This window comes from Triticum urartu, chromosome 4A, assembly GCF_056163025.1.
Source record: "Triticum urartu cultivar PI428250 chromosome 4A, HENAU_Tu73, whole genome shotgun sequence".
Classification (NCBI taxonomy): Eukaryota; Viridiplantae; Streptophyta; class Magnoliopsida; order Poales; family Poaceae; genus Triticum; species Triticum urartu.
The window spans coordinates 560072553-560137801 of NC_141876.1; the positions used below are offsets into that span (position 1 = coordinate 560072553).

The 65249-nt window shown below is 47.5% G+C and overlaps 2 protein-coding genes and 2 pseudogenes across 2 annotated transcripts; 3 read left to right on the forward strand and 1 right to left on the reverse strand.

Moving 5' to 3' along the window:
* Window positions 1-22397: 22397 nt before the first annotated feature.
* Window positions 22398-24785, forward strand: LOC125552770 (uncharacterized). Its single transcript, XM_048716434.2, has 2 exons — window positions 22398-23669; window positions 24392-24785. The coding sequence occupies exons 1-2, from the start codon at window positions 22568-22570 to the stop codon at window positions 24418-24420; spliced, it is 1131 nt and encodes a 376-aa protein (XP_048572391.2). The 5' UTR covers window positions 22398-22567; the 3' UTR covers window positions 24421-24785.
* A 13202-nt stretch (window positions 24786-37987) lies between these two features.
* On the forward strand, window positions 37988-46680 carry LOC125554872 (uncharacterized). The gene is made up of 3 exons (XM_087520921.1): window positions 37988-39047; window positions 44456-44599; window positions 46604-46680. The coding sequence occupies exons 1-3, from the start codon at window positions 37988-37990 to the stop codon at window positions 46678-46680; spliced, it is 1281 nt and encodes a 426-aa protein (XP_087377047.1).
* On the reverse strand, window positions 43068-43206 carry LOC147976617 (small nucleolar RNA Z247; annotated as a pseudogene).
* Window positions 46681-51927: 5247 nt separating the features above from the next.
* On the forward strand, window positions 51928-53066 carry LOC147976618 (uncharacterized; annotated as a pseudogene).
* Window positions 53067-65249: the final 12183 nt, after the last annotated feature.

Genomic DNA, 65249 nt, shown 5'->3' on the forward strand with positions numbered 1-65249 from the left:
GAATCTGAATGTTGCAGACCCGTTGACTAAGCCTCTTCCACGAGCAAAACATGATCAGCACCAAGGCTCCATGGGTGTTAGAATCATTACTGTGTAATCTAGATTATTGACTCTAGTGCAAGTGGGAGACTGAAGGAAATATGCCCTAGAGGCAATAATAAAGTTATTATTTATTTCCTTATATCATGATAAATGTTTATTATTCATGCTAGAATTGTATTAACCGGAAACATAATACATGTGTGAATACATAGACAAACAGAGTGTCACTAGTATGCCTCTACTTGACTAGCTCGGTGATCAAAGATGGTTAAGTTTCCTAACCATTGACATGGGTTGTCATTTGATTAACGGGATCACATAATTAGGAGAATGATGTGATTGACTTGACCCATTCCGTTAGCTTAGCACTTGATCGTTTAGTTTGTTGCTATTGCTTTCTTCATGACTTATACATGTTCCTATGACTATGACATAAGGCAACTCCCGTTTACTGGAGGAACACTTTGTGTGTTACCAAACGTCACAACGTAAATGGGTGATTATAAAGGTGCTCTATAGGTGTCTCCAAAGGTACTTGTTGGGTTGGCGTATTTCGAGATTAGGATTTGTCACTCCGATTGTCGGAGAGGTATCTCTGGGCCCTCTCGGTAATGCACATCACTTAAGCCTTGCAAGCATTGCAACTAATGAGTTAGTTGCGGGATGATGTATTGCAGAACGAGTAAAGAGACTTTCCGTTAACGAGATTGAACTAGGTATTGAGATACCGACGATCGGATCTCGGGCAAGTAATATACCGATGACAAAGGGAACAACATATGTTGTTATGCGGTTTGACCGATAAAGATCTTCGTAGAATATGTAGGAGTCAATATGAGCATCCAGGTTCCGCTATTGGTTATTGACCGGAGACGTGTCTCGGTCATGTCTACATAGTTCTCGAACCCGTAGGGTCCGCACGCTTAACGCTTTGATGACGGTTATGTTATGAGTTTTGATGTACCGAAGGTTGTTCGGAGTCCCAGATGTGATCACGGACATGACGAGGAGTCTCGAAATGGTCGAGACATGAAGATTGATATATTGGACGACTATATTCGGACACTGGAATGGTTCCGGGGATTATCGGATATATACCGGAGTACCGGGGGGTTACCGGAACCCCCCCGGGAGTTATTGGGCCTCATGGGCCCAAAGTGGTGGAAGAGGAGAGGCAGCAGGAGGTGGCGCGCGGCCCCCCTTGCCCCAATCCGAATTGGGAAAGGGGAGGGGGCGCGGACCCCCTTCTCCTTCCTTCTCTCCACCTCCTCCTTCCCCCTTCTCCTAGTTGGAATAGGAAAGGGGGGCAAAACCTACTTGGAGTAGGATTGCCCCCCCTTGGGCATGCCTCCTCCTCTTGGCCGGCCCCCTCCTCCTCCCCCCTTTATATACGAAGGAGGGGGGCACCCCATAGACACAACAATTGATCAAGTTGATCTTTTAGCCATGTGCGGTGCCCCCCTCCACCATAGTCCACCTTGACAAAACTATAGCAGTGCTTAGGCGAAGCCCTACGTTGGTAGAACATCAACATCTTCACCACACCGTCGTGCGGACAAAACTCTCCCTCAACACTCGGCTGGATCGGAGTTCGAGGGACGTCATCGGGCTGAACGTGTGCTGAACTCGGAGGTGCCGTGCGTTCGGTACTTGATCGGTCGGATCGTGAAGACGTACGACTACATCAACTGCGTTGTGCTAACGCTTTCGCTTTCGGTCTACGAGGGTACATAGACAACACTCTCCCCTCTCGTTGCTATGCATCACCATGATCTTACGTGTGCGTAGGAATTTTTTTGAAATTACTACGTTCCCCAACACGAGGCGTTGGCTCTAACTGAACACGAGCGATTGCACTGCAGCCTACGCATTACTGAACCCGAGCGATCGATCGATGGCTGTTAACTGAACCCGATCGAGCGATTCTTCGCTACTGCTGCTAACTGAAGCCGATCGATTGGATGAATAGTGAGCGTTGCGGGGGAGGGGGGTTTGGATGAACAGTGAGCGGTGGCGTTGCCTCTGCATGAACAGGACCCCGTGGTGTGGTGGAGGGCTGGATGAACAGTAGACGGTGGAGGGGTGCCTGTGGAGGGGTGGTTGAACAGGACCCCGTGGTGTGGAGGGCTGGATGAACAGTAGACGGTGGAGGGGTGCCCGTGGAGGGGTGGTTGAACAGTAGCCAGTGGAGTAGCGCGCGGTGGAGGTTGGATGAACAGGAGCCCATGGAGGCTGGAGGAGGTCGATGGTAGCCCGTGGAGGCTGGAGGAGGTCGACGGTGGAGATGAACAGTATCCCGTGGAGTCCCGTTTTGCGGTACGCCACACCCCTCCCGATCAACAGGACCCCCGTTTCGACCGTAGCGCTCCAACACAAGTCCGTTTCCTCCATTTTGCGGTATGCCACACCCCTCTCGATCAACAGGACCCCCGTTTCGACCGTAGGAGGTCCGTTTCCTCCGTTTTGCGGTACGCCAGACCCCTCTCGATGAACAGGATCCCGTTTTGAACATGGCCGGTCGAACACAAGGCCGTTTCCTCCGTTTTGGGGTACGCCAGGCCTCGTTTCCATCGCCTGTTCCTTCCAAGCCCTCCCAATGAACACGACCACGCATTCTGTTCCGACCCAGCCGGTTGGCCCCCACGCGTTCCGTTGCCTCCCGATGAACACGACGCATTCCGTTGCCTCCCCATGAACACGACGCATTTCGTTGCCTCCCCATGAACACGACACATTCTGTTGCCTCCCCATGAACACGACGACGATGTTGTTTCTCCGTTCCAACCCAGCCATGTACACGAGCCCTGGCCGTACGTATGCGCGAGTAGGCGTTCGAGACCCTGCCCGTATGTACGTACGTGGCCGTATTTTCTTTCTTGCACCCTGGCCGTTGTACGTACGTCTAATGCTGCGTGCGCGCCTCTACTACGACACGTACGCGCCTATACTATGACACGTGCGCGCCTCTACATCGACCAGTATATATGTACGTAGACGTTCGCGACCAGAATGACAACGCTACATACGCTTTGACCAGGTGGGTCCCGACTGTCAGGCACTTCCTTGCCTGCGAAGATGTAGCTGGTGGGTCCCAGCAGTCAGGGGGCGAATCATTTTGTTTTTGTTTTTTTTTGCCCGGACGCACTTCCTTGTGTGCGAAGGTGTAACTGCTGGGTCCCAGCAGTCAGGGGGGAATCATTTTGTTTTTTTGCCCGGACGCACTTCCTTGCGTGCGAAGATGTAGCTGGTGGGTCCAAGCAGTCAGGGGGGCGAATCATTTTTTTTCGGACGCACTTCCTTGCGTGCGAAGATGTAGCTGGTTGGTCCCAGTAGTTAGGGGGAAACGTTTTTTTCGTGAAATATGGTGGCCCGTCCGGTGGGTCCCCGCTGTCAGGTGGAGGAATAATTATTTTGCGCGTAATAAGGAGGCACTTCCATGCTGCGGCCGTGGACCCAGCTGTCAGCCTCTCCACGTACAGTCCATGTCCGATGGAAGCCATTCCTTGACCACGTTGACCACGCCGTGCCGAGAGCACCAGGGCGGTGGACGATGGCGAGGCCTAGGAAGGGGACAACGCGGAGCCGGGGAAGACGCGGTAGTGGATGCCCACGCGTAGAGGAGTATGAGGGTTCACTCGTTCGGTTGCGGTGTGAGGCTGCTGTCGCCGCAGAATAACAGGGGGTGTGGGTGCGTAGAGGGATGGCCTGGCCAGCGGTGGGAGTAGTAGGGGGCGGTGAGGCCTCCGCGGCATCACAGCCGGCCACGGGCGGCAGGAGCAGGCGGCACGACCGGCGCTGCTTTGGGCGGCTGGTGCAAGAAGACCAGAGGTTGAAGAAGCACTACGGCCGTTCGATGGACATTGTACAGTCAGTGGAGCTAGAATCCTTCATATATTGACTAAAGTTGACAAAGGCCTCCGTCCCAGTCAACTTAGTATGCCCACAAGTCAACCTCCCACCAAGGTGGGTCCCAGCTAGCAGGGGGTATTCATTTTTTTGTGCGTAACAAGGAGGCACTTCCGGTGGGTCCGAGCTGACAGCGGGGGGAACGTTTTTTTTCGCGAAATATGGTGGCCCGTCCTGTGGGTCCCAGCAGTCAGGGGAAATGTTTTTTGCGAAATACTGGTGGCCCGTCCGGTGGGTCCCTGCTGTCAGGTGGAGGAATAATTATTTTCTGCATAATAAGGAGGCACTTCCTTGCGGCTGTCGTGGACCAAGCTGTCAGCCTCTCCACGTACAGTACTCTTCCGATGGAAGTCGGTCGTTAACCACATTGACCACGCCGCGCCGAGAGCACCACGGCGGTGGACGACAGCGAGGCCTACGAAGGGGACGACGCGGAGCCGGGGAAGACGCGAAAGTGGAAGCCCGCGCGGGGAGGAGTACGAGGGTTCACCGGTTCGGCTGCGGTGTGAGGTTGCCGTCGCCGCAGAATAACAGGGGGTGTGGGTGAGTAGAGGGATGCCCTGGCCAGTAGTGGGACTAGTAGGGCGCGCTGAGGCCTGCGCGGCAGCACAGCCGGCCAGGGGAGGCGGGAGTAGGCGGTCCCGCCGGCACTGCTTTGGCGGCTGGAGCAAGAAGATCAGAGATTGAAGAAACACGACGGCCATTGGATTGACATCCAACGGTTACGCCTGCTAGAATCGTTTGTTCACGTATATAATAACTAAAAAAATATTGCATATGCGTCAACTAAACAGGCCCACAAGTCAGACCACTTCCTCTTTTTTTAATAATTTATATATAGCTCACGGCAACTTCTTATGCAATTTATTGCAGTCGTTTTTTGGTTGGCCAGGGCCAATTTCGCATATTTCTGTGGGTTCCAAACTATTTTTAATACCAAAATGTCGAGCCAGATTTAAAGTACTTTGAAGATATATTTAAATTAGGTTAATGCCCAGTGAAATAGGAATCTAAAAATGTGAAAAAATTCAGAAATTATAAAGTAATTGCCAATTTGTCATTTGTTTTTATATTTACAACACATTTCATATTACTTTCAAGATTTGCAGGCGTCTTGAAAGAGTTGCAGCCCATCAGGGCGTAGAAAAATAAGTAGGCCTGTATTGGGTATTCTTTAGAAAAAATAAATTGGGCTCATTTTCACAAAGAAAAAATAGCTGGGCTGGTCACATGGTGAACATAAAATATAAGCCTGGGCTAGACGGGCCACAACCCATTTCAAACCCTGCTCCGTCTCAACAATACCAAACAAAAAAAACTTCTCGAGTAGCTACGTCCCAGGTGTCAGCCGATCTTGTGATGTTCTCTTGTCTATTGACTATTTACGCTCACTATGTCGTGGGTCCCAGATGTCAGGAAAACACTAGGAGGAAGCATTTTATTTTTCCATACGCTGACGTGGTGGGCCCCTACTGTCATCCTCTCCACGTACTTCTGTTGATTCCTGTTGTTTGTTGACCATGTTGACAACGCGAGAGGGCGGCGCCGCGGCAAGAGCACCAAAGCGCGTGGAGGACGTCGGCGTTAACGATTTAGGAGACGGTGGGGCGGCGATGCGTGCGCTGAGGCGCAGCCAGCCGTGGGAGGCGGAAGCAGGCGGCCCCGCCGGTGCTGGTTTGGTTTTGGCGGCTGGAGGAAGACAGGACTAAAGAAACATGACAGACTGTAAAAGCAGCAGGAGTACTTAACAACCTTAACTGAAACCATCAGGGGCACTTAACAACCAAAGCTGAAAGCAGTATGAGTACTTATATAGGTTCAACCGTACAAAGCACGCCTCAAACAGTGCTACTTTTCCTACAGTTAACCAAGGGTGAGGTCGCCAAGCCCCAGGACAAGGCCCAGGCGCCACCCCGCGCATCCACAACCTTCTGAAAGCGGCTTCATCTCGCAACGTGGTCAATAAACAGGATATTCGCTTTAGAGCCATGGAAAAGCATGAACATAATCTTCTGTCCTATTATCCAAGATGGACGGGCCTTCATTATTTGAGACCACCCATGAATAAGTATCTTTTCACCTCCAAGGGGAATTGAGTAGGTCGACATAAACATCATGTTGTGACCAAGCGCAAGTCTGACCCGACCATGGTCAGGCATCTGTATAGGAACAATAGAACTCGACAGTTCCTGTTTCAAGAAGATAACAGCTGTAAAACTGTGTATAAGCAATAGTTTATGAACAACATATATAACAGAAAACAGCTCGTACCATAAATTTCTCGACACAGTTGGACCTGTTCAACGAGTGCAGCAGTGGCACACATATCCCACGTGGCCTTCCACCATTGAAACGGCCCACAAGGACCTCAAGACAATCAATAAAGTGTAGGAACTTGTGGATGTCGATCTAGTCAACTTCAGTGCCATTAGTAACAGCCGAGTTATTACAGAGTAACAGACGAGCAGACTGCTTAACTCTGAAAAAACCTACACGTGCCACCAATTATAAGAAAATATTAGTTAGAAGTAGCATCTTCGTGAGAGATTCGTTGCTACTTCTAAAGTTAAATTGTGATTAGTTAGACAGAATAGGTGGATTAAGAAGTAATAGAGGCAACAAGCAAGAACCAGATACAAAACTAACATGGATGAACAATTGGAACGACGTCGGGGTGGAAGATCGCAGTGAAGATGAGACCACATTCTGCTATTTCCATCAACATTCGTGCACCAACTTTCAGTCCGTAACACTTGAGAAAGTTTATCCAAGTTCAACCATAAAAAAGCAGCGATCTTCTTGGTTCATGAACCCAACTCGGAACTTATATACATGGCTTGTCTTCACTGTGACCATTAAACTAGTGTATTCAGTTATGGCAAGGCCGAGCATCCTGAGTACATGTGTTCTGGCAGAGCAAATAATACACTGCAGGAAAAATAATATGAGAACACAGCATGTTCAAAAAAAAACCATCCTCCCGGATATAAAAGAGGATTCCAGGAACATATTGTGCGCGTTTCAAAATGCTGTGTTAGGATGAGAAGGAACAAGTGTGGCATCTTGCCGAGGGCGCAGAAACCTGTAGGGTACTCGCACTTTGGGCACTGCAAATGAAACACACTAGATTCAGTAGGAAGAAAAATGCATCAACGGTGGAGGCTGCCATCCTAGCATTACCAGCAACCAAGGGACTTGGATTTATCGGGGATGGATGAAGAATTCGTACTTGGTTCTCCATGAAAAAACCCTATGCAATCGCCGAGAGGGGGTTTTCTCTGAACAAGCAGACGAGGGAGAAGGGGATTCAGGCCCAGTGAAATATTGCCGCTTCATCCGTCTAGCTTACTGCTAAATCTAGAAAGGGGGGTTGTGATTTGACGGCTCATTGGGCATTACTGCGGCACTACGACCGGGGTGTGTCTACCATGAAGTTGTGACTCTAATTTGTGCATATGGCACATGGACCCCGTTTCCGGTTGCCCCACATATCAGCGAAAGGAAGTAGAAAGACAGGAGTAACTAGTTACACATAAATATATTTTTTGACAGAGAGATACTCCCTCTGTAAATAAATATAAAAATCTTTTATATCACAGGCTCACCTTGCCGAGAAATATACTCCCTCTGCAACGCACGGGCATTATGGGGGTTCAGCTTTTTTATGGGGGTTCAGCTGAGAATATAATACTCAGATAGGCTCACGATTCTAGAATTTGGGCCGCAGGCCGACCCTGCATGTTTGGGGGCCCATGTGTTCTACCTCAGCGCTTTTCATATTGCAAGCGATCGGTACGGCGCTGGTTTTAGATGCTGTCGCAAGGAGGATACACAAAATTGAATAAAGCACGGTAGCTGTTGGAATGAAATCGAACGACAGTTCCTAACCAGCAATCAGAGTTGCAATTCTATCAACGATATACCATGTGATAAATAATACTATCGTACTACTTATACACACATGACACTTGTTTCACCATGCCAGATTATTACATCAAAATCTCTCTGAGGATAGATCAGTTCAGCAGTTGCGTGCTCCTACTGAAGAATTTCAAAGTTGATTTGGACCAGCTCTCCTTGCCGAGAAAGTTCGATTTTGACATCATCCCCTACCGCAAGATATGATTTAGATTTGAACATTGACCATCCTTTAGCATCAATCATCATGCGACCATCCTTTGTACTTATGGTATATTGAGCAGGTTCATTCACACCAAGGCTGCGCATGGTAAGAGAAACTTGGCAGCGGTCGCCCGGATTGTTGAACGACTCCCTTGTTGCTCTAGAATTCTCTGTTTGCAAACAAGAAGACATACCCAAACAGTTAGATCAACACAGTGAATCATGTGAAACAACATGGAAAGAAAAAAGAACGAAGCACTTGGGCGGCCAATGCTTACCAAGAAGGTGGACATGTCGGTTTTTGTAAGGACTTTGGTATATGAAGTGCGAACTGCAGCCCAGTCTGTTGCCGGTGCAACTGCACGGGCCGGAGTAGATGCAAGTGCAAGTGTTGGTGCAGGTGCCGAAGCCGCTGCTGCTGCCGGAGATGGTGCTCCTTGTAGAGCTGGTGCCGGTGTCGGAGCAGGTGCCGGTGTCGATGCCCGATCCTCCGGTAGATCAGACTGATCCGCTGACGCGGTCGGTGCCCAATCCTCAGCTGGATCAGACTAAGCTGCTGCCGCTGTCAGTGCTAGAGCAACTGCCAGTGCTCGATCTGTGCGAGACAGCGGCGATCGTGTCTGGTCTGCTATGATCAGCTTTCTAACTTGACTAGGATCCGTGACCGTGATCCAGTTTTTTTCTTCATTTCTTTTAAACGCGAGAAGGACTAATTGTGGCGTTTTTGTTAAACCAGACTGCAGTTCATCACAGGGATTCAGCTTGTACTCAGACAATAGACTGATCCAATTTTTTCCAGTAATATAAGTGACGGACAGTACCTTCGTTACTGACACGACATAAGAAGTGAAAACTGCAAAAATAGCCATCGTAGAGCAAACCAAACAGTTTATTCTGTGATGAATGTCACATTGCAAAACCTGCATCGTAAAATTGCAGGAAAAGAAAGAAAACATGACATTAAATCAATAAGATTTAGACATTAAATTAATAAGATTTAGATAGTAAATCAATAAGATTTACTTGATGTGACACGACTGAATCCTTACCAGGAAATCACTATGTTGAAGTACTAAACAGAAGATTGATCGTCCAACTACGCGTGGCATGCAGGGGCCCCGCCTACTCCCACAAGCAGGACAATCCAAAGGTCGTGACAAATCATATGGACCGAACATCCATGGGACTGGAAATCCTGGTGGGTGCGATAAACCCTGCAATACATATAGATATTGGAGTGTAACCATAATTGATAAACCGTCCTCACAAAAATTATGATCTGGATACTTCAAAATATACAGACTGAATTGAGTGGACATACATTGACATAGACCGTTCTCAGGATTGACCACACACCAAAAGCGGCAGTACTAATAAACAATACAGGGTTCACAAACACAAATCAGGTACTGAACAATAGTACTTACTACAAACAAGCAAAGTTCCACTAACTAAACTCTACAGACTATTTCTTGCCACCGACCTACGGGATGAACCCCGCATAACTGACTAGGCCATGGACTTCGTGTGAGATGTCTACATGCACCATCACCATCTTGTCAACCTTGGAGAAGCTAACAGAGTGGTCTTTCCACTCAAAAACATGATGATGAAGACATGCCGCATCAGATTTGTTGGGAAGGTTTACAAGAACCACACCCTTCGTAAATCGACGGCACAACCAGGAAATTTTTGTGGTCAAGTATAGCCTCGAGAACACGCCTGACAACAATGCTACAGGAAAAGACTAGTTCAAGACACGTGGCGACAAGGATACAACAGCTGGATAGTTTAGCAGTAGAACTCATCATCAGGTCTTCCAGTTCACACGGCATGACTTTGAGAACTTCATCTCCACCACAAACCTGGTTCTAATTCAAACAGAAACCATATTTTATTACTACCTCCGTTCAGAAATATAAGATGATTTTTGATATTATACTCCATATATGACTACATATACGCACAGAAATGAGTGAACAAAGACACTAGAACATGTCTTCAAAGGCATGAGAGCAGAGGGATTACATGCAATATCCATAACACAAGTTACTGAGGCAAATATACCCTCTTAAAAGGTAGCATTGATGTTCATAAAGTACTCCCTCCGTCCCAAAATTCTTGTCTTAGATTTGTCTAGATACGGATGTATCAAGTCACATTTTAGTATTAGATACATCCGTATCTAGACAAATCTAACACAAGAAATTTGGGACAGAGGGAGTAGTTGAAAGTAATCTATAAGAAATCAGTGTCAGCCTCTCGCATGTTTTGGTCAAAAGAGGAATTTAGAACCATCATTTGGCACACTAAAATCACATGCAAGATCACCCAAAAAGGTGTACTACCAGTACTAGTACTGCGTGTTAGATGAAAAAACACGATCAAGATCGAGAAAAAGGTCGTCAACAAGAGACATTACCTGGACTTGCTTAATGAGGGATCCCGGAGAGGGGGGCTTGGACAGGGCAATGGCTTTGAGCTTGTCTGCGGTAGTCTTGGCGGGGTGCTTGCGCTTCTTCATACCATGAGCCTCGATGGTTTTGGCCAAAGCTATAGACATCACATCGGCCGGTGCTCCAGCGTCCATCCAAGAGAGGAAGATGAGAGAGAAGAGTTAAAGGAGGAACGAGATGAGGGAGAAGCGAAGCGAGTGGGGTTTTTCTTCAATAGAGGAAGCTGAGAGAGAAGAGTGAAATGATGGTTGCTTCGTCCGTCCAACTTACTGCTGGAAAGGAGGGGGTTTTGTGATTTGACGGCTCATTGGGCATTACTGCGGCGGTTCGATCGGGGTAGTCTACCGTCACTCTACTACGGAGTAATTTAGTGCATGGCTGGTGGACCCAGGTGCTGGCTGTCCCACACGTCAGCGAAAGTGAGTAATTTAGCGCATGGCTGGAGGACGATCCGCACAGTAGAGCGTGTCCATTGTTTTTCTGAAGAAAAAAATGATTATGTAAGTGCATCTAGTGCCCCTTAGTGATTTTGGTGTATTGAAGACTTATAGGTTAAGGGACTAATGCGTTTGTGAGTGTACACAGGTCTATAAGTCTATGAGGAGTTTGATATTTACAGAGAAAGTCGACCCCTAAAAATGAAGTTCTTTGACTGAAGACTTTGGATTTCTGAAGACTTTCTGAAGACTTTGAAAGTGAAGAAATTGGTGTGACCTTGAAGACTTGGTATTCATTCGAGGAACATGAAGCGTGAAGACTTTTGTTTTCGTAGTTTCATTTTCTCTTTCTTGAGTCATAGGAAACACCGTACTATTAAAGGGGGTCGAGGAAATACTAAGGAAAATTTTCCATGTGATGATGCTCAACTCAAATCCTACACCTACCAATCCCTTCGAGTGAAGCCATTGGAAATCTCATACAGTTCAGTCATATTCTTCAGTGACAGAGACGAAGTTCTTCTGGTCACTGAGGAATTTGTTCTGACTGAGGAGTTAGGAATTCACCAGTGCGGATTGCCTACACAGTGAGGAACATGATAGCCCTGAGGATTTTGCTACTCAAAATTCCGACTGTTGCTGTGCTATGCGACAGCTGTCCCAAAATATCTACCCACCTAACGGTCATATCATTGAAGGGCATTTATGTCTTATCATGTTGGGCTGCTCCCTAGGCTATAAATAGCCGCCCCCTACAACCACTAGCTGGTTGGCTGCTCCGAGAGAAACTGACACTTGTCATTTGAGAGCATCCCATCCTCCGAGGACTTTGAACGAAAATCATCAAGTGAGGAAAAACCCAAACCCAAACACCTACAAACCCAAAGTGATTGAGCATCACTAAAGAGATTGATCCTGCGTGGATCCGACGCTTGTTACCTTTGAAGACTGTGCTTCTTCCAGACGGTTAGGCGTCATGGTCTAGAGCATCCACGAGGAATTGTAGATCGCCAAGTGACCGAGTTTGTGAAGGTTCGGAAGTCACCTGAAGACTTACCATGAGTGATTGGATGAGGTCTATGTGACCTTAGTTCAAGGAGAATACGGTGAGGACTTGGTGTCCTGAGCTACGTGTTCAGGACTGGGTGTCCGGGACTGTGTGTCCTCAAGTTTAAATACTCAGCCGCTCCAACCAGATGTACAACTGAGACAGCAGTTGGAACTAGTCTGCCAAATCATTATCTTCACCAAGCCAACTGGTTCTATTTCATCAACTCATTCGTTTTCGAGCGGGCAAGGGATCGCAAACATCTTTTCTTTTCAGAGAAAAGGTTTTCAAAAGATATCCCGAAGGGGTCTTAGGTAAGGTAAGGAGTGACAGCTCTATTCAATAAGCTGGCTCTTTAAGGCTCATAACTGTGTTGTGCACTTGTTCATATCTGTGTTTGAAGACTTTGACTAAAGACTTTCTCAATTTCCTCAGTTCAATTTCTTCAGTCTGTTTGTCTTCATCTTGTGTTATCCTGTGTTTACGCTTTCAGTACTCTGTGCTTGTCCTCATTTCATCATGATGACTATGCGTGTCTCTTGTTATGTCTACTTCTGAGTACCTATTCCGCTGCTACTAGTTCTTCACTAAGGAATTTCTTCATTGGCAAAATTCCTCAGTGAAGAATTCATAAAAATCGCCTATTCACCCCCCTCTAGTCGATATAACGCACTTTCAATTGGTATCAGAGCAAGGTACTCCCTTGTTCTGTGTGATTTTGGTTTAACCGCCTGGAGTTTTAGTTATGTCGACCGCAGTTATGAAGAAAGTGACATGCCCCATCTTTGACGGTCACGAGTATCCCAAGTGGAAGGCCATGATGAAGAAGCGCCTCATGGCGATGAACAGCGAGCTGTGAACCATCACTGAGATTGGTCTGACCGATCTGTGCAAGATGGCGAAAGCAGATGACATTCGCAAGTACACTCTTCTCAACCTCACGGTGAAGGACGTCATCTGCTCCTGTCTGTCTCAAAATCAGTTTAGGAATATCATGCATCTCGATCATGCGAAGCTTATCTGGGACCGTCTCTCTGAGGTCTATGAAGGTCATCAAACCTGTCATGATCCTTGGTTTGAGTACTTCAAGGAATATCTCAAAGTGATGACATTCGAACCAGAATCATCATCTTCTGCATCATGCCTTATGGCAAAAGATGCTAAGGTAACTGAATGCTACCTATCCGAGTCTAGTGATGATGAATCTGGTGATGAATTTGGACCCAGCTATGTCGAACTTGCTTCCCTTGCCACTAAACAACAAAGAGCTTTGGAAAAAGTTCAATACATGCTAAATAAGAGCGATGATATGTTGGGTGAAGAAATGGATCAGTCAAAAGCTTTGGCTAAAAGTCTTCAGAGACGTCATACTAAGTATGACACCCTTCAAGATCATCATAACACTCTCTTATCTGATCATGAGAAGCTTTCTTATGAATTTCTTCAAAGAAAGCAAGACCTTGAGAAGCTAAGAGTGAGTTATGAAGATCTTCAGAAGGAGCGCGATTCATTACTCGCTCAACAAATCAGCGCTTCTCAGGAAGAATTTGTTCCTCCATGCTTGAAGTGCATTGAACGTGAATCTGCTAATTCTTCACCTGAATGTTCAAATGCTGCTAATGTTTCAAATTCTTCACATGCCTCTGCTATCACTAATTCCTCATCTGAGGACATTGCTAGTATCACTGACGATGTAGGGCTGGAGGAATTGTACATGACAGGCATGTACAAAAGCCTCAAAGGGCATCAGACTCTTTGTGATGTGCTTAAAAAGCAGATCCTCAACAATTATGAGAATATCTAGGTATGATCATGTATATAGGCATCATGTCCGAGACAAGTAGACCGACTCCTGCCTGCATCTATTACTATTACTCCACACATCGACAGCTATCTAGCATGCATCTAGAGTATTAAGTTCAAAAGAACAGAGTAACACTTTAAGCAAGATGACATGATGTAGAGGGATAAACTCATGCAATTTGAAATAAACCCCATCTTGTTATCCTTGATGGCAACAGTACAATACGTGCCTTGCTGCCCCTACTGTCATTGGCAAAGGACACCGCAAGATTGAACCAAAGCTAAGCACTTCTCCCATTGCAAGAAAGATCAATCTAGTAGGCCAAACCAAACTGATAATTCAAAGAGACTTGCAAATATAACCAATCATACATAAAATAATTCAGAGAAGATTCAAATATTCTTCATAGATAAACTTGATCATAAACCCACAATTCATCGGTCTCAACAAACACACCGCAAAAGAAGATTACATCGAATAGATCTCCACAAGAGAGGGGAGAACTTTGTATTGAGATCCAAAAAGACAGAAGAATCCATCTAGTTAATAACTATGGACCCGAAGGTCTGAAGTAAACTACTCACACTTCATTGGAGAGGCTATGGTGTTTATGTAGAAGCCCTCCGTGATCGATGCCCCCTCCGGCGGAGCTTCGGAAAAGGCCCCAAGATGGGATCTCACGGGTACAGAAAGTTATGGTGGTGGAATTAGGGTTTTGGCTCCGTATCTGGTAGTTTGGGGGTACGTAGGTATATATAGGAGGAAGAAGTACGTCGGTGGAGCAACGTGGGCCCCATGAGGGTGGAGGGCGCGCTTGGGGGGGTAGGCGCGCCCCCCTACCTCGTGCCCTCCTGGTTGCTTTCTTAACGTGGGGTCCAAGTCCTCTGGATCATGTTCGTTCCAAAAATCACGTTCCCGAAGGTTTCATTCCGTTCGGACTCCGTTTGATATTATTTTTCTGTGAAACTCTGAAATAGGCGAAAAACAGCAATTCTGGGCTGGGCCTCCGGTTAATAGGTTAGTCCCAAAAATAATATAAAAGTGTATAATAAAGCCCAATAATGTCCAAAACAGGATATAATATAGCATGGAACAATAAAAAATTATAGATACGTTGGAGACGTATCAAGCATCCCCAAGCTTAATTCCTGCTCGTCCTCGAGTAGGTAAATGATAAAAATAGAATTTTTGATGTGGAATGCTACTTGGCATAATTTCAATGTAATTCTCTTAATTGTGGTATGAATATTCAGATCCGAAAGATTCAATACAAAAGTTCAATATTGACATAAAAATAATAATACTTCAAGCATACTAACTAAGCAATTATGTCTCTTCAAAATAACATGGCCAAAGAAAGTTATCCCTACAAAATCATATAGTCTGGCTATGCTCCATCTTCACCACACAAAGTATTTAAATCATGCACAACCCCGATGACAAGCCAAGCAATTGTTTCATACTTTTGGTGTTCTCAAACTTTTTCAATCTTCACGCAATACATGAGCGTGAGCCATGGACATAGCACTATATGTGGAATAGAATGGTGGTTGTGGAGAAGACAAAAAGGGAGAAGATAGTCTCACATCAACTAGGCGTATCAACGGGCTATGGAGATGCCCATTAATAGATATCAATGTGAGTGAGTAGGGATTGCCATGCAACGGATGCACTAGAGCTATAAGTATATGAAAGCTCAACAAAAAGAACTAAGTGGGTGTGCATCCAACTCGCTTGCTCACGAAGACCTAGGGCATTTTGAGGAAGCCCATTATTGGAATATACAAGCCAAGTTCTATAATGAAAAATTCCCACTAGTATATGAAAGTGATAACATAGGAGACTCTCTATCATGAAGATCATGGTGCTACTTTGAAGCACAAGTGTGGAAAAGGGATAGTAGTATTGTCCCTTTATATATATATTTTTTTGGGCCTTCCCTTTTTTTATTTGGCCTTTTTGGGACAATACTCTATGAATGATGATCATCACACTTCTATTTATTTACAACTCAATGATTACAACTCGATACTAGAACAAAGTATGACTCTATATGAATGCCTCCGGTGGTACACCGGGATAGCAATGATGCATGAGTGACTTGTACGAAAGAATTATGAACGGTGGCTTTGCCACAACTAAAATGTCAACTACATGATCATGCAAAGCAATATGACAATGATGGAGTGTGTCATGGTAAACAGAACGGTGGAAAGTTGCATGGCAATATATCTCAGAATGGCTATGGAAATGACATGATAGGTAGGTATGGTGGCTGTTTTGAGGAAGGTATATGGTGGGTGTATGATACCGGCGAAAGGTGCACGATATTAGAGAGGCTAGCAATGGTGGAAGGGTGAGAGTGCGTATAATCCATGGACTCAACATTAGTCATAAAGAACTCACATACTTATTGCAAAAATCTATTAGTTATCGAAGCAAAGTACTACGCGCATGCTCCTATGGGGATAGATTGGTAGGAAAAGACCAACGCTCGTCCCCGACCGCCACTCATAAGGAAGACAATCAATAAATAAATCATGCTCCAACTTCTTCACATAACGGTTCACCATACGTGCATGCTATGGGAATCATAAACTTCAACACAAGCATTTCTCAAATTCACAACTACTCAACTAGCACGACTCTAATATCACCATCTCCATATCTCAAAACAATTATCAAGTATCAAACTTCTCATAGTATTCAACACACTCATAAGAAAAAAAAATTAATCTTGAATGTCTAACATAATTAAAGCAAATTACCACGCTGTTTTGTAGGACTCTCAAAATAATCTAAGTGAAGCATGAGAGAACAATAGTTTCTATAAAACAAATCCACCACCGTGCCTTAAAAGATATAAGTGAAGCACTAGAGCAAAAACTATATAACTCAAAAGATATAAGTGAAGCACATAGAGTATTCTAACAATTTCCAAATCATGTGTGTCTCTCTCAAAAGGTGTGTACAGTAAGGATGATTGTGGAAAACTAAAAAATAAATACTCAAATAATACAAGACGCTCCAAGCAAAATACATATCATGTGGTAAATAAAAATATAGCTCCAAGTAAAGTTACCGATGGAAGTAGATGAAAGAGGGGATGCCTTCCGGAGCATCCCCAAGCTTGGGCTTTTAGGTGTCCTTATATTATCTTGGGGTGCCATGTGCATCCCCAAGCTTAGGATCTTGCCACTCCTTGTTCCATAATCCATCAAATCTTTTACCCAAAACTTGAAAACTTCACAACACAAAACTTAAAGTAGAAAATCTCGTGAGCTCCGTTAGCAAAAGAAAACAAAACACCACTTCAAGGTACTGTAATGAACTCATTCTTTATTTATATTGGTGTTAATCCTACTGTATTCCAACTTCTCTATGGTTTATAAACTATTTTACTAGCCATAGATTCATCAAAATAAGCAAACAACACACGAAAAACAGAATCTGTCAAAAACAGAACAGTCTGTAGTAATTTGTAGCTAACGCAAGTTATGGAACCCCAAAAATTCTAAAATAAATTGCTAGACGTGAGGAATTTATCTATTAATCATCTTCAAAAATAATTAACTAAATATAACTTTCCAAATAAAAATGGAAGCAATTGTCGTGAGCGCTAAAGTTTCTGTTTTTTACAGAAAGATTAAAAAGACTTTCCCCAAGTCTTCCCAACGGTTCTACTTGGCACAAACACTAATTAAACACAAAAAAACACAACCAAAACAGAGACTACATAAATTATTTATTACTAAACAGGAGCAAAAATCAAGGAATAAAAATAAAATTGGGTTGTCTCCCAACAAGCGCTGTCGTTTAACGCCCCTAGCTAGGCATAAAAGTAAGGATATATCTAGGTATTATCATCTTGGGTCTTTAATTCTTTTGCCGAGTTATGCTCGAATCCGGGAGGTTCCTTATGTTTCCCCTCATATTCGGAAATTTTGAGATCTAAAGAATCCAAACGCTTATTGCAAAGGTTAATCAACATATTCATGCGGTGGAGATTCCCGCTAACACTCTTAAGAGGTTCAAGAGATTTTTGTAAAATCTTGGTTACTTCACAAATTTTCTCAAAAAGTTGCGTTTCTTCTTGGGTATGATGATGCCCCTTTTGTTGGGGTAGTGTTCCCACTATACCCTTTATAATTTCATGCGCAATACTGGGATCAATTTCAATAAAATTGCCTTTGGCAACACAATCCAAGAGTTGTCTATGAGACAAATTCAATCCAACATAAAAGTTGCGAAGCAGAATTCTAAAATTCACCTCTGGGGTGCAATTACGATAAAACCCCATCATTCTAAACCAAGCATCTTTTAAGTTTTCTCCTTGTCTTTGTTTGAAGTGAAGAACCTCAAACTCGGGAGACAAAGGGGAAGATAGGGGACTAGCCATAACGACAAGCAAGCAATCCAACACACAAGCAAACAAGAGACGGGCAAAAACAGGCAAATAGAGAAAGAGAAGGAGGACGGAGAGAGAGGGCGAATAAAACAGCAAGGGTGAACTGGGGGAGAGGAAAACGCGAGGCAAATGGCAAATAATGTAATGCGGGAGATAAGGGTTTGTGATGGGTACTCGGTATGTTGACTTTTGCGTAGACTCCCCGGCAACGGCGCCAGAAATCCTTCTTGCTACCTCTTGAGCACTGTGTTGGTTTTCCCTTGAAGAGGAAAGGGTGATGCAGCAAAGTAGCGTAAGTATTTCCCTCAGTTTTTGAGAACCAAGGTATCAATCCAGTTGGAGGCCACGCACGAGTCCCTCGCACCTACACAAACAAATAAAATCCTCGCAACCAACACAATAAAGGGGTTGTCAATCCCTTCATGGTCACTTACGAAAGTGAGATCTGATAGATATGATAAGATAATATTTTTGGTATTTTTATGATAAAGATGCAAAGTAAATAAATCAAAATAAACGGAAAAGGAAATAGCTTGTTGACGGAAGATTAATATGATGGAAAATAGACCCGGGGGCCATAGGTTTCACTAGTGGCTTCTCTCGAGAGCATAAATATTACGGTGGGTAAACAAATTACTGTTGAGCAATTGACAGAATTGAGCATAGTTATGAGAATATCTAGGTATGATCATGTATATAGGCATCACGTCCGAGACAAGTAGACCGACTCCTGCCTGCATCTATTACTATTACTCCACACATCGCCCGCTATCCAGCATGCATCTAGAATATTAAGTTCAAAAGAACAGAGTAACGCTTTAAGCAAGATGACATGATGTAGAGGGATAAACTCATGCAATATGAAATAAACCCCATCTTGTTATCCTCGATGGCAACAATACAATATGTGCCTTGCTGCCCCTACTGTCACTGGGAAAGGACACTGCAAGATTGAACCCAAAGCTAAGCACTTCTCCCATTGCAAGAAAGATCAATCTAGTAGGCCAAACCAAACTGATAATTCGAAGAGACTTGCAAAGATAACCAATCATACATAAAAGAATTCAGAGAAGATTCAAATATTGTTCATAGATAAACTTGATCATAAACCCACAATTCATCGGTCTCAACAAACACACCACAAAAGAAGATTACATCGAATAGATCTCCACAAGAGAGGGGGAGAACTTTGTATTGAGATCCAAAAAGAGAGAAGAAGCCATCTAGCTAATAACTATGGACCCGAAGGTCTGAAGTAAACTACTCACACTTCATCGGAGAGGCTATGGTGTTGATGTAGAAGCCCTCCGTGATCGATGCCCCCTCCGGCGGAGCTCCGGAAAAGGCCCCAAGATGGGATCTCACGGGTACAGGAAGTTACGGCGGTGGAATTAGGGTTTTGGCTCTGTGTCTGGTAGTTTGGAGGTACATAGGTATATATAGGAGGAAGAAGTACGTCGGTGGAGCAACGTGGGCCCCACGAGGGTGGAGGGCGCGCCTGGGGGGGGGGGGTAGGCGCGCCCCCTACCTCGTGCCCTCCTGGTTGCTTTCTTGATGTAGGGTCCAAGTCCTCTGGATCATGTTCGTTCCGAAAATCATGTTCCTGAAGGTTTCATTCCGTTTGGACTCCATTTGATATTCTTTTTCTGTGAAACTCTGAAATAGGCAAAAAACAACAATTCTGGGCTGGGCCTCCGGTTAATAGGTTAGTCCCAAAAATAATATAAAAGTGTATAATAAATCCCAATAATGTCCAAAACAGGATATAATATAGCATGGAACAATAAAAAATTATAGATATGTTGGAGACGTATCAGCCTTCCCCTAGGCCCAAACAATGGTGAAGTGTCATGTAGTCGACGTTCACATGCCACCACTAGAGGAGAGACAACATACATCTCATCAAAATATCGAACGAATACCAAGTTCACATGACTACTTATAGCAAGACTTCTCCCATGTCCTCAGGAACAAACGTAACTACTCACAAATCATATTCATGTTCATAATCAGAGGGGTATTAATATGCATAAAGGATCTGAACATACGATCTTCCACCAAATAAACCAACTAGCATCAACTACAAGGAGTAATCAACACTACTAGCAACCCACACGTACCAATCTGAGGTTTTGGGACAAATATTGGGTACAAGAGATGAACTAGGGTTTGAGAGGAGATGGTCCTGGTGAAGATGTTGATGGAGGTTGACCCCCTCCCGATGTGAGGATCGATGATGATGACGATGGTGATGATTTCCCCCTCCCGGAGGGATGTTTTCTCGGCAGAATAGCTCCGCCGGAGCCCTAAATTGGTTCCGCCAAGGTTCCGCCTCGTGGCGGCGGAGTTTCGTCCCGTGAGCTTGCTTATGATTTTTTTCTCGGACGAAAGACCTCATATAGCAGAAGATGGGCACCGGATGCCTGCCAGGGGGCCCACGAGGCAGGGGGCGCGCCCCCATCCTCGTGGATGGTGGGTGGCCCCCCTCTGGTTCTTTCTTCGCCCAATATTTTTAATATATTCCAAAACGTGCCTCCATGAAGTTTCAGGACTTTTGGAGTTGTGCATAATAGGTTTCTAATATTTGCTCCTTTTCCAGCCCAGAATTCCAGCTGCCGGCATTCTCCCTCTTCATGTAAACCTTGTAAAATAACAGAGAAAAGGCAGAAGTATTGTGACATAATGTGTAGTAACAGCCCATAATGCAATAAATATCGATATAAAAGCATGATGCAAAATGGACGTATCACCCACTCAGTGCAGATGTTTTTTTTTGCATGTTCTGCAGTACGCTGATGACGTGCTACTTCTAATCCAAGGTGATTTTTAGCAGGCTCAGATTATTAAGACGGTTCTCTGCGCTTTCTCATATTACACTGGGCTACATATCAACTTCAGCAAAAGCACATTCATACCTATTTGCATGGATGACACCACCAGCCAGAGGGTGGCTGGCCTTCTGCAGTGTCCTATTTCTAACTTCCCATCAACATACCTAGGCCTACCCCTCTCCACGCAGAAGATCTCTCATGGTTTGCTGATGCCGATTATACACAAGGTAGATAAGAGGTTGTTAGGTTAGCTTGCCACCGAGTACTCCTTGCCACCTTCCTATCCTGGGAGGCTGGCTCGCTCTAATTGATTCGGTACTTGCTTTCTAAGGACGGTTAAATCATCCCCAACCGGCATCGGGTGTTCTTGTGGCTTGCCTTCTGAGGGCGGTTAAATACTAGAGGCAATATGATGAAGAAACAATGGAGAGGGGTTGTGCATCACAACGGCTATGACTTATGTCCTTCTACATAAATTAGTGTTTGTGATTAATGGACAAGAACCATTTTGATCAAACTTTGAGATTTCCGTAAGTCCAAAAGACGACTCCCATGTTTGGTAGGTATTAAATGTTTAAATGATCAATTTATTGTTCTAGCATCTTTGGAGAGTGAACCCCTAGATTGAAATTGGTGGTGGAGTCAGTCCGTTCAAAAAATGCCTTGCCTGCAAGGTGTCAAAGTGACTTAATTTCTACCTCTGTTATTGTCTCGCCATTAGTTTTTGTTCTGATTTTTTCATGATGTCATTTTCCTTGTGCCCTCTCCTACGTCGATGATCGAGCGTCACAATCCTTGACTAATCATTTTTTATTCAGCTATGCTGATCTTTTTATTCAGCCATTGTTGTGGTTTCATATACGCATGTCATTGGCAAGCCATACGTTCACCATCATCAGATAAGGAAAAAGAGGCAGAAAGAAATACGTTTTTCTTTTCGAGCTGTCTGCGACTACGAGGATGCATATATCTTGTACTATTTCCACTCCATTAACAAGGGCAATGAACGATGTGTCATGTGTGATAATAATACCGCAAAATCAAGTTTTTTTCATAATTAATTTTCTTTGTGGGGTTTCTCATAGTTTATTAAACCGTCATATTGTGTTGCCTCATAGTTATCACTGAAGAAAAGAAACATAAAACATTTTTTGAGAAGTAACAAACATAAAACATTTGCTTTTTTTTAGACAACAGCATTTGCTTCTTTTCGAGAGCAAGAGGCAGTAGCCTAGCGGTCCAGCCCATTTCTCATGTGTATGACAACTCACGCCAGCCCATCAAGACCCAAGATCCAAGAAATATCCCTACCTCCACTCCCCGTGATCTTTTTTTTTAATGAAATCCCTCCACAGTCCACACCACGGCCGTTGGGCGGCGCTTCTCCACTCCACTACCTCCACTCCCCCCAAAATCCTCCACCCAAACCCCAATCCGGCGACGCGACGGCGGCCCAATCCCCGCTCACAATGAGCCCCCCACCGCCGCAGCGCGGCCGCCACCCGACGACTCCATGAGCGAGATCTTCCTGCGCATCCCGCCGGACGACCCCAAGAGCCTCGTCCGCGCCGCCGCCGTCTGCCCGACCTGGCACCGCATCCTCTCCGACGCCGCCTTCGCCCGCGGCTACCGTGCCTTCCACAGGGCGCCGCCCATGCTGGGCTTCCTCCACAACAAGAGACACGAGAGGCCGTGGGGCAGGGGGTGGCGCAGGCGCCACGAGGAGTACCTGGCCTCCAACTTCGTCTCCACCGCGTCCTTCCGCCCACCGGCGTGCCACGAGCGCCGCCACTGGCCCGCCATCGACTCCCGCCACGGCCTCGTCCTCTTCCACACCCCCAAGAGGTGCGAGGACTTCGTCATCTGCGACCTCGTCACCTACGACCGGTGGAGGATCAAGGCCGACCCCGCCTGCCGCCGCATCATCTGGAATGGCCGGTTTGATGAGGATTGGGGCGAGTACGATGATGAGGACGAGGACGTCACCTGGAACGCCGCGGTGCTCTGTGCCAAGGACGGCTGCGACCACCTCTACTGCCACGGCGGGCCTTTCCTCGTGGCCCTCGTGGGCTCCGTCAGGGGACGGCAGATGACATTTGCCTCCGTCTACTCATCGGCGACTCGTAAATGGAGCGGCATGATCTCCGTCAAGGAACCGAATGTCATCGAGATGACCGGGCACAATGCAGTTGTGGGAAACAAGGTGTATTTCCCCTGTGAGCAGAGCGACAGTGTCTTGGAGTATGACATGGGTGAGCAAAAACTGTCGGTGATACGTGCGCCGTTTGCTGGACTGGTGGGAGCGGAGGGCGGCCTGCTCGTGTTCGCGACGGTGCTGAAGCCTAGGCTCCACATATGGTTAATGGAGGTCCGTGTCCGTCCTGATAGAACTACGGCTTTGGCGCGACGCAGGAGCATTGAGCTCGCACCAAAGCTCTCTGCTTATGCCTTGTTGGACGTGTCGGTGGTTGGTTTTGCAGAAGGTGTTGGTGTCATATTCCTGAGTACAAAGGCTGGGTTGTACACAGTTGAGCTCAGTTCGGGCCGAATCAAGAACATGGACAGAGAGCCAAGCCTCGGCAAAATCATGCCATACATGTGCTTCTACACTAGAGGTACAACAAACTACCCTTGTATTGTTTTGTAAATATGCACATGAAGTCATGAAGACGAAACACGCCATTGACTACTGTGATGAGTATGTTGAGTTTTTCTTTTCACTTTTCTGCGTAGCTAGATAGACATTTGTATGTATGGTTCCCAGTAGCTAGATAGACATTTTTATGCACATTTCTCAGTAGTTGTGTCTTGTGTGGAATCAGCCTTGTGCGGATCGACATATCTGCTCCATGCTGATTGCATAGTTGGTCCTGTATGTTTCACTAGCTGCTCTAGTAGATATGTTGCTCTAATTAGGCCTAATGGATAGGTTAATCTAGTTGGAGCCTTGTTGAGTAGGCCCTAGCATTGCCAATAGCAATCTGTAAAGTACACCCTCTGTTCCTAAATATAAGACGTTTTGGCAGTTTAACGTCTTATTTTAGGAACAGAGAATGTAGTTAAGTAACCAGTGCTTTGCTGTGGTCTCGGATACCCAGACCTCCTTGTGGTCTTTTGGGTAGGATAACCTAGTCTCAAACACTTACCAAGGGAAAGTTCTGTTGCTACGTGTCTCCAGTATTGCAGTAGTTCCAGATTGAATGGTTGTGATGTGGATACCTCCTGTTATTGCTTGGTTGATTTGGACAGCTATAATTGAAATTGTTTTGAGGGGCAAAGTATGCTCCTCTTCTACTCATAAGATCATCTTGTTAAGCCTCGTCTTCTTATGGTGCAGAATGGGGGCGGTTGCCGACCTCTGACTAAACTTCTATCGCAGTTGTTGGCGCTGCAGCGATATAATCAAATGGCGTCAAGATGATCAGTCTGTTTACTTTTGCTGCCTGGGAAGAATTTGAAGTGAACTTCGGTGTCTTCTGTTGCTGGTTGTGTTGGACAGTTTGGTTACAATGGATGCACTTTTGGCCTATGTGTGCCTGCGCCGAAACTTGAGTTTGTTCGTCCGAGCTGCGTGTGTCACGTTGTGTCTGTAGCCCCAGCAGGGATGCTTCACCTAAATGAATGTAAGGAAGCGGTATTAGTGCATGAAGAACATGATCGGTTAACTTATGAGTGTAGACTTATGTACGTACCTAAATTTTCAGAGGACGAAGATATCTATGTGGTGATAAGCTGGGCTGAGTCGCTCTCTGGAAGGGCATTCTATATTTCTGTGTTGTGCAGTGCTCGAAGATAAACCCATGTCGTTTGCGGGGGTGGTTTAATAAATTGTATCAAGACCGAGATGCTAGAATGACTAGTTGTTCTGTAAAATTAGCCATTAAACTTGAGTATTGGTGCAGCTACTGCACAACCTCTTTCGATGACATTTCGATGTCGCACAATAGGGCAATGTTTATCGCCAGCCATGGCATTAGAGTTGGAGTACGGGGGGGGGGGGGGGGGGGGGGGAGGAAAAACTGAGTTCCCGTTGAAGAATGGTTTAATCACCACCATATTCTTTTGCACCATGACAAATAATCGGAGTGTTTGAGTACACAAGGCACAATATGTGTTTTGCTACTGGTTTGGAGTTCCATCTTTGTGTTCTTTGTATTTGTAATGCAGAGCTGACAAATACCGAAATGACATAGAGAAAACATGTCAAGTAGTACTATAAGTTAAATACACAGCTTGAAAACAAAGCAAGACAAAATCTGATGCCGATAATAGATTAAATTCATGTCCTGAATATGGAACCTTGGCCTTCCAGTCTTATTGTCTTACTCTGATCACGAAGTTTGAATGCTGCTGTTAGAGGCAGGTCTGCTACAGGCTCAATTGTTGCGAGATCAGATCGCTGGCTAGTACTTCTGCTTTCTTTTGTTCATGTAAGCCATAGTGCTAATCAGGTGGCTCATATGTTGGCTAGATCGAGTGAACACTGCTAAATCGGTGTATCGCCGTTGTACCCATAGTTCTATCCATAATCTTGTAAACTCTGAATGTTTGTGTGAATAATGAGACATCTTTTATAAAATAAAATATGGACAAGCTACCATCCATATCCAAATGTGTCTTCCTATTTTTTTTTTGAGTATTTATAGAATTTAGAATTAAATTTTCTGAGATGGCAGCCACATGCTGTTGCACTATTTAGATGGATTTCGACTTTTATGAGAGCACCCCAAAAAGCAGCTAATATTACTCATCAAGTTATGAAATCTGGGGTCGGTTTCGCTATTTTCTCTAGAAGCTGACAAATAACCTTTCTAGGAGTTAACTGAGAAATATCAATTAACAATTATCTGTAAGTGTGATGAGCCACCCTCACTTTGTTCTGGTAGTCACATTCATACACTTGTCGGGTTTCCCTCTTTTTGGAAAAAGGAAAAGAAAAAAAATCACACACATTATTTTTGAGGAACAAAAAAAAGCCACACAGATGAGGCGCCGATTGACTTTTCTGGTCTTCATTGCACAACTTTGACTATGATTTTCACGTATTGTATGTCTATAAAATTAGTATACAGACATATGAAATAAAATCATTTTGCAAGACAAACACGATGATGCCATTTATATATGTTCAATCTATGTACATTGATATACATATTGGTGGTCAAAGTCATGCATCAAAGACCGTGCAAAGTCAATCACGCCTTATATTTTGGGAAGGAGGGAGTATTTAACAAGAATTTAGTTTTTTTTCCCTAGTGGAACAAGAGTTTCTTAAGGGCCATGGATAATCCTTGTTTTTTTTACCATTTTCCGCTTAGATAGGATTTACCATTTCTAATTCATTCCACTTTTTTTTTACAGTAGTTTCTTTAGGATTATCTGGATGGGTGTGTCTAGGACTCATCTAGATGTGACATAACTATATCACATCTAAGTATGACATTATCATTGTTTGTGGCCCATTTTATTAGTTTGTTTATTTTTGTTTGCTTTGGGTCTGTTTATTTGTTCCGAATAATCACTCTAGCCCGACAGGACCCAGCCCGGACAACAAAACTAGCGCACATATTTCTCGCTTGAAGCGAGTTGTAAGAACAGGTTGCCCGCGAATCAACCTGTGGTTGAGTTGGTTAGGTGGACAGTGGTATCCCCAACCCACCAGGGTTCAAATCCTGGTGCTCGCATTATTTCTGGATTTATTTCAGGATTTCCGGCGATGCGCTTTTAGTGGGAGGAGACGTTTCCGTCGATGACGAGGCGCTTACGGTGACTTCGTAAATCTCAAGATGATATGCCGGCTCAGTCTGATGCTCAAAAAAGAACAGGTTGCCCGCTACGCAGCAACACGATACAGTGCACGTTCTTACCCCAGCCAGCTAAGCTACGCACTATTCTATCTCAGAAAAAAAGAAGCTAATACGTAACGTATTACCTCTTCTAGAACTGAAAGGGCTAGTTACGCATCTGGTAAAAAAAAGCGATGGAAGCAAGCTTTCCATTCCTTTACATTTAATTTTTAGTTTTCTCTGTTCTTTTGGGTGAATTACACATGTTAGAGAATATAAAGTGTCTGTATGGTAAAAAATATTTCCGGATAAAAAAATGTTAATACGTGCTGCTTGGTTATGTACATGTTGAATCGTCCGGTTATTGTTTTTCATACTTTTGTTTGTAGTTTCAGAAAAATATAAATACATATTTTCCAAAAAAATATAGTTTCGTTAAAAAATATAAAACATTCACCGCGCATTAAAACAATGTATGTGCAACTTAAAAATGATGATAGCACTTAAAAAAATGTTCGTCGTGGTATTTGAAAGATGTTTAACACGTACTAGAAAAAATGTACAAAAAATATGTGTCTCAAATGTACAACCGGGACCCTACAAACATACACCCCTAGTTGCAAGTCGGCGGTTGACTTACAACTAGGGCAACTACAAAAAAATTACAACGCGTCCCAATTGTGAGTCTATGGCTGACTTGCAACTAGGGCCGCTACAAACATATGTTCCCCTAGTTGCGAGTAAATGATTGACTTGCAACTGGAGTAACAACAAAGAAATACGATTCGCCCAGTCGCGAGTCAATGGTTGACGTGCAACTGACGACCCATGACAAAAAAATACACACACACACACACCTTAGTTGCGAGTCGGTCATCGACATGCAACTGGGGACTCTCGACAAACACACACACACACACACACACTCTAGTTGTGAGTCGGTTATCGACATGCAACAGGGGACCCTTGACAAAAACACACACATACACTCCCCCTAGTTGCGAGTCAATGGGGGGCTTGTATCTTGGGACCCTCGATAAAACACACATCCTCCCCTAGTTGCGAGTCGATGGCCAAATTGCAACTAGCGGTCATCAACAAACACAGACACCCTAGTTGCGAGTCGATGGTTGAGATGCAACCAGGGGCCACACAAAACACATACGCACACCCCCTAGTTGTGAGTTGATGGTTGACGTGCAACTGGGGACCCTTGACAAGAAGACACACATACGCACACACACACCTAGTTGCGAGTTGATGGTAAACTTGCAATTGTGGGCCACGAATAAACACACACACACACACCCCTAATTGCGAGTCGATGGGCAACTTGCAACTGGGTGTCTCAACAAAACACACACCCCCTAGTTGCGAGTCGATGCTTGACATGCAATTGAGGACCCCATGATAAAGAGACACACACACACCTTAGTTGCGAGTTGATGGTCAAACTTACAACCGGGGACCCCTTGACAAAAAGACACACATACATCTCTAGTTGCGAGTTGATGGTCAACTTGCAACTCGGGGTTCTCAAACAAACACACACTTCCTAGTTGTGAGTTGATGGTCGACATGCAACCGGGGACCCTTGATAAAAAGACACACACACCCCTAGTTGTGAGTCGGTTATCGACATGCAACTAGTGACCCTCTACACACACACACATCCTAAGTTGCGAGTCGATGAGTAACTTACAACTGGGGGTCCTCAATAAACACACACCCCTCTAGTTGCGAGTCGATGCTTGACATGCAACTGGGGAGCCCTTGACAAAAAGAAACATACACGCACACACCCCTAGTTGCAAGTCGGTTATCGACATGCAAATTGGGGACCCTAGGTACACACACAAACACACCCTACTTGCGAGTCGATGGTCAACTTGCAACTAGGGGTCCTCAACAAACACATGCACCCCTAGTTGTGAGTCGATGCTTGACATGCAACTGGAGACCCCATGACAAAAAGACACACACACACACACCCTAGTTGCGAGTTGATGGTCAACTTGCAACTGGAGACCCCTTGACAAAAAGACACACAAACACCCCCCTAATTGCGAGTTGGTTATCGACATGTAGTTGCGGACCCTTGACACACACACACACACCCTAGTTGCAAGTTGATGGTAAATTTGCAATTGTGGGCCACGAATAAACACACACACACACACATCCCCTAGTTGCGAGTTGATGGTCAACTTGCAACTGGGGGCCACGAATAAACATACACACACACACCCCTAGTTGCGAGTTGATGGGCAAGTTGCAACTAGGTGTCCTCAACAAAACACACACCCCCTAGTTGCGAGTCGATGCTTGACATGCAACTGGGGAACCCTTGACAAAAAGAGACACACACACACACCCTAGTTGCGAATTGATGGTCAACTTGCAACTGGGGACCCCTTGACAAAAAGACACACACACACACACCCCTAGTTGCGAGTTGATGGTCAACTTGCAACTGGGGTCTCTCAACAAACACACACATCCTAGTTGTGAGTTGATGGTCGACATGCAACTAGGGACCCTTGACAAAAAGGCACACACACACCCCTTGCGAGTTGGTTATCGACATGCCGTTGCGGATCCTTGAGACACACACACACACCCTAGTTGCGAGTTGATGGTAAACTTGCAATGGTGGGCTACGAATAAACACACACAAACACACACATCCCCTAGTTGCGAGTGGATGGTCAACTTGCAACTGGGGCAACGAATAAACACACACACACACCCCCTAGTTGCGAGTCGATGGGCAACTTGCAACTGGGTGTCCTCAACAAAACACACACTGTTGGAAATATGCCCTAGAGGCAATAATAAAAGCATTATTATTATATTTCCTTGTTCATGATAATTGTCTTTATTCGTGCTATAATTGTATTATCCGGAAATCGTAATACATGTGTGAATAATAGACACCAACATGTCCCTAGTAAGCCTCTAGTTGACTAGCTCGTTGATCAACAGATAGTCATGGTTTCCTGACTATGGACATTGGATGTCATTGATAACGAGATCACATCATTAGGAGAATGATGTGATGGACAAGACCCAATCCTAAACATAGCACAAGATCGTATAGTTCGTTTGCTAGAGTTTTTCCAATGTCAAGTATCTTTTCCTTTGACCATGAGATCGTGTAACTCCCGGATACCGTAGGAGTGCTTTGGGTGTACCAAACGTCACAACGTAACTGGGTGACCATAAAGGTGCACTACAGGTATCTCCGAAAGTGTCTGTTGGGTTGACACGGATTGAGACTGGGATTTGTCACTCCGTATGCCGGAGAGGTATCACCGGGCCCACTCGGTAATGCATCATCATTATGAGCTCAAAGTGACCAAGTGTCTGGTCACGGGATCATGCATTACGGTACGAGTAAAGTGACTTGCCGGTAACGAGATTGAACGAGGTATTGGGATACCGACGATCGAATCTCGGGCAAGTAACATACCGACTGACAAAGGGAATTGCATACGGGGTTGCTTGAATCCTCGACATCATGGTTCATCCGATGAGATCATCGAGGAGCATGTGGGAGCCAACATGGGTATCCAGATCCCGCTGTTGGTTATTGACCAGAGAGCGATCTCGGTCATGTCTACATGTCTCCCGAACCCGTAGGGTCTACACACTTAAGGTTCGGTGACGCTAGGGTTGTAGGGATATGTATATGCAGTAACCCGAATGTTTTTCGGAGTCCCAGATGAGATCCCGGACGTCACGAGGATTTACGGAATGGTCCGGAGGTAAAGATTTATATATGGGAAGTCCTATTTCGGGCATCGGGACAAGTTTCGGGGTTATCGGTATTGTACCGGGACCACCGGAAGGGTCCCGGGGGTCCACCGGGTGGGGCCACCTGTCCCGGGGGGCCACATGGGCTGTAGGGGGTGCGCCTTGGCCTACATGGGCCAAGGGCACCAGCCCCAAGAGGCCCATGTGCCTAGGGTTACAAAGGGGAAGAGTTCTAGGAGGGGAAGGCACCTCCTAGGTGCCTTGGGGGGGAGGGAAACCCCCCTTGGCCGCCGCCCCACCCTAGGAGATTGGATCTCCTAGGGCCGGCGCCCCCCCCCCCTTGGCCCTCCTATATATAGTGAGGGTAGGAGGGCTTTTCTCCCACGCCTTTGGTTGCCTCCTCCTCCCTCTCCAACACCTCCTCCTCCTCCATAGCGCTTGGCGAAGCCCTGCCGGAGTACTGCAGCTCCAACAACACCACGCCGTCGTGCTGCTGCTGGTGCCATCTCCCTCAACCTCTCCTCTGCCCTTGCTGGATCAAGAAGGAGGAGATGTGGCTGTTCCGTACGTGTGTTGAACGCGGAGGTGCCGTCCGTTCGGTGCTAAGATCTCTGGTGATTTGGATCACGTTGTGTACGACTACCTCATCCCCGTTCTTTGAACGCTTCCGCTCACGATCTACAAAGGTATGTAGATGTATCCGATCACTCGTTGCTAGATGAACTCATAGATGGATCTTGGTGAAACCGTAGGAAATTTTTTGTTTTCTGCAACGTTCCCCAACACACACCCTAGTTGCGAGTCGATGCTTGACATGCAATTGGGGATCCCTTGACAAAAAGACACACACACACACCCTAGTTGCGAGTTGATGGTCAACTTGCAACTAGGGACCCCTTGACAAAAAGACACGCACACACACCTTTAGTTGTGAGTTGATGGTCAACTTGCAATTGGGGGTTCTCAAACAAACACACACCTTCTAGTTGCGAGTTGATGGTCGACATGCAACCGTGGACCCTTGACAAAAGGACACACACACCCCTAGTTGTGAGTCGATTATTGACATGCAACTAGTGACCCTCTACAAACACACACACACATCCTCAGTTGCGAGTCGGTGAGCGGGTTGCAACTGGGGGCCACAACAAAACACACACACGCACCCCCTAGTTGCGAGTTGGTTATCGACATGCAGTTGCGGATCCTTGATATGCACACATAAACACAAATAGACACATACACACACACACCCTAGTTGTGAGTTGATGGTAAACTTGCAATTGTGGGCCACGAATAAACACACACACACACACACAAACACACATCCCCTAGTTGCGAGTGGATGGTCAACTTGCAACTGGGGGCCACGAATAAACACACACACTCACACACACACACCCCTAGTTGCGAGTCGATGGGAAACTTGCAACTGGGTGCCCTCAACAAAAGACACACCCCCTAGTTGCGAGCCGATGCTTGACATGCAATTGGGGACCCCTTGACAAAAAGAGACACACACACACATCCTAGTTGCGAGTTGATGGTCGACATGCATCTGGGGACCCTTGACAAAAATACACACACACACGCACACCCTTGCGAGTTGGTTATCGACATGCAGTTGCGGATCCTTGAGACACACACACACCCTAGTTGCGAGTTGATGGTAAACTTGCAATGGTGGGCCACGAATACATACACACACATCCCCTAGTTGCGAGTGGATGGTCAACTTACAACTTGGGGACACGAATAAACACACACACACACACGCACACACACACACACACCCCTAGTTGCGAGTCGATGGACAACTTGCAACTGGGTGTCCTCAACAAAACACACACCCCCTAGTTGCCAGTCGATGCTTGATACGCAATTGGGGACCCCTTGACAAAAAGAGGCACACACACACACCCTAGTTGCGAGTTGATGGTCAACTTGCAACTGGGGACCCCTTGACAGAAAGACGCGCACACACACCCCTAGTTGCGAGCTGATGGTCAACTTGCAACTGGGTGTTCTCAAACAAACACACACCTCCTAGTTGCGAGTTGATGGTCGACATGCAACTAGGGACCCTTGACAAAAAGACACACACACACAGCCCTAGTTGTGAGTCGGTTATTGACATGCAACTAGTGACCCTCTACACACACACACTCACACACGCACACACATATCCTTAGTTGCGAGTCGATGAGCAGGTTGCAACTGGGGGGCACAACAAAACACACACACACGCACCCCCTTAGTTGCGAGTTGGTTATCGACATGCAGTTGCGGATCCTTGAGACAAACACACAAACACACAAAGACACACACACACACCCTAGTTGCGAGTTGATGGTAAACTTGCAATTGTGGGCCACGAATAAAAACACACACACACACACATCCCCTAGTTGCGAGTGGATGGTCAACTAGCAACTGGGGGCCACGAATAAACACACACACACACACCCCTAGTTGCGAGTCGATGGGCGACTTGCAACTGGGTGGCCTCAATAAAAAATGTTAATACGTGCTGCTTGGTTATGTACATGTTGAATCGTCCGGTTATTGTTTTTCACACTTTTGTTTGTAGTTTCTGAAAAATATAAATGCATATTTTCCAAAAAAATATAGTTTCGTCAAAAAATATAAAACATTCACCGTGCATTAAAATAATGTATGTGCAACTTAAAAATGTTGATAGCACTTAAAAAAATGTTCGTCGTGGTATTTGAAAGATGTTTAACACGTACTAGAAAAAATGTACAAAAAATATGTGTCTGAAAAAATGCACAACCGGGGCCCTACAAACATACGCCCCTAGTTGCAAGTCGGCGGTTGACTTACAACTAGGGCAACTACAAAAAAATTACAATGCGTCCCAATTGTGAGTCTATGGCTGTCTTGCAACTAGGGCCGCTACAAACATACGTCCCCTAGTTGCGAGTAAATGGTTGACTTGCAACTAGAGCAACAACAAACAAGTACGATTCGCCCCAGTCGTGAGTCGATGGTTGACGTGCAATTGAGGACCCATGACAAAAAGATACACACACACACCTTAGTTGCGAGTCGGTCATCGACATGCAATTGGGGACCCTCGACAAAAACACACACACACACACGCACACTCTAGTTGTGAGTCGGTTATCGACATGCAATAGGGGACCCTCGACAAAAACACACACATACACTCCCCCTAGTTGCGAGTCGATGGTGGGCTTGTATCTTGGGACCCTCGGTAAAACACACACCCTCCCCTAGTTGCGAGTCGATGGCCAAATTGCAACTAGCGGTCATCAACAAACACAGACACCCTAGTCGCGAGTCGATGGTTGAGATGCAACCAGGGGCCACACAAAACACATACGCACACCCCTAGTTGTGAGTTGATGGTTGACGTGTAACTGGGGACCCTTGACAAGAAGACACACACACACCTAGTTGCGAGTTGATGGTAAACTTACAATTGTGGGCCACGAATAAACACACACACACACACCCCTAATTGCGAGTCGATGGGCAACTTGCAACTGGGTGTCCTCAACAAAACACACACACCCTAGTTGTGAGTCGATGCTTGACATGCAATTGAGGACCCCTTGACAAAGAGACACAAACACACACCTTAGTTGCGAGTTGATGGTCAACATGCAACTGACCCCTTGACAAAAAGACACACATACACCTCTAGTTACGAGTTGATGATCAACTTGCAACTGGGGGTTCTCAAACAAACACACACTTCCTAGTTGTGAGTTGATGGTCGACATGCAACCGGGGACCCTTGATAAAAAGACACACACACCCCTAGTTGTGAGTCGGTTATCAACATGCAACTAGTGACCCTCTACACACACACATCCTAAGTTGCGAGTCGATGAGCAACTTGTAACTGGGGGTCCTCAATAAACACACACCCCTCTAGTTGCGAGTCGATGCTTGACATGCAACTGGGGAGCCCTTGACAAAAAGACACACACACGCACACACCCCTAGTTGCAAGTCGGTTATCGACATGCAAATTGGGGACCCTAGGTACACACACACAAACACACCCTACTTGCGAGTAGATGGTCAACTTGCAACTAGGGGTCCTTAACAAACACACGCACCCCTAGTTGTGAGTCGATGCTTGACATGCAACTGGAGACCACGTGACAAAAAGACACACACACACACACACACACACCCTAGTTGCGAGTTGATGGTCAACTTGCAACTGGGGACCCCTTAACAAAAAGACACACAAACACCCCCCTAGTTGCGAGTTGGTTATCGACATGTAGTTGCGGACCCTTAACACACACACACCCTAACTGCGAGTTGATGGTAAACTTGCAATTGTGGGCCACGAATAAATACACACACACACATCCCCTAGTTGCGAGTTGATGGTCAACTTGCAACTGGGGGCTACGAATAAACACACACACACACACCCCTAGTTGCGAGTCGATGGGCTAGTTGCAACTAGGTGTCCTCAACAAAACACACCCCCCCTAGTTGCGAGTCGATGCTTGACATGCAACTGGGGACCCCTTGACAAAAAGACACACACACGCACACCCTAGTTGCGAGTTGATGGTCAACTTGCAACTGGGGACCCCTTGACAAAAAGACACACACACACCCCTAGTTGCGAGTTGATGGTCGACATGCAAGTAGGGACCCTTGACAAAAAGACACACACACACCCCTTGCGAGTTGGTTATCGACATGCCGTTGCGGATCCTTGAGACACACACACACATACATAGACACACACACACACCCTAGTTGCGAGTTGATGGTAAACTTGCAATGGTGGGCCACGAATAAACACACACAAACACACACATCCCATAGTTGCGAGTGGATGGTCAACTTGCAACTGGGGGCAACGAATAAACGCACACACACACACACACACCCTAGTTGCGAGTCGACGGGCAACTTGCAACTGGGTGTCCTCAACAAAACTCACACACCCTAGTTGCGAGTCGATGCTTGACATGCAATTGGGGACCCCTTGACAAAAAGAGACACACACACACCCTAGTTGCGAGTTGATGGTCAACTTGCAACTAGGGACCCCTTGACAAAAAGACACGCACACACACCTTTAGTTGTGAGTTGATGGTCAACTTGCAACTGGGGGTTCTCAAACAAACACACACCTTCTAGTTGCGAGTTGATGGTCGACATGCAACCGGGGACCCTTGACAAAAGGACACACACACCCCCCTAGTTGTGAGTCGATTATTGACATGCAACTAGTGACCCTCTGCAAACACACACACACACACATCCTCAGTTGCGAGTCGATGAGCGGGTTGCAACTGGGGGCCAAAACAAAACACACACACACACACGCACCCTCCTAGTTGCGAGTTGGTTATCGACATGCAGTTGCGAATCCTTGAGACACACACGCAAACACAAATAGACACACACACACACCCTAGTTGTGAGTTGATGGTAAACTTGCATTTGTGGGCCATGAATAAAAAAACACACACACACACATCCCCTAGTTGCGAGTGGATGGTCAACTTGCAACTGGGGGCCACGAATAAACACACACACACACCCCTAGTTGTGAGTCGATGGGAAACTTGCAACTGGGTGCCCTCAACAAAAGACACGCCCCCTAGTTGCGAGCCGATGCTTGACATGCAATTGGGGACCCCTTGACAAAAAGAGACACACACACATCCTAGTTGCGAGTTGATGGTCGACATGCATCTGGGGACCCTTGACAAAAAGACACACACACACCCCTTGCGAGTTGGTTATCAACATGCAGTTGCGGATCCTTGAGACACACACACACACACCCTAGTTGCGAGTTGATGGTAAACTTGCAATGGTGGGCCACGAATAAACACACATACACACACATCCCCTAGTTGCGAGTGGATGGTCAACTGGCAACTGGGGGCCACGAATAAACACACACACACACACCCCTAGTTGTGAGTCGATGGACAACTTGCAACTGGGTGTCCTTAACAAAATACACACCCCCTAGTTGCCAGTCGATGCTTGACACGCAATTGGGGACCCCTTGACAAAAAGAGGCACACACACACCCTAGTTGCGAGTTGATGGTCAACTTGCAACTGGGGACCCCTTGACAAAAAGACGCACACACACACCCCTAGTTGCGAGTTGATGGTTAACTTGCAACTGGGTGTTCTCAAACAAACACACACCTCCTAGTTGCGAGTTGATGGTCGACATGCAACTGGGGACCCTTGACAAAAAGACACACACACACACCCCTAGTTGTGAGTCGGTTATTGACATGCAACTAGTGACCCTCTACAAACACACACACACACACACACATCCTTAGTTGTGAGTCGATGAGCGGGTTGCAACTGGGGGCCACAAGAAAACACACACACACGCACCCCCCTAGTTGCGAGTTGGTTGTCGACATGCAGTTGCAGATCCTTGAGACACACACACACACCCTAGTTGCGAGTTGATGGTAAACTTGCAATTGTGGGCCACGAATAAACACACACACACACAGAGATCCCCTAGTTGCGAGTGGATGGTCAACTTGCAACTGGGGTCCACGAATAAACACACACACACACCCCTAGTTGCGAGTCGATGGGCGACTTGCAACTGGCTGCCCTCAACAAAACACACACACCCTAGTTGTGAGCTGATGCTTGACATGAAATTGGGGACCCCTTGACAAAAAGAGACACACACACATCCTAGTTGCGAGTTGATGGTCGACATGCAACTGGGGACCCTTGACAAAAAGACACACACACCCCTTGCGAGACTTCGTATATAGGACTCGGGTGGTGGCTAATGTATCGATCTAATGTACTCTTGTACTCTTGGGCTAGACTTCGTATATAGCCCATATCAAATAAAGGAGACGCCGGCCCAACAAAAAAACAAAAAAAAACAATTCCTCTCCGCTGTAGGCCTCCCGGCCCGACAAGAGGATACGAGGATCGATAGTGATGCGGGCAAACACTCGATAAAAACAAAGCAAACAGATCGGACGGCTGGACATTTAGATGTGAGATCACTAAAAAACATCTAGATGTGAATTTTTTTTGAAGGGAAAGCCTATCGGTGTTTTATTTCACAGTCAAAAGAGTTACATCATTTATTACATAAGGAAGAATTAGTCATTCTGTATCTGGATTATCTGTTATAGTTTTGCCTTGGCTATTGCATTTTCTTTTCTTTTCTTGAGAAGACCTCGGTTGGTTGCATCTTTGCGAATTGGACCGAGAGGAGTCAGCCCATTCCCGTGGCCACACGAGCCCATCGTACTCCCTCTCTCACTCTCTCTCAATAAGACCTAGACGCGGCAGCTCAAAAAACAAAACAAAAGGACTAGACGCGGCGGCGCCCCAATCAAGTTCCGCTGCCGAATGCGCCCCCCAAATCCCTCGACAAAATCCCCAATCCTCATGGCGCCGAGCCTGCCTCCGCCGCGCCGCCGCCGCCACCGGACGCCGTCGCCGGTGGACAACGCCATGCGCGAGATCTTCATGCGCCTACCGGCGGACGAGCCCGGGAGCCTCGTCCGCGCCGCCGCCGTCTGCAGGAGCTGGTTCCGCATCCTCTTCGACGCCGCCTTCGCCCGCGACTACCGCGCGTTCCGGGGGGCGCCGCCCATGCTGGGCTTCCTCCACAACGAAAGCCCTGTGTACAAACGACCCTATTGGGTCTCCCACTTCGTCTCCACCACGGCCTTTAGCCCGCCGGAGTTCGAGGACCTCGAGGAGTACCAAGTCCTCGACTCCCGGCACGGCCTCGTCCTCCTCTACTCCCCTGAAATGGGTGAACACTTCGTTGTCTCCGAACTCCTCACCCACGAGGACTGGGAGATTCACGTTGACCCCAAGTGCCACGGCATCATGCGGTGGGAGGACGACGGCCCCGACGATGCGTCCGAGGGCATACATTGTAATGCGGCAGTGCTCTGTGACAAGGACCAATGTGACCACCTCGACTGTCACGGCGGTCCTTTCCTCGTCGCCTTGGTGGGCTCCGACGATGCAGAAGGGTCAACGGCCCTCGCTACCGTATACTCTTCAAAGACTCGTGAGTGGAGCGACGTGATCTCTGTTCATCTTCATGAATCAGATTTAATCTATGAGAGGGCGCACAGTGCTGTTGTGGGAAACAAGGTCTATGTCCCCTGTGTGGAGAGTACCTGTGTCTTGGAGTACAACATTGGTGAGCAAGAACTATCAGTGATCAGTGTGCCATATGAGGACCAGGACGAGAGCCAGCGTTACGTCGACCTCATGGGGTTGGAGGACGGCATGCTGCTGTTTGCGTCTGTGATGAAGCCTAGACTATATCTATGGTCAATGGAGGCCGGTCCCAACGGAGCTACAGGATGGGCGCGGCGCAGGTTCATCGAGCTTGAACCATTGCTCCCTCGTTCTGTCCTCCTGGACAATTGGACCGTGTCAGCGGTTGGTTTTGTAACACATAGAGTTTGGGAAACTGCTTGACACCCTAAACGGGGTGTGGCTATCTCATTATATAGGAGTACCAAAGGGTACAATACAATTACAGATGTGTACAACGGGTCCACGTATAGATATACAATCTAACACCCGCCCTCAATCTTAACTATGCCCCGAAGTACAAAGTAAATTAAGATTGTGCCTACAGCCTACAAACTGTGGTTGTGGAAGAGGCTTCGTGAAGATGTCAGCAAGTTGATCTTTTGATGAGATGAACTTGATACCGAGGAGCTTCTGTGCAACACGTTCTCGAACAAAGTGATAGTCTACCTCAATGTGTTTCGTCCGAGCATGAAACACTGGATTAGATGAGAGATAGGTAGCACCAATGTTGTCACACCAAAGCACCGAAGAACGAGCAGGAGGGACTCTCAATTCTCTCAACAAGGACTGAACCCATATGATCTCAGCAGTCGCATCAGCAACTGCTTTGTACTCAGCTTCAGTGCTGCTGCGAGAAACCGTAGCCTGCTTACGAGCATTCCAGGCGATCAAATTAGGACCAAGAAACACTGCATATCCCCCCGTGGATCGCCTGTCATCAGGACACCCGGCCCAATCTGCATCTGAGAAGGCTGAGATCTCATAAGACGGTGCAGGCTGGAGAAGTAAACCATAAGAGGCAGTGAAACAGACATAACGCAGAATGCGTTTCACAGCTGACCAATGAGACGTCCTGGGCGCATGAAGATACTGACAGACACGGTTGACTGCATAAGAGACATCTGTCCTGGTGATAGTAAGATACTGCAGACCACCAACAAGACTATGATACTCAGTAGCATCATCAGGTGAAAGAAGATCTCCATCCAGGGCAGACAACCGATCAGTAGCAGACATCGGAGTGATCGCATGTTTACACTTCAGCATACCGGCACGACGCAATAGATCCAGAGAATACTTCTTCTAAGTAAGATTCAACCCAGCAGAAGATCGTGAGACCTCCAAACCAAGGAAAAAATGTAGAGCACCTAAGTCCTTGACAGCAAAATCCCCACTCAAGGCAGCCACAAGACGATCCGCAGCAGCAGTAGTGGAACTGATGAGGATGATATCATCAACATAAACCAGGAGATACATCGTAACCTCAGGACGCTGAAGAAGGAACAAGGACGTGTCAGCAGTGGAGGGAAGAAAACCAAGAGCTCGAAGAACAGAGCCGAGACGTGCATGCCACGCACGGGGAGCCTGTTTAAGTCCATATAGCGCCTTAACAAGACGACAAAGATGATGAGGACGTGCAAGATCCACAAACCCCGGTGGCTGACGCATATAAACTTCTTCCTCCAGAACGCCGTGCAGAAAAGCATTCTGCACATCAAGCTGACGAAGAAACCATCCACGGGTAACAGCCAGAGACAGCAGCAAATGAATGGTAGTAGGCTTGATAACTGGACTGAATGTGTCTTCATAGTCAAGACCATACCTCTGTTTGAAACCCTTAGCCACAAGCCATGCTTTGTAGCGCTCAATAGAACCATCATCATGTCTCTTGACTTTAAAAACCCACTTGGAATCAATGATATTAACACCAGATGTCGGGGGAACAAGATGCCAAGTGTCATTCTGAAGCAAAGCCTGAAACTCCTGTTCCATCGCAGCACGCCAATGAGGTATACCCAGTGCAGCTTGAAAATGGCAAGGCTCAGCAGTGGGATCTGCAGCAATATGAGCCATGCAAGCGGCAAGCCACACAACAGTCCTGTCAGTGCGTTTCTTAGGCTGAAAAACCCCCGTCTGGCTGCGCGTGCGAGGACGAAGAACAGCGGCAACCGATTGTGGCGATGTGGCCGGGCTCAGCAGAGGCGACTGCAGAGGCGAGGCCTCAGCCGGCGAGCCAGTGCCCGAGCCAGCGTCAGGGCCGCCTGGCTCCAGAGAGAGCAGTGGCGTCAGGCCAGGCGTGGCCGGCTGAGCCAGATCCAGCGTTGGACTGGGTGAGGCCAGCCCAGCCGGCGCAGAAGGCCCAGCGGCTGGGCCAGGTGTCGCTGCAGACGACCCAGCCAGGCCAGGCGTGAGCGATGCCCGCGAGGCGGGCGAGGGCGGTTCTGGCGAGGCGGGTGAGGGCGGCGCCCGCGGGTCGGGTGAGGGCGAGGGCGGCACCCACGGGGCGGCTGCACCCGATCTGCATGGGACATGCATATCCACATCCCGCTCCGGATCATCATCATCCGGCACCTGTTCATCAAGTAGCTCAAGACGAGCACCACGTCCAATACCTGCAGCATGATTAGGAAGCAACACAGGTGCATTTGCAACATCCACAAATTGATCAGGCGCAGGTACGGAAGAGTGGACAGGTGGCATAGGAGTTTCAGAGTTATTCGGAAGTGCATGAAAAGGGAAAACATTCTCATCAAAAATGACGTCACGAGAAATGTAGACGCGATTGGTGGGAACGTGTAGGCATTTGTATCCTTTGTGAAGGGAACTATACCCAAGAAACACACACTTTTTAGACCGAAACTCTAACTTATGCTTGTTGTATGGACGCAAATGGGGCCAACATGCACACCCAAACACTTTGAGAAAAGTGTAATCTGGAATTTCGTTGAGCAAGAGTTCAAGAGGAGTTTTCATATTCAGAAGTCGTGAGGGTAGCCTGTTTATCAAGAAACAAGCGGTGGAGAAGGCATCACTCCAAAACCGAAACAGAACGGAGGCATGAGCTAGCAAAGTAAGACCAGTTTCTACAAGATGACGATGCTTACGTTTGGCGGTGCCATTCTGCTGATGTGTATGAGGACAAGACACACGGTGCGAGATCCCAAGCCTGTTGAAAAAAGTGTTGAGGTTGTGATATTCACCCCCCAGCCGGATTGGACATGAATAATTTTTTGCTTAAGGAGACGCTCAACATGTGCTTGAAACTGAATGAAAACATCGAACACATCAGATTTTCTCTTAATAAGATAAAGCCAAGTAAACCGGCTATAAGAATCAATGAAACTGACATAATAATTACGGCCACTAACGGATGTTTGGGCATGACCCCATACATCAAAAAACACAAGCTCAAGAGGATGGTTCACAACACGACTAGACTCTGAAAACGGAAGTTGGTGACTCTTGCCCTGCTGACAGGCATCACAAATTGTTTCAGCAGTTTTATTGGACACAACTGGTAGTTCATGACGATGTAGCACATGACGAACTATAGGAGCAGCAGGGTGACCCAGGCGTGCATGCCAATGTGTAGACGACACACGAACACCGTTGAACGCCTGAGGAGGAGAAGAGTGCATAGGAGATGTAGGTGGCGCGTTAAGTGCATATAAGCCATGGCGAAGACGACCACTAAGCAGAACGGCCCTCGTGTCCCGATCCTTGATAAAGAAACGAAAAGGGTGAAACTCAGCAAGGACATTATTATCATGATTAAGTTGAGGAATAGACAACAAACTACGTGTAGCAGTGGGAACACGAAGAACATTAGAAAAGTGCAGTTTGCGAAAGTTATGTGTGAGGAGTGAGGCCTGACCAACATGGGAGATGTGCATACCTGCTCCATTGGTTGTGTGCACCTGATCATGACCACGATATGGTTCCTTGGGGGAAAGCTTGGCCATCTCGTTGGTGAGGTGGTTCGTGGCTCCCGTGTCCATATACCACGTAGGATCGATGGAGTAGGAAGGGGTGCGCCCATGATCATGACTCGTCACCGCGGCAGCCTATTTTTCATTCCCCTTGCCATTGTTACCCAGGCCGAGGAAATCTTGCTTGTAGCGTCGATGGCACCGGGAGGCGATGTGACGCTCAAGGCCACACAGCTGGCAGGCCTGCTGAGCACCACAGCAGGGGCAGCAAGCCACCGGACGGGTGCCGCCAGTGATGGAGGGCGGGGCAGCGCGGGCCTGCGAGGATGAGGCTGCCGGTTTCCCGCCAGGCGATGGTGACGACTTCTGCGGCTTACCGTGGGTCGCGGCGTTGGCAGAGATGAAGCTCGGGGAGGCACGATGCGCTTTGATGCGCTGCTCACGACCAAGAAGACGTGCATATAGCTCTCGTGGCGGAAGTGGCGCCTCACGACCATGAATATTCTTGACGAGATTGTCATAATCATCATCAAGACCATTGAGCATGTGGGTGCTAAACTCCTCATCTCCAAGAGGCTGACCAATTGAGGCCAATGTGTCCGCGAGACCCGACATCTTGTTAAAGTACTCGGTGATAGAGAGACCATCAAGTTTAGTCTCCCCCAACTCAGTGCGTATGGCATGAGCACGCGCCGTAGACTATGAGGCGAAGCTGCTGTGAAGTGCCGACCAAGCATCTCGGGATGTCGCGGCGAAGATGACCAGCGACGACACGCTCGGAGTGAGCGGTGACTGGATAGCGGAGAGAATCGCCTGATCCTGAGCCACCCACACATGGTGCGCCAGATGATACAGCGGCGGGCACGGGATGGAGCCGTCGACGTACCCCTCCAGGTAGCGGCTGCGAAGAAGGGGTAGCACCTGAGCCCGCCAGGACAAATAATTATCCGGCGTGAGCTTCACCGGAAGGAGGTGTGAGAAGTAAAACAGCGTCGGTGCGGTCATGTGATCCGCATGAGGCTATGCCGGTGGCGCGTAGCAGCCCATCATCGGGTCCGTCTCCGGGTTGGGGGCGAGCGCCAGTTGCGCACTAGCATACGGAGACGCGGAGTAGGCGCCTACAGGGGCGGAGCCAACACCCGAGCCAGCCGGAGCTCCGGGGGGCACAGATGGCGCAGCCCTGTGAAGCAGCGCAGGCGGCTGCACACCGTAGGGCTGGGGATGTGACGCCCCAGTGCAGCCAGACGCCGGCGACGCGCCATAGGGCAGCGGCCAGGCAGACGAGGATGGAGGCGCGGCGCCGAGGGTTGAGGCAGGGGCGCCGAACCAAGGGGCTCCATAGAGCAGCGACGACGGAGGCGCGGCGTCGAGTGGTGAGGTAGGGGCACCATACGGAGGTGCAGGGCCACGGAACCCCGGCGGCCCAGCGGCAACGGCTGAGGAGAACCCGCCAGATGGGATCGGCGGGGGCAGGTCGCCCGTCCCGCTTGACCCGATCGGGGAGGCTGCGGGCGGCTGCCGCCAGGGCGTAGCCAGCGGGCGGGAGGCCATGAAAGGCGACGAGGAAGCGAGCGTTGGGGCCGACGCGGCGTCAGCGATGGCAGAGGCCGAGGAGTCGGCGGTGGCAGGGGCCGAGGCGGCGGCGGCGTGAGGGACAGCAAAAGACATCAAAACCCTAAACTGATACCATGTAACACATAGAGTTTGGGAAACTGCTCGACACCCTAAACGGGGTGTGGCTATCTCATTATATAGGAGTACCAAAGGATACAATACAATTACAAATGTGTACAACGGGTCCACGTATAGATATACAATCTAACAGGTTTTGCGGAAGGTGTCGGTGTCATCTTCGTGAGCACACAATCTGGGTTGTACACAATTGAGCTCAGTTCAAGACGATGCAACCACGTAAATGTAGAGGGACACATCAAAAAGTCCATGCCCTACATGAGCTTCTACATTGGAGGTACAGACTAGCAAACACTGAACACACCACTTACTTAGATTACAGTGTTTTTGCTTGTAGCTTAGATTGTTGAATAATTTAAGTCTAAGAGCTCCCAATGTTGTATGTGATTCCTAAATGTTGATGCCTATGCACAATCTTTTCTTTCAAGTTTTCTGCATAACTAGATGGATATCTGTATGTAGGTCTGCTCGGGTTTTTTTCTTCCGGTTTTTGGGTGATCTGTAGAGATGTAGGAACCCATCCTTTGTGCTGTTATACTATTCAGGTGTTGAGGCGTGTTGCAGACCTGGGTGATTGTAGGCAACAGTAGCTTGTGATTTTTCATTCCATGTTGTCTTTGTGTTGAACTGTTGATACAAGCCAGAGAACAAATTCAGTAGCTGTGAGGAATTGGCAGATTAACTAGCAACTGACAAGTTAATTTCACGGTGAATGTATAGTTGGTGATTTATGATTCGTTGGCTGCACTAGTATATATGTTGCGATGTTTTGGCTTTACAAGCCGGTTAACCTTAGTCAAAGATTTGCTCGTCGGGTCCTAAGGGCAACTCTAGCACAGTCATTATGTCCACCGAACTGCATAATAACTGCCATATGGAGCACAAAACCACAAAAAAAAACAGCTCTAATAGAGTAGCCATCCACAACTCAATCGACATATTTTTGGGAGCTCCCTCCATAAAATGGCCTCCCAGCCTCCATATTTGGATGCCATGGTGGCCTTGTTTGAAGCTCGCTCCAAACCCAACTACCAGCGGGGGAAGGAGTTTCATCTTCCTCCTCCTTGCACCCCGGCCAGGTTTTGAAGCTCCCTACGGCCAGTACATGCACCACCGCTCACAGATAATCTACGGCGAGGGAGGGACCGACCGCTGACCACCTGTCATATTAATGGCGCAGCTGCTCTCTTGGATTCCTGTGGCGGCCCGTCGGATGGTCGCCATGCAGCGTCATCTCTTGGCTTGCTTCTGAGTCCGAGAGGTGTGTGAGCAGCACGGCCACGTGTTCCTCATCGGGAAGCGCGTCCCTTGATGGCCACCCACCTCCCCATCTGCCCCCTTAATGGTGCCCATGGCGGTCTATAGAAGACCAGCGCCCTCCCCTCTCTAGCTTATCCTTTCCACTCTCCAGTGCCCCCTAGTTCCCTTTCGCCCGCCTGCAATCCACCACTTCCTCGTCAATGGAGCAGCGGAAGGAGCTCCCCCTCATCTTCAATTTTGGAGTTATTTACCCAAAACCACCACACTTGGGGCTAGGGTAACAGCTTGGTACCACATTTTTTCGATAAAGGGCGTTTTTATTATCTCAAAATGTAGCATCAAGCGATACAAAGCACTTAGAGTACCACCCGGCCTCTGCATAACTAGGATGCACACAGCCAAACAAAAAAAAGCTGACAAGAAAAAAAACCCGACAATTCGGCAACAGTAGAGTCCTATAGACCGACACTATGCCTATGTCGAAACGGTTGGTGGACCAATCCGGAGATTATGCTGCCACCCATGTTGGGTAAAAACCTCCATAGCCACCTGCTCCAATCGCGTACACACCGCCTTGAATAGCGGTAGGTACTCCGCACGTTGTAGCATAGACCACATACGAAGCGAGTGTGTACAACGGAAAATAACCTGCAGAGGAGAAGCATTTTTGTCATTAAAAACCAAATCGTTTCTACATAGCCAAAGCGACCATAGTAAGGCGTACGCTCCCACCCTTATTAGCGTTTTGAATCTATTTGAAATACCATCCAACCAATGACCAAAAATATTGGCAACACTTGTGGGCGGATACAAATTTGACGCTATTTGGATGAATGACCACGTAGAACGCGCAAACTTGCATTGAAAAAAAAGGTGTTTGATTGTCTCGTCAAGAGTACAAAAACAACACTTCTTACTTCCTGGCCAGTTGCCTCGTGCAAGGTTGTCTTTGGTTAGCACAACACCTCTACGAAGATACCACATGAATATTTTAACTTTTAGTGGAATCTTTGCCTTCCAGATTTTCTTGTTATTGCTCTCCGGTACCTCAGAATGCGTGAGCGCACGATACATAGAGTCTACCGTGAAAGACCCTGATGTAGTAAGGTTCCAGCGAAACACATCACGCCCTTGCGTCAGGTTAATCAGATCCAGACGGGATAACAGATTATGCCATGACATAAGTCGGGCGCCAACCAAATCCCGCCTAAATGAAATATTCGGCGGGGATGAGCTGAGCAACTGGCAATGGACTCTGATAGACTTCCTCGTGAATTGCCTTGCGCCTGGCTGTCCATATCGCCCACAAGGTGACCGCCACCTCCACGAATTCAGCATGTGATAAAGACCCCTGGACATGAAATAACCAATGTTTGGCACTAGGTTCTGTAGCATCAGCCATCACTTCCACTATCTCTTCATCAGCCAGTGCCCATACACACTGCGCCATCGAGCACTCCATTAAAGAGTGTTTCCAAGAGTCAACAGTACCACACAATTGGCACTTGTCTATGATACTCATGTGCCTCTGTTTTCGGACATCCTCTGTAGGCAAAGATTGCTTAGCAAGCCTCCATAAGAATGTTTTAATTTTTGAAGGGATCTTAGTACTCCAGAGTGTAGTCCATCCCTTCTCCTGTGACATGTTTGATACTGACGCCTGGCCTTGAAGCAAATCCTCTCCGCTCTTCTTTGTTTCTGCTAGCAGTCTGTAAGCAAATCTTATCGAAAAGGAGCCCTTCTTCTCAAACTGCCAAGCCCAAAAATCTGCCATAGGCATGGTGCATAGTGGTATATTAGTGATGGACTGAATATCGATTGGTAGGAAATACTATTGTAGAAGATCAGATCGCCACGCTACATTTGCAGCATCAATCAACTCCGACACTAGGATTGGTGGGTTCAGCCTCAAGCAGGCTATAGGTTTCATAGAAGTATCCCTGGGAATCCAGTTATGCGTCCAAACCTCTGTGGAACTCCCGTCTCCAATTCTTCGGATCAGGCCATGAGCTAGCACGTCCCTTCCCTCAATCAACGACCGCCAAACCTGTGAAGGGTGAGAGCCCACTTCTGCATCCATAATGCTTACCTCCGGAAAGTAAATTGCCTTGAGTAACTTGGCACATAGAGAGTCAGGCATAGTCAACAACCTCCAAGCCTGACGTGCTAATAACGCAAGGTTGAAGAGCTCAAGATCTCTAAAACCAAGTCCTCCATTCTTTTTTGGTTGTGTCATCGTTTGCCAAGAGACCCAGTGAGGCTTTGTCTTCCCCTCTTTTCTCCCCCAAAAGAATTGTCGGATGAGTTTATTTAAGTGTTCACACAACCCCCTCGGTAATTTAAAACAGGACATAGAAAAAACCGGAACTGCTTGCGCCACAGACTTTATCAAAATTTCTTTTCCTGCGGCAGAGATTGCTTTTTCAATCCATCCCTTCACCTTATTCCATAGCCTATCTTTTAAATACTTGAAAGCCCCAGTTTTACTTGTTCCAATATCAGACGGCATGCCCAGATACTTTTCATTAAGTGTTTCAGTTTGCACATTGAGTATACCTTTGACCTCTTGCCTGGTCGACTCTGGACATCCTTTGCTGAAGAAAACGGAGGACTTGCTGCTATTGATCCTCTGACCTGAAGCTTGACAATAAGAGTTCAGTAGGTTTGACACCTCTGTCGCCCCTGCACCATTTGCCTTGAAAAATAGCAGGCTATCATCAGCAAATAGTAGGTGGTTAACCGGAGGCGCCGAGGGGGCCACCTGAATTCCACCAACTTGCGACGACTGATCTCTGGATTTGAGGAGGCCTGAGAGGCCCTCCGCTGCTAACAAGAAAAGGTAGGGTGATATTGGGTCTCCCTGCCGAATACCTCTGGTAGGTTTAAAATCCTCGAGTTTATTCCCATTAAAAGGACAGAAAAGGAAACTGACTTCACCATGCTCATTACTCTGTCTACCCATATCTGCGAGAAGCCCAACTTGAGCATTATAGCTTCCAAGTAATCCCACTCCACTCTGTCATAGGCTTTCATCATATCCAACTTCAAAGCACAACTCCTATGCTTCAAAGCTTTGTTTCTCTTCATAAAATGAAGGCACTCGTAGGCCATGATGATGTTATCTGTGATTAAGCGACCTGGTACAAAGGCTGACTGCTTGGGTGAAATAATATCTGGAAGTATCTCCTTGAGCCGGTTAGCAACAACTTTTGAAGCTATTTTGTATAGAACATTGCATAAGCTAATGGGGCGAAACTGAGCAAGGGAAGTAGGAGACTTGACCTTCGGTATGAGAACAAGGTACGTGTGGTTGATGCATTCTGCATTTTCTTTCCCTAGCAAAATACGTAAAACTGCTTTTGTCACTTCATCACCGCATACGTCCCAATGTTTTTGAAAAAAGTGGGCCGGATAGCCATCCGGACCCGGCGCTTTGGTTGGGAACATCTGAAACAGAGCTGATTTCACCTCTTCCCCCGAATAGCTAGCATTCAAAACTGCGTTCATTTCAGCGGTAACTCTGGGTAAGACCGAGTCCAGCACTACATGCATGTTGGTTGCCCCTTCAGAAGTGTATAATTCAGAATAGAATTGTGTCGCCATTGCCTCCAGCTCATTTATTTCTGTCACTACATCCCCATTCCCCTTTGTCAGAGATTTGATGAGATTTTTTCTTCTCCTCATGGTTGCTCTAATATGGAAATAACGGGTGTTCTTGTCTCCTCCCACTAACCAGTCAACACGAGATCTCTGTTTCCATAATATCTCCTCGCGGTGATATAATTCAACTAAGTTATCAGTTATCTTAAGCTCTTGAACGGATGGGCCGGCACGACCCGGAATAGCTCACAAGATCTCCAGTTCATTTTTCATTCTCTTGATCTCCCTCCTCATGTTACCAAAAGTTTGGCGATCCCATCTAGACAAATCCCCTGCCAGTTGTTGTAGCTTTTCCTTTAACTCATCAACTGTCCTACTCTCATGGTTCTTCTTCCACTTTCCATTCACAAAAGCCTTCAGTTCTGGATGGGTTTCCCACATTAACTCGTATTTAAACTGTTTGGCACCCCCCTCTTGATGAGCTCATCCGAAAACTTCAACAAAATAGGGCTATGATCAGAACAGGCTGCAGTCTCATGCACAACCGATGCCGCGGGAAATAACGCACACCAGTTTGGATCGGCTACTACCCTGTCCAATCGAACCTTTGTATGAGTTCCACCAGCAACCTTCCTCTCAAAAGTCCATTGAGGGCCTATGTGCCCCAAATCTGTTAAACTGCATACATCGAGAGCATCTCTGAATCCATCAAGTTGTGCCTGGCTCCGTTGGCCTACTCCCTCATACTCAGAATGAAATAAGACTTCATTAAAATCGCCCAGCACCATCCATGGATCTCCTGCTGTTGCTGCCAAAGAACGTAATGTGTCCCACGTTCTATATCTCTCCGGAACCTGCGCTTCACCATAAATACATGTGAGCCTCCAAGGGACCGGTCCTAGATCAGAGATCCTTGCATCAATATGGTACTTTGAATAGCCCAACACCTTAAGTTTTATTTCCTCATTCCAAAAATTTACAAGACCACCGCTCCGACCGGAGCTACTAACAGCAAAAGATTTATTATAACCAAAAGAAAGAGCTAGAATTTCAGCGCGCGCGCTCTGGATTTGCGTTTTGACTAAACACAGCACGGCCGGGGTAAATTTGTTCGCGAGCTCGCGGACCTCATGAACTGTCGCGGGATTACCCAAACCGCGACAGTTCCAACATATTACACTCATTGTACCCGGCGGTCTCCCGCAAGGGGAGCCGCCGATCTATCATCATCATATGTCTCCGTTGCTATATCGACCACAGCAGTACCATCAACTCCCCGCAGCTTCTTCCTGTTTGCGTTTTTCTGCGGCGTGCTTTGCAAATCTTCAGAGCTAGTACTTGCATCGAACTGATCAACCATACTTGCCACCAAAGTGCCCTTACCCACCGGTACTATTGCTCCCACCAGTGTTTCTGACTCAGTGGCAAGCGTTTCATTTGAAACTGAATCTTCGGCCAATCTCTTGCGTAATATACCGTCTGCTACCCGAGTGTCTTGGCTCGTCAGATCATCCGTTGTTGCATCCCCACTATTACGTTCCTTGTTCTGGGTGCCTTGGAACGCAGCATTAAAACACCAACTTTCAGTGGGTATGTTAGCACCTCTCCCCCTTCCTCGACCAAAGCCCCCATCATCCCTGCTACCACCCCTGCCGAACAGGTTTGCAGTTGAGCCAAAACGACCACCGCCACTACCCCCCTGTCGTCCTCTACCTCTTCCCCGCCCCCCGTCTGCCAGAATGAAATCGCCCCACTCCAGCTTTTCCACGTCATGCTCTCCATTGCCACATTCTTCATACCAGTGCCCCAGCAGTCCACAAGCTCCGCAGAACATCGGCAACTTTTCATATTTTACCTGGTACCACTCCCTCTTCCCTTCCTTGGTCATAGACACAAACCTAGTCAGTTTCTTGTCAACTTCCATACTCACTTTGACTCTGACGAATTTACCCACATAGCCAGCAGGCAGCTTGATTTGAACTTCCTTCACTTCCCCCATAGGCCTACACATACCCCTTACAATTTGTTCGTGCAGATAGTTGTCAGGAACTTTATGCACTTGCGCCCAGACCGTGAGCTTGTTCAAAATTACCGATCTAGGGTTGCAGAATCCATCATACTCCTCCATGAGCACCGCCTGATTGCGGAAAAACCAGGGTCCCATGACCATAGCCTTGTTCCAATCACCCAGGCATCCAAATTGCGCGGTGAACAGGTTGTCATCCACCCGCCTCCAGATCACCTCCTTGGCCAGATCCCAAGCAGACCGCATATCTGCGTAAAGAGCACTAGGGCTAAAACCTCTGATGGTATGTACCTTCACAATTGCCAACCACTTTGCGCGGGGCGGTGGTTCAGCCACATCTTCCCAAACAAATCCTTCATCCTCCTCTTCATGCAGATGCAACTTCTCCAGTAGCTCGTCAACTGGGTCCGTAGATCCGCTACCTTCTCCTCTCTCCATCAGATCGTTTTGTGTGAAAAAACGGACGCAGAAACCCTATACCGGCCAGCGACCACAGAGGCGGACGGGGACCGGTAGGAGATGATGATCGCCTGAGCAAAATCAACTCACGGCGGTAGAGCCGCCGGAGGAGAGAGAAACCCTAGACTTGTGCTAGGGGACCGCGTCGTGGGTGCCTTTTCCCGCGGCGCGGCGGTGCCTCGCTCGATTTCACTTCACCGCCGAATGCGCCCCAAAACCAAATCCCTCGACAAAATCCCCAATCCCGGCCATGGCGATGACCCCGCCTCCGCCGCGCCCCCCGCTCCCTCACGCCGGAGCTGCCATACGACGTCATGGAGGAGATCTTCCTCCGCCTACCGGCGGACGACCCCGCGTGCCTCGTCCGCGCCGCCGCCTGCTGCAGTAGCTGGAGGGGCATGGTCTCGGACCCCAGCTTCGCCCCCGCCTACCGCTTGCGCCGCGGCGCGCCTCCCATGCTGGGCTTCCTCTACGACGACCGCCCAGCTTGGGAGCACTGGGTCTCCCACTTCCTCCCCACCGCGACCTCCCCGCCGCTGGCCGCTCGCGACCGCCAGCACTGGCACGCCCTCGACTCCCGGCACGGCCTCGCCCTCTTCTACGCCCCTAGAAGCGACGCGCACTTCGTTGTCTCCGACCTTGTCACCGGCGAGGACTGGGAAATTCGCGCCGACCCCAGGTGCTACGACATCATGTGGTCGAATGTGCTGCTGGACGACCTGCGCGAGAATGAGCAAATATCCTGCAATGCCGCAGTGCTCTGTGCCAAGGATGGGTGTGACCACCGTGATTGCCATGGAGGCCCTTTCCTCGTGGCCTTGGTGGGCTGCGGCGTGGAAGGGGGCTGTTATATGAACCACGCCGCCGTCTACTCATCAGTTACTCGTGAGTGGAGCAACGGAATGCCATTGATGACACAGGGCACAGTGCTGTTGTGGGAAATAAGGTCTATGTCCCCTGCGTGGAGGATGACAGTGTCGTGGTGTACAACATGCGTGAGAATGAACTATCTGTAATCGTGGCGCCGCTTGAGGTCGAGGACCAGGAGCAGCAGCCCTACCTTGACCTCATGGGGGTGGAGGACGGCATGCTGCTGTTTGCGTCTGTGGTGAAGCCTAGACTCTACCTATGGACAATGGAGGCTGGTCCAAGAGGAGCTGCGGGATGGGCACGACGCAGGGTCATCGAGCTCGGGCCGTTGCTCCCTCTTCCTGTCCTCGAGGACAAGTCGGACGTGTCTGCGGTTGGTTTTGCAGAAGGTGTTGGTGTCATCTTCCTGAAGACAAGGGTTGGGTTGTACACAATGGAGCTCAGTTCAGGCAAAGGCAAAAAGGTGCACGGAGGGGACATCAGAAAGGCCATACCCTACATGAGCTTCTACATTGGAGGTATAGACTAACTGTTTTCAAACATGCACATTAAGTCATGAACACTAAGCACACCTTCGACTACTATTATTGCTTGTATCTTAGATTGTTGAATAATTCAAGTATGAGAGTTCCTAGCCCTAGTGTGGTATGTGATTCTTAAACGTCAATGAGTATGTACAGTTCTTTTCTTCTATTTTTCTGCATGACTTGTTAGATATCTGTATGTGGGTCTGCATAACTTGTTAGATATAGTGCGATCTGTATGTGGGTCTGCTCACGCCACCTGGAACACCATAGTGTAATGGTGTGTCCGAACGTCATAACCGTACTTTATTAGATATAGTGCGATCTATGATGTCTCTTACCGATCTACCACTATCGTCTTGGGGTTATGCATTAAAGATAGCTGCATTCACGTTTAAAAGGGCACCATCTAAGTCCATTGAGACGACACAATCTGAACTGTGGTTTGGCAAGAAACCAAAGTTGTTGTTTCTTAAAGTTTGGGATTGTGATGCTTATATGAAAAAGTTTCATCCTGATAAGCTCAAACCCAAATCGGAGAAATATGTCTTCATAGGATACCCAAAGGAGACTATTGGGTACACCTTCTATCACAGACCCGAAGGCAAGACATTCGTTGCTAAGAATGGATCCTTTCTAGAGAAGGAGTTTCTCTTGAAAGAAGTGAGTGGGAGGAAAGTAGAACTTGATAAGGTAATTGTACCTTCTCCCTTATTGAAAAGTAGTTCATCACAAGAAATCTGTTCCTGTGACTGCTACACCAATTAGTGAGGAAGACTAATGATGATGATCATGTAACTTCGGATCAAGTTAATACCGAATCTCGTAGGTAAACCAGAGTGAGATCCGCACCAAAGTGGTACGGTAATCCTGTTCTGGAAGTCATGTTACTAGACCATGACGAACTTGCGAACTATGAGGAAGCGATGATGAGCCTAGATTCCGCGAAATGGCTTGAGGCCATGAAATCTGAGATGAGATCCATGTATGAGAACAAAGTATGGACTTTGATTGACTTGCCCAATGATCGGCGAGCCATTGAGATTAAATGGATCTTCAAGAGGAAGACGGACGCTGATAGTAGTGTTACTATCTACAAAGCTAGAATTGTCGCAAAAAGGTTTTCGACAAGTTCAAGGTGTTGACTATGATGAGAGTTTCTCACTCGTATCTATGCTTAAGTCTGTCCGAATCATGTTAGCAATTGCCGCATTTTATGAAATCCAGCAAATGGATGTCAAAACTGCATTCCTGAATGGATTTCTGGAAGAAGAGTTGTATATGATGCAGCCAGAAGGTTTTGTCGATCCAAAAGGAGCTAACAAAGTGTGCAAGCTCTAGCGATCCATTTATGGACTGGTGCAAGCCTCTCGGAGTTGGAATAAACGCTTTGATAGTATGATCAAAGCATATAGTTTTATACAGACTTGCGGTGAAACCTGTATTTACAAGAAAGTCAGTGGGAGCACTACAACATTTCTGATAAGTATATGTGAATGACATATTGTTGATCGGAAATAATGTAGAATTATTCTGCAAAGCATAAAGGAGTGTTTTTAAAGAAGTTTTTCAAAGAAAGACCTCGGTGAAGCTGCTTACATATTAAGCATCAAAATCTATAGAGATAGATCAAGAAGCTTGATAAGTTTTTTCAATGAGTACATACCTTGACAATATTTTGAAGTAGTTCAAAAATGGAACAGTCAAAGAAAGAGTTCTTGGCTGTGTTACAAGGTATGAAATTGAGTAAGACTCAAAGCCTGACCACGGCAGAAGATAGAAAGAGAATGAAAGTCATTCCCTATGCCTCAGCCATAGGTTCTATAAAGTATGCCATGATGTGTACCAGATCTATTGTATACCCTACACTGTGTTAAGCAAGGGAGTACAATAGTGATCTAAGAGTAGATCACTGGACATTGGTCAAAATTATCCTTAGTGGAATAAGGAAATATTTCTCGATTATGGAGGTGACAAAAGGTTCGTCGTAAAAAGTTACGTCGATGCAAGTTTTGACACAGATCTAGATGACTCTAAGTCTCGACCTAGATACGTATTGAAAGTGGGAGAAATTAGCTAGAGTAGGTCCGTGCAGAGCATTGTAGACATAGAATTCGCAAAATACTTACGGATCTGTATGTGACAGACCCGTTGACTAAAATTATCTCACAAGCAAAACATGATCACACCTTAGTACTCTTTGGGTTTTAATCACATAAATGATGTGAACTAGATTATTGACTCTAGTAAACCCTTTGGGTATAGGTCACATGACGATGTGAACTATGGGTGTTAATCACATGGTGATGTGAACTCTTAGTGTTGAATCACATGGCGATGTGAACTAGATTATTGACTCTAGTACAAGTGGGAGACTGAAGGAAATATGCCCTAGAGGCAATAATAAAGTTATTATTTATTTCCTTATATCATGATAAATGTTTATTATTCATGCTAGAATTGGATTAACCGGAAACATAATACATGTGTGAATACATAGACAAACAGAGTGTCACTAGTATGCCTCTACTTGACTAGCTCGTTAATCGAAGATGGTTATGTTTCCTAACCATAAACAAAAGAGTTGTTATTTGATTAATGGGATCACATCATTAGGAGAATGATGTGATTGACATGACCCATTCCATTAGCTTAGCACCCGATCGTTTAGTATGTTGCTATTGCTTTCTTCATGACTTATACATGTTCCTATGACTATGAGATTATGCAACTCCCGTTTGCCGAAGGAACACTTTGTGTGCTACCAAACGTCACAACGTAACTGGGTGATTATAAAGGAGCTCTACAGGTGTCTCCAAAGGTACATGTTGGGTTGGCGTATTTCGAGATTAGGATTTGTCACTCCGATTGTCGGAGAGGTATCTCTGGGCCCTCTCGGTAATGCACATCACATAAGCCTTGCAAGCATTGCAACTGATGAGTTAGTTGTGAGATGATGTATTACGGAATGAGTAAAGAGACTTGCTGGTAACGAGATTGAACTAGGTATTAAGATACCGACGATCGAATCTCGGGCAAGTAACATACCGATGACAAAGGGAACGACATATGTTGTTATGCGGTCTGACCGATGAAGATCTTCGTAGAATATGTAGGAGCCAATATGGGCATCCAGGTCCCGCTATTGGTTATTGACCGGAGACGTGTCTCGGTCATGTCTACATTGTTCTCGAACCCGTAGGGTCCGCACGCTTAAGGTTACGATGACAGTTATATTATGAGTTTATGCATTTTGATGTACCGAAGGTTGTTTGGAGTCCCGGATGTGATCACGGACATGACGAGGAGTCTCGAAATGGTCGAGACATAAAGATTGATATATTGGAAGCCTATGTTTGGATATCGGAAGTGTTCCGGGTGAAATCGGGATTTTACCGGAGTACCGGGAGATTACCGGAACCCCCCGGGAGCTATATGGTCCATGATGGGCCTTAGTGGAAAAGAGAAGAGGCAGCCCCTCATGGGCTGCGCGCCCCTCCCCTCCCTTGGTCCGAATAGGACAAGGAGAGGGGGCCGGCCCCTCTCTCTCTTTTCCCCCTCCGCGAATCCTATTCCAACTAGGATTGGGGGGGGGGGGTCCTACTCCCAGAGGGAGTAGGACTCTCCTGGCGCGCCCTCCTTGGCCGGCCAGCCTCCCCCTTTAGTCCTTTATATACGGAGGCAGGGGCACCCCAGAGACACACAAGTTGATCCACGTGATCTTTTCCTTAGCCGTGTGCGGCGCCCCCAGCCACCATAGTCCTCGATAATATTGTAGCGGAGTTTAGGCGAAGCCCTGCTGCTGTAGTACATCAAGATCATCACCACACCGTCGTGCTGACGGAAATCTTCCCCGACACTTTGCTGGATCGGAGTCCGGGGATCGTCATCGAGCTGAACGTGTGCTAGAACTCGGAGGTGCCGTAGTTTCGGTGCTTGATCGGTCGGATCGTGAAGATGTACGACTACATCAACCAAACGCTTCCGTTGTCGATCTACTAGGTATGTAGATCACACTCCCCCCTCTCGTTGCTATGCGTCACATGATCTTGCGTGTGCGTAGGAAATTTTTTGAAATTACTACGTTCCCCAACAGGTGGACCGCGCCTCGGCTGATGTGGGCGGCACCTCGGCCGACACCGACCCAGGTATGGAGGCCAGCGCCGGTCCAGTGGCATGAGCGGGCGTGGCTCTAGAGACGGGGTCGACGACGGGAGTTTGTGCAGGCACGTGCACCGACCGATCAACATGCGTCATAGGAGTTGCATCCGGAAGTAGTTCCAGGCGAGCACCACGTCCAATACCTGCACCATGATTAGGTAACAACACAGGCGAATATGCAACATCTTCAAATTGGCCAAGCATAATAGGAGATGTATGCATAGATGGAGGTGTGGCGGGTTGCTGCGGCATGGCGGAAAAAGGAAAAAACATTCTCATCAAAGACAACATCACGAGATATGTAGACACGATTTGTTGGCACATGAAGGCACTTGTAGCCTTTGTGAAGAGAACTATAACACAGAAACACACATTTCTTAGACTGAAACTCAAGCTTTCTATGATTATATGGACGAAGATGGGGCCAGCAGGCACACCCGAACACCTTAAAGAAGGTATAGTCAGGAGTTTCATGGAGAAGGAGCTCAATAGGAGTTTTCATATTAAGGACACGCGTAGGTAGTCGGTTAATAAGAAAACATGATGTAGCAAAAGTGTCGCTCCAAAAACGAAAGGGTACAGAAGCGTGAGCCAGGAGTGTGAGTCCGGTCTCAACGACATGTCGATGCTTGCGCTCAACAGCGCCGTTCTGCTGATGTGTATGAGGACATGATAAACGATGAGAGATCCCAAGCTTATTAAAGAAAGTGTTGAGGTTGCGATATTCGCCCCCCCAATCGGACTGAACATGGATAATTTTATGCTTGAGAAGACGTTCTACATGCACTTGAAACTGAATGAAGACATCAAACACATCAGCTTTGCGCTTAAGAAGATAAAGCCAGGTAAAGCGACTATAGGCATCAATAAAGCTAACATAATAGTTGTGACCACTCACAGACGTTTGGGCAGGACCCCATACATCAGAAAACACAAGTTCAAGAGGACTCGTTACTTGACGAGTAGAAGAAACAAATGGTAACTGATGACTCTTGCCTTGTTGACAGGCATCACACACGGATATCTCCTTATTGCTAGACTCGATAGGCAGCTCATGGCGGTGAAGTATATGGCGAACTATGGGAGTGGCAGGGTGACCAAGGCGAGAGTGCCACTGGGACGGCGACACACGAACACCACTGAAGACGCGCAGGGCGGATGGATCCTCCAAGCGGTATAGGCCATGGCTGAGGCGACCACTAAGCAGAATTTCCCGAGTGGCTCGGTCCTTAACAAAAAGATCAAACGGATGAAATTCACATAAGACATTGTTATCAAGAGTGAGCTTGGGAACAGATAACAGATTAAGAGTCACCTAGGGGACCCGTAAAATATTACGAAGATGAAGCTGCCTAGATGGATGACTAGTTAAGAGAGATGCTTGACCAACGTGAGAGATGGGCATACCTACACCGTTGGCGGTGTGAACCTTGTCGTGACTGTAGTATGGCTGGTGGGTGGACAACTTGGCGAGCTCGTTCGTCATATGATTCGTGGCACCAGTGTCCATATACCACGCAGGATCAATTGGGTATGATGGTGTAACGCCGTGTTCAGCGCGTGTATCCTTTCCCTTGGCGGCAACATGAGCAGCAGGAGGGCCAAGATCCGCCATAGCAAGTTGACACTCATTACCTTTTCCATCATTGCCGATACCCAGGAAGCTCCGCTGAAAACGCTTGTGGCACTTGGAGGCGAGATGCCTCTCACGCCCGCAGAGCTGGCACCACACGGGGCCGCCACCCGAGGATGGCGCAGGGGGGTTGGCGACCCGGGCAGGCGACGAAGGCGCAGGGGGGCGCTGGCCACGCGACGCCCAAAAGGCCGCTGGCTGGTCGGCGATGGTGGTAACGGAGCGGCGAGCTTCGATGCGTTGCTCGGTGAAGAGAAAACGAGAGAAGAGCTCGTGCGGAGGAAGCGGCGGCTTGGCGTTGTGGACGGACTCGGCAAGGTTGTCGTAGTCGGCATCGAGACCCTTAATAACGTAGCCGGCGAACTCCTCATCACTCAGCGGTCGACCGATAGAGGTCAATGTATCCGCCAAGACCTTGATTTTGTTAAAGTACGTTGTGGCAGATGAGTCCAGTTTCTTGATATCATCAAGCTTGCTGAGAAGAGCCATGGAGTGGGCGGTGGAGGTCTGTGCAAACGCATGCTCCAAAGTCGTCCACGCATCCAAGGAGGAGGCAGCAAAGAGGCAAAGACCAGCAACCCCGTCGCCGAGGGAACCCTGGATGGCGGAGAGGATCGCTTGGTCTTGCTGCACCCACACACGGTGCGCCGGGTTGATGGCCGGGCCATGGACGGTGGGAATAACCTGCGGCGGACACGGCAGGGAGCCATCAACATAGCCAAGGAGGGAGCGGCTGCGGAGCAGCGGTAGAACCTTGGCGCGCCAAAACAAATAGTTGTCCGGCGTGAGGCGAGTTGTGATGAGGTTGTCGAAGTGGAATGGGCCGGAGATCATGGCGGCGTCGGTGGTAGCAACAACGGGAGCCGCAGGGGCTTCGGGTGCCACACCCGCGGGCTGATCATGGGAGGCCCCCGAGGCCGCCGACATGATGGCGAGTGTCGGGGACGAGCCAGCAGTGGCCGCAGGTGGCGCCAGCATCGTGGCGGTGGAGAACGCCATCGTCGACGGCGCAGGAGATGGCGGGATCGGACCCGAGAACAACGAACCAACGGCGGTGGTGCCGAAGACTTGGGGCCGCGGCGTCGCACCAGCGTGGGCGGGAAGGTTGAGAAGGGCGGCCAGCGTCGCGGGGATGGCCCCGGAGCTGGCGGAACCGGAGGCGGAAGCGGTCATGGTAGCTGCGGCAGCGGCGGCCCTAGGGTTTGGGGCATGGCGGCGGCGGCGGCTGAGGTGGAGTTGTCGTAGGTCCTAGGTTTAGGTTGATACCATGTTAAACGTAGGATTTGTGGGAACTGGCTCAACCCTCTAGGGGTAGCCTATCACATATATTTATAAGGTTACACAATATACAGATTACACAGTTGGGCTACGTTACAAAGTCTAACAAGAAGAATTTGAAGTGAACTTCAGTCTCATTTCCTGCTGGTTGTGCTGAACAGTTTGGTTAGGGTGGATGTGTTAGAGTTGTGTCGAATATTATTGTACAAGGTAGGTTACAGTTGGACTTGGTTTTGGATTGTGTGTAGACAGGGTAGGAGTTGTGTCCTAATAGGACACCTGTATCCTAGGCCTCTCATATATATCGGGGGTAGACACACGATGTAATCTATGCCAACATAATAGCACAGGCACGTGGGGAGCCGGCGGCGTGTGCCGGTGCCCGGGCGGCCGGAGTGCAGTATTGTGACGGTGTCACGGGGAGGAGCGCCCGTAGTCATGCCCCGAGGATGTAGCCATGATGGTGAACCTCGTTAACAAATCTCGGTGTCGTGCCTCGTGTGATTGCTTGGTCCTTGGTAGATCAACGGTGGCTTCGGATTTATTCTAACAGGATGCACTTTTGTTCTATTTGTGCTCATGACAAGAACTTGAGTTGGTTTGTCCAAGTTGGTGCAACTCAAACTAATTGACGGTTTTGTGGAATGAAATGCTGCATATTTCTTCTTCTATACCCTTTGCTGATAGAGAGGATGTTATTGTCTTGAAAAAATGCACTCTTCTAGGATTATAGTGTACTACAATGCTTTTTGGTCTGTCGCAAACTGAAAGTTCTCACCAGGTTTTATGTGTTCCTGTTTCTTCTTAGTTCCCATAGGCGTCAGAGATATATCAGATCATTAGTCATAAAGTACTCCTTGTTTGTGTTGTTTCTAACTTGGTCTTTGAATGCCCTGTTGCTAAGCTGTGGTGGTCTGAACTTTCTGGATTAGTTCAGATTAAGATGGGAACATATAATAGAACAAGAACAGACTAAGTGGTTGGTGTCATCTTACTGAAGACAGTGGTTGGGTTGTTCACATTTGAGCTCAGATCAGGCCGAACCGCCGAAGCAAGAAGGTACACGGAGAGACGTCTGTCGAAAAAGTCATGCCCTACATGAGCTTCCACACTAGAGGTACGAACTAGACTCCAGTACTGCTTTTGATTATGCACATGAACTCACTAACAGTAAGCACACCATTGACTACCTTTGAGCAGGTTGATAACTATACAGAGTTTTTCTTTTCGTTTTTCTGCATAGACAGTTAGACATTTGTATGTGGAGTTCCCAGTACTTGTGTGGAAGCCGTATTGGGCAGATTCACCAAGCAGCCTACCAAAGAACTCCGTGGTGATTGGGTACTTGGTGCTCTATGTTTCGCTGGTCTGGTTACTTGGGTAGGAATAGGATAACATAGTCCTATGCAGGCCACTAAACATTTACCCGCGGGAAAGAGATGATTGCCTTGCCGTGTGCCTCCAACATTGTACTATCGTATTAGTTCCAGATCAAATCATATTATCCTGTTATATACTGCTTGGTTGATTTGGACAGCTACAATTGAAATGATTTAAGGGGGAAAGTGTGCTCCTCTTCTACAGTTCTACTCATGAGATTATAATCTTAAGCTTTGTCTTACGGTGCAGCATGGGGGCGATCACTGAGCTTCATGAGTAGGTGGTGCTACCGCGGTTTGAATGGCGTCAAGGCGATGGATCTGATTACTTTTGCTTCCTTGGAAAAATTTGAAGTGAGCTTCCGTGTCTTTTGTTCTGGTTGTGTTGGAACGCTTGGTCAGGTTGGAAGGATGCGCTTTTGTTCTGTTTGTGCTTGTGCCAAAATTTCAGTCCATCCGCACGAGTGGCGTGTGCTGTCTGTGTAACCCCAGCAGGTATTTATGTTTTACCTTGCGAACTAAGCTAACTTTTTAATGGCATCAAATCCCTTACAATCTTGACGCTATTGGAGATCTGGATGGAACGTAATCGATGCACTTTCAGAAATAAGGAGAGCTCGGTGGAGGACGTTCTGGATGCAGTATGTCGAGGGGTGGACTTATGGCGCCAGGCCGGTGTAGCATGTTTGCAAAACCCCGGACAGGGAATAGGCTAACTACTCGATATAAGAGCCTATCTTTTCTTTTTTCCTTTTAATATAGTTCCTTCGTCCTTTTTTTCTTTCTGGATTTTAGGATCGGCACCATGTATTTGTTTTCCATTGCTTCCTGCTATGATTAATGATCAATATGAAATGCCAGCGGCATGCTGGATCTTTTAGCACCGATATGTAATGATAATATGTTTTTTTTGCGGGGGGTAATGATAATATGTTAAATTCACAGCCTGTCATGCAACCCACAATTTGCAACTCACTTGTCTCTTCTTTTCATTTAGCGGGTTGTCCATCAAACTTAACATTTTTACATGGCAAACATATGTTGTGCTTATAATTATAGTTCACTGTTTTCTATCCATGGCTAAGAAATAATTGTTTCTAATTCAAAAACCATCATGGTCAAAACTTTAGGGAGTATTTGATAAAAAACTACCACATTTCACGTCACCGTCCCACAGAACTACCACATTTTAAAAAATGACCGAAAATTCCAGATTAGTACTAATTTTGTGACAAAAAAACTACCAAGTTGAGTTGATGACCGTTTTTATGATTTTAAACCTATTTATGACATGTGGGACCCGCGTGTCAGAGCTGATGTGGTGGAAAAGTCAACTATGTTTATTTCGACAGTTAGATTGACCGTTATTATAGATGGGTCCCACGTGTCAGCATCTACCTTCTTCTTCCTCATCCTCTTTCTCTGTTAGGCATTTCAACAAACACTTGGTGTCCGTACCCGCGTGGTGAAACAGAGCATGGGCATGCTGTCAAGGACGCGGAGCTCGCCCTACCACGTCGTCGTTGGCCTTGTCTGCAAGCTTTGCAAGCGTCGTGGCGTTGGCCTCCGCGAGCCTGGTCGCGAGCGCCGCAAGCTCCGGCGCGCCTCGCGCGGAGCGGCAGGAGGATCCTAGTTGGAGGAAGGAGACGGGATCTTGTCGACCGCCTGGAGCACGTCCTTCATGGCGGGCCTCTTGCCGGGCGCCACGGCGCAACACGTGAACCCCAGCCTCAGGCAGCTCGCCAGCGTCTCCTCCTTGCCCTCCACCTCCCCCCGCAGCGCCGCGTCGGCCAGCAGGAACGCCTGCTGCCCCTTGTCCTCCATCGCCGCCCACTGGCAGAACTCCACGCTCGTCAGCGCGCGCCCGACCACTAGCTCCAGCAGCACCATGCCGAACGAGTACACGTCCCACTTGGCGCTCGGCGTCGTCGGGTTCTTGGCCGCCTCTGGCGCCTAGTAGTGTGCGGCCGCCTCGGCGAAGGAGGAAGGCCCGGCACCGGCCAATGGGCTCACCCCTCCTCCTGCTCCGAGCGGCAGCGGCAACAGGTCCGGCAGGCTCTTGGGCGACCGCTTGCTCCCAAACCACCCCAACGGCTTCAGACTGCTCTCCCTGGCGCCGCGGACCAGCCGGTGGATGCCCAGGTCGGCCAACAGCAGCTCCATGGACGCGTCGTGGACACCAATCGTCGAGATGAGGACGAGGAGGAGGAGGGCGTGGAGCATAGGAGAGGAGGTGCCCATGGGCGGCACGGGCGAGCACTGGCCGGATGGCGCTGGAGCCGGCTTCTTTCACGCGGAGGAGGTCTATGGCATGGACGGACCACTCCGGCGATGGGCTGGGTGGATGCGACGGCGGAGGAGCGGCGACGCCCTGCCGACCACATGCGTGCTTAAAATGTCAGACAGGGAAAAAGGAGGAAGAAGAAGAATGGCATGTGGGCCCCAACCGTCATAACGGTCAACACAATAGTAAAAAAAACGGGGTTGACGATTTCTGCCACGTCAGCCCTGACAAACGGCCCCTCTTGTCATAAACGTGTTTAAATCGTCTAAATGGCCATTTTATGAAAGTGGTAGTTTTTTGTCACAAAATTAGTACTAAACTGGAGTTTTCGGTCACTTTTTTGAATGTGGTAGTTCAGTGGGACGGTGACGTGAAATGTGGTAGTTTTTTTGTCAAATACTCAAACTTTAGGCTTTGTGGAATGAAGACGACGACTCTGAAGGCCTTCCTTCCCCCTTCTCGCAAGGCGGCTATGGCAAAGCCTCCCCCCTGGATCTTCGTCGGCGAGCCTGTGGAGTTGCCTCCCCTCTGCCAGCCGCTTCAGCGGTCTGTAGCAGGGAGAGGAATCTTGGTGTCTCAACTCTGGCTAGTAGACAGGTTAGGATTTTAGTTCTTGCAGGGGCGGCAATTGGACGGATGGCGACTCTTCTTCGTCGAGTCAGTATTCCGGGCTCATATCCTCACCAAGTTCGTCCATCAGAGCGGATTAGAAAGAAATCTGATGTAGATTCCTGCCAGTTCCTGTGTGGTGACTAGGTTAGGATTTCTTGCCGTGCGTAGGGACAACAAGATTTGGTGTTAGGTTCACCAAATCGATTCAAGGTTCAACGACGATGACTACGGCTCTGGGTCGCTAGTCCTTAGCGGCACGCACATGAAGACTTTATGGCTATCATCACAAGGTTAGACCAGCTTCGGTATGTGAGCGGCGACATGTTCTAGCCGTTGCAGTGGTCGTTAGGTAGCTCACGGGCCTCAATATAATTTTTATTATGTTTAGGTGTTTTTTTACTTTAGAAGAAATTGCGCTAGTAGTAAATTCATATTATTTTTTTGAAAAGGAGGATTGCCCTCGGCATCCGAGTAATAAGCTCATATGAATTTACAAAAGAATAATAACTTTCTTGGGTAAAATTTATTGAGGGAGTTTTTGTAATAGATATGAATGCCTTTTGAAAAAAAGAACCTCATACGGGTGATAATGGGAGAATAAAAACCTTGGATTCAACCACTGTCAAGAATTAACCAGAAAATGGCAACCGTTTTAAAATTGACTAAGCAAAATTCATTTTCTTCTTGTATTCATATTTACAGACATGAGGACAGTAATTTAGTAAGGCCCATAAGTTATCTTTAGTAATTTTTTTTACTATTTCTGCTAGTAGTTTTTAGAGAACTTACCATTTCTATATATTTTTAGGAGAATTTACCATTTCTAGTTTTTGAGGGAATT

Bases quoted from the DNA above. Each gene is read 5' to 3' on its own strand.
- LOC125552770 (XM_048716434.2), top strand. From the start codon at position 22,568: ATGAGCGAGATCTTCCTGCGCATCCCGCCGGACGACCCCAAGAGCCTC. The intron at 23,670-24,391 runs GTACAACAAACT...CTTATGGTGCAG, and splicing joins CATGTGCTTCTACACTAGAG to AATGGGGGCGGTTGCCGACC.
- LOC125554872 (XM_087520921.1), top strand. From the start codon at position 37,988: ATGCGCCCCCCAAATCCCTCGACAAAATCCCCAATCCTCATGGCGCCG. The intron at 39,048-44,455 runs GTTTTGTAACAC...ACAATCTAACAG, and splicing joins TTGGACCGTGTCAGCGGTTG to GTTTTGCGGAAGGTGTCGGT. The intron at 44,600-46,603 runs GTACAGACTAGC...TTTGCCTTCCAG, and splicing joins CATGAGCTTCTACATTGGAG to ATTTTCTTGTTATTGCTCTC.